Source organism: Populus alba, chromosome 5 (assembly GCF_005239225.2).
Source record: "Populus alba chromosome 5, ASM523922v2, whole genome shotgun sequence".
NCBI lineage: Eukaryota > Viridiplantae > Streptophyta > Magnoliopsida > Malpighiales > Salicaceae > Populus > Populus alba.
The window spans coordinates 18001406-18066657 of NC_133288.1; the positions used below are offsets into that span (position 1 = coordinate 18001406).

The 65252-nt window shown below is 32.8% G+C and overlaps 6 protein-coding genes across 6 annotated transcripts; 2 read left to right on the plus strand and 4 right to left on the minus strand.

The window, feature by feature from the left end:
* The first annotated feature begins 15963 nt into the window (after positions 1-15963).
* On the plus strand, positions 15964-21582 carry LOC118029215 (auxin efflux carrier component 6). The gene is made up of 7 exons (XM_035033040.2): positions 15964-16432; positions 17059-17699; positions 20018-20219; positions 20326-20411; positions 20487-20644; positions 20757-20833; positions 20983-21582. Exons 1-7 carry the CDS (start codon positions 16005-16007, stop codon positions 21047-21049), a joined length of 1659 nt encoding a protein of 552 aa, XP_034888931.1. The 5' UTR covers positions 15964-16004; the 3' UTR covers positions 21050-21582.
* Positions 21583-24430: 2848 nt separating this feature from the next.
* On the minus strand, positions 24431-26181 carry LOC118029217 (stearoyl-[acyl-carrier-protein] 9-desaturase 6, chloroplastic). Its single transcript, XM_035033042.2, has 2 exons — positions 25485-26181; positions 24431-25144 (listed from the first exon to the last, which is right to left on the minus strand). Exons 1-2 carry the CDS (start codon positions 26109-26111, stop codon positions 24578-24580), a joined length of 1194 nt encoding a protein of 397 aa, XP_034888933.1. The 5' UTR covers positions 26112-26181; the 3' UTR covers positions 24431-24577.
* A 3218-nt stretch (positions 26182-29399) lies between these two features.
* On the minus strand, positions 29400-33652 carry LOC118029218 (pentatricopeptide repeat-containing protein At3g09040, mitochondrial). The gene is made up of 2 exons (XM_035033043.2): positions 29833-33652; positions 29400-29734 (listed from the first exon to the last, which is right to left on the minus strand). Exon 1 carries the CDS (start codon positions 33376-33378, stop codon positions 30298-30300), a length of 3081 nt encoding a protein of 1026 aa, XP_034888934.1. The 5' UTR covers positions 33379-33652; the 3' UTR covers positions 29400-29734; positions 29833-30297.
* Positions 33653-33798: 146 nt separating this feature from the next.
* Positions 33799-37659, minus strand: LOC118029219 (putative UDP-glucuronate:xylan alpha-glucuronosyltransferase 3). The gene is made up of 4 exons (XM_035033044.2): positions 37250-37659; positions 36375-36584; positions 35395-36032; positions 33799-34937 (listed from the first exon to the last, which is right to left on the minus strand). The coding sequence occupies exons 1-4, from the start codon at positions 37318-37320 to the stop codon at positions 33907-33909; spliced, it is 1950 nt and encodes a 649-aa protein (XP_034888935.1). The 5' UTR covers positions 37321-37659; the 3' UTR covers positions 33799-33906.
* Positions 37660-43374: 5715 nt separating this feature from the next.
* Positions 43375-49696, plus strand: LOC118029220 (vacuolar protein sorting-associated protein 45 homolog). Its single transcript, XM_035033046.2, is given in 14 exon segments — positions 43375-43616; positions 43840-44041; positions 44130-44209; positions 45208-45354; positions 45356-45436; positions 45741-45866; positions 45984-46064; positions 46151-46292; positions 46401-46579; positions 47391-47546; positions 47997-48104; positions 48216-48337; positions 48573-48704; positions 49151-49696. Coding segments are annotated over 14 exon segments (1707 nt in total). The 5' UTR covers positions 43375-43526; the 3' UTR covers positions 49212-49696.
* A 6827-nt stretch (positions 49697-56523) lies between these two features.
* LOC140955569 (uncharacterized) lies at positions 56524-58318 on the minus strand. Its single transcript, XM_073409065.1, has 3 exons — positions 57833-58318; positions 57526-57703; positions 56524-57425 (listed from the first exon to the last, which is right to left on the minus strand). The coding sequence occupies exons 1-3, from the start codon at positions 57959-57961 to the stop codon at positions 57022-57024; spliced, it is 711 nt and encodes a 236-aa protein (XP_073265166.1). The 5' UTR covers positions 57962-58318; the 3' UTR covers positions 56524-57021.
* Between the last annotated feature and the right edge of the window lie 6934 nt (positions 58319-65252).

Here is a 65252-nt window from a genome sequence, read left to right on the forward strand (position 1 = left end):
TATCAAGCTTTCGCATACTAATTAACGCGGGTGTTTGACCCATTAAGAGTTTTTTAAAAATTAAAAAAAATATAATTTTATTTTTATTTTTAAATAATTGATAAACTGAAATAAAAATATATTATTTTAATATATTTTTCAATAATTTTTTTTTTTAAAATAATTGTTATTACCCTCTCAAACACTCTAAAAACTTTTTTTTTTAACAACTATTTTTTGTCAATATAATTAGTCATTAAACCAAAAACTTATAACAAACCATTAATGTTTTTTAAGGTTAATTATCATTTATCACCCAAAAAAAATCAGTTAGAGAAAGAAAAACAGAAAACACAAATAGTTATCCTGGATGGTTGAAACAAGCACAAAAAACATGGTTATGAAATCCTATATGGTTATGAAATCCAAATTGGATTATAGGTTCAAGATTTACATGAATTGATTTAGTTAATTTAATTTTAATTTTTAAAAAAAAAATCTCCAATACAATGTTTGATAAAAAAAAAAGTTTTTCTATTAAAAAAAATATTAAAAGAGATCTAATTTTTATTATGGCTCTAGACATAAAACACTGTGAATTGAAATACTATGAATTAAAATAGTGTAAACATATTTTTTTTTCCCAAATGATGTCTTCATTGCACAAAATTGATTGTGAACAAAATAATCCAGACATGTTTCTTTATTATATTGTAATGACTATTTTACCATAAAAAGCAAAAAAAACCCCTTTGGATGAGTGGCTGTTTTGTCTTTTTAAAAAAGAAGTAAACAATTAGGAGTGAAAAAAAAAATTAGCATAAACAAAGGAGCTTCTCCATCTTTTTCAATTTTTAAATAGTAAAATGGTAAAATTACCTTTTGTTGTAATTCTTAAGTAGGGTCAAGACTAATTAAGTATTTTAATATACATAAATTGTTATTTAAATTCAGAACTGCTAGCATGCCAGTACGTGGGTATCACCTATGCTTTTTAGATGGTGCATGTGGGGCCTAAATTGCACTAAACACAGTTTTCTGGACGATGTTTGATGCGTCTCACCACCCCTATCAGTGGCGAAGGCTTGTGTTTGCAACCATCACGTGGAACTGGTGGAAGAGCTACGACCGCGAGTTTTTCTCTCCTCCTCCTTTCCTTTTCTAGAAAATCATGTTGGCCATTGAGAAAAAAAAACAAAAAAGTCTGACTATTTGGTTATTAAGTTAAATTAAGTTATTTTTTTTATTGTAATATATTTGGTTTTGAATCATTTATTGAGTTAATTTGTTTTTTTCAATTTCATCCCTTGACATTTGATTTTTATATCAAATTGCTTATCATTCTCTTAATTACAATGTATTTAGTTTTGAATCTTTATTAAGTTATTTTTTTATTATTAATTTCATCCCTTCATACTTGATTTTTATATTAGATTCAGTCCTCATTCTTTTAATTATGATATATTTGGTCTTGGATCCTTTATGGAATTAATTTATTTTTGAGTTTTATTCCTTGACATTTTATTTTTATATCAAATATGATCATCATTCTTTTTATTGTTATTTTTAGTTGTTTTTATCATTTTCTTAATTGAAATTGTTTTTCAATTTCATCCTTTATGATTCGGTTTTTTGTGTCAAATTTGGTTCTCTTCTTTTAAAATCTTCTTTTTTAAAACCAATTTTTTTAAAAAAATTTTTCAAGTTTATCCCTAATTATTTTGGTTGGCTGGGAATTTCACATTGCTATTTTTTCATGTTTGCCTTTTATGTTGTGATTCAGCCTTATGATCCGTGTTACAAGTTTTGAAAGTTTGACCGGGTTGGCTTCAATCATTTTTAATTTTTTTTTTAAATCATTAATCATTATTAAGTTCGTTGAAAATTGGTATTCTTTGTTTTTTTATTTTTTTATGAATTTGACTTTTCTTTTCAATTTTTCCCTTTAATTCAATATTTGATGATACTTAAGTTTTGATCCTAATTTTTTTTTTTCTAATTTCAATTCTTAGCTTTTTTTTTTTTATCAAACTGTGACAGAGAGGCTTTCGTTTTTGAATTCTTTATTAAATCATGTTTCCAATTGTTCAAATGGGTTTTCGATGTTACAAAGTAAAAGGTCTCTTTTCCAATTTGTTTGATATTATATATCCTCAAACTCAACTTGTTTTTCCTATGTTGAAAACTAGCGGATTCATTTACCTAAACAATGAGCATGATATCTTGAATTATTTAGTTTTTTTATGTGAAACCAAGCAGTAGAGATCACATAATTCCTATTCTTACAATTTTAGATCTCATGGTTATGTTTATTTTGGTTTTGAACACTCTAAAAGTGTGTTTGGTATTGTGGTAGCTGTTATGGTTGTGGTTTGAAAAAAGTTGTTTTATAAAAAATACTTTTAGTTAAGGTTGGTTTAAAAAAATAGATGTTTGGTTAAAACTGTGGTTGAAATTGAGGTTGAATAAAAAGTAGTTTAATGTGTTTGTTAAAAATGCTTTTGAAATTGAGGTTATAAAATAATTTTAAAAAATGTATATTAATATTTATGGTTTTTAATTTAAATATTGTAGATTTAACTATTGCTATTACATCGTGAAATAAATCATACTTTATATATATAAAAAATGATTATTCCATTAAACTATCTACATTTCTATTACATACAAAATTCATCCGACAAGAACTACAGTTTCCATGATTTTTTGAGCATGCAATAAAATTAGGTAAAATATCATCATGAATAAAATTGAGATTACAGTATAAATAAATTTAATTCACCTTAAACTAATTTTTTCTAGAAATAAAAATTATGATTTTTCAAAAAAAAAAAATGTTAACTGATTTTTAAAAAAAAAAGATAAAAAAAAAAAAAACACCGTTCACTTTAGTGAACAGTGCGACTATGGAGGGATGCTGAACAGTGCATCCGCAAGAACCAAGTAGGACCTACTTTCGTTTTCCATGCTTTTCGAAACTCGTAATTTGGTGGGACTCATGAATAGTAATTTATGTTTTTTTTGTTACCAAACGTTGTTGTGTCTGCGTTTTAAGCAAAACGTAGACGCAACAATGTCGACAAACACTCTCTTAGAGAGTGCTTTAAAGAATTTAGTATTTTCAATTCTCATAGAAGTGGCCTTGTTTCACACTCACATAGGTGATTTTTATTAAGAGTTTCATGCAATACCCCACTTGAATTTCTCAGGTTATAAAAGTTATTAAAAGCTGAGCTTATTATATTTTTATTGCAAGCAACACTTTGCATAGAAATGGGCAAGAGTGCTACAACTAAATTAACAAATGATTCGGTTGTGCATTCAAACCTAAATCTTGGGATCTCCAATCAACTAGGTTGAGTTGTCATTATGGTAACTCTTTGAATACAAGGTATAATCTCATTTTACTCGATGATTTATCAACTTACTCTCTTATTGAGCATTTTATAAGTGAATCCGCAATATCATCCTTTGACTTTACATGGTTAATAGAGATAATCTTATTTGAGAGCAACTATTTTACGATATTATGTCTTCTATAAATGTGTCAAGACTTACCATTATATATGCACTATTTTATGCGCTATCAATTTCAAATTAGCTATCGCAATGTATACAAATTGCTAGTATATATTTTAGCCAACTTGGAATATCATTAAAAAAAAAATAAAGACTAGAAACCATTCTTTTCCAGCCTTTTCTTTTAAGCTATAAACTCAAACTCTTTCAGGGGCCTAGAAAATGCATGTTTATTTAGTCCCAAGAGACTACAACTCCTCCAACAGTAAAGTTAAACTCCCTTCTGAATTTTGAAACTTTAATATTGAATATTTAATTAGCATCGTATATTTTTCAAGTAGAGCCGGATATCTCATATAATGGAATCCATATTTTTTACTATTTTTCATGAATGAACTATAATCATAACTTGGGTTAGACACCCTTACACTTTTATTTATTTATAAGGAGGTATTTAACCATTTCATAACTCATATGGTGTCTTGTCTAATATCTTAAGATGTAGTTTATTTATAATATAATTTGTTGATAAAATATCCCCCCGCAAGTTTCATGATAATCTTAAACTTATAAATACAGCAGCATCATTTCTTTCAATATTGAGCTCTTGTATTTAGCAATATCATTCTCAATTGCTTCTTATCACTTTGAAAGCTAAGTTGATTTGCAACCTTGCTCTTAAAATGTTTGAACACTTTTAAAGTCATGTATTCATTTATTAGCATACAGACATAAAAATGATTTGTGCAATCATTGATAGAGGTAGTAAAATACATTTTACCATCTCTAGCTTGCACAAAATCTTACTCACAAAATATTAGTGTAAATTAAATCTAGAGGCTCATTAATTCTGTATAGAATAGATCAGAAGACTTAACCTGATAAATAAAGGAAGAAGCTTTATTAATTTTAATATTTTTGATACAATAGTCATAGTCACGTCGAGCTTAAAGAGTAAGTATATGATTAATGAACTCTTCTTTGCGTAGACCGATTCATGCAGCTGGTTTTAATGGTATGATCCTTCGAATCTTCGTGGCCATTTCCATTATTTCTTCTCATGCCCGGTTTAAATTCTTTGACTGATCTTACGAGGATGATCCATCTGATGAGAATCCGAAAGAATTAATCTGTTTTTTTTTTTTTTTTTTACCTTTAGAAAGGGATTTTATCAACCACGCATGCCGGGATTCCTCCAATCTTGGAATCAAAAGCTGAATCATGATAACCTGCCGTGTTGTAGAAGAAAAACTCCATTCACAGCACAGCTCTAATGGGAATGTACGAGAGGGGGAGGGAAGCAATGATCCTGTCCATGTTCATGTTTCCAAAGTGAAGGTTTCTTTGAAATCGGCACAAATGACTTTGAAGCTTGTTTATCAGAAGAGAATCCATCTGTTAACAGATCATATATAGTTGTGTGCTTTAGCTTTTGTTTAGACTATATTTTATTTTGAGTCTCATTTACATGGATGCATGAAAAACAATCCATTTACCCCCTCGATTGTTTTGCTTTGGAGCTATGATTTATAATCTCATAAGGATCAACTCCTTTCTAAAGTTTAAGCTGATGATGTGGCAGGGATCAAGATGAACCTTGAAGGATTTGCTTCTTTCCTCATGTTTCTACTTTTAACTAATACTAGTACATTCATCCGCGCTCTCCGCGGTAAAAAAGATCGCATATAGAGATTTTTTGATGGTATTATTAAATCTAATTAAGCAATTTGATTTTAAAATTTATCAACCCGACTCATTGTCTATCTCTAGTTTCGAATTAAATCGCATGAGAGTTCATCCAAAGTGAATCATTCAATGTAATGGGTCTAAAAACAAGTTGGATGACCGGTAAAAATATGATATAGCTTTTTTAAAAAAAATTAGTCAATATTTTTTTTATTATTAAGATGATACCAAATTAGATTGACCCCGATCATCTTGCGACCTGGGTCATATACTTCAATAAGTTTAATAACTTTGTTTTTTTTTTTATTTTTTTATTTATTTTTATGATAATATTAGATGCTTGCAGAATCGAGTATCAACGCTAAACAAATATTTATTTAAGATCGTGAATAACCCTATAGAAAGTAGAAAAAAATAAACCACGAATTCCGTTTTTCAACCAACCCACTATTGCAAAAGAGTTAAATAAAAAAAAATAGAAAAATTAAAGGATCAAAACCTAAAAAAAAAAAACATATAAGGTTTGATGGGCAAACCTGCTAAACCCGTGAATTGGATAACTCGGGTCAACATGTCAAACTTGCAACCTGGGTAATGGAACTCATTGCAATTAATAATTTATTTTTTTTTCTTAAACTATTGTTTATTTAATTATATTATAACAAAAATAAACAATTACAAAATCAAGCGTGAAACCAATACTAACACTTTTTTTTAAGATTATGACAACCTTATAAAAAGAAAAACGAAACAAATTATAAAATTCAATTCTTAATCAATTCGATATTGAAAGATAAAATCGCCAGCCCATGATTTTCTAAAATTTAATAACATGTTTTTTTTTTCTTTTCAAAACTAGTTTTTTGAACTATATGATAAAAAGAAAAAACAAATGATCACATAATCGAGTTCAATTATTAAAAAAAAAATATATATCTTACTAAAATCATGAACCGGGACAACCAAGGTTACTTTGTCAAACTCGCAAATCTGATCATTGAATCCACAAAGTTTAATAACTTAGTTTTTTTTGAATTCATTTTTTATTTAACTTAATTTTTTTTAAATAGATTATATCGCAATGCTTAAAATATTTTTTTGATACCAACCTAATACTAGGATTTGTTTTTGATATTACAATAACCATATAAAAAAAATTAAAATAAATTATCAACCCTAAATCCTCGTAAATACAACCTAGAACTTAATAAAAAAAAAAATCAATCAACAACAGTGGTAATCAACGGTCTAATGGGTGTGGGGGAACAGTGTTTCCACCCCTTCTAGCTTTATATACTTATTAATATTTAATACTTAATAATAATTAATAATACTTAATACTTAATACTTAATACTTAATTAATATCATGCAGTTTTTTAAGTAGCTTTTAACGACTCTATAATGTTGTCTATCCAGTTGCCCTTGAGTATGCTAATGATGCCTAGGTCAGTGATCGCGCCTGAGGCTGCACGGTAAACTAATGATGTGAGTATATTTGTTCTGAGGAGTTATCCTGTTTGTTCTAATAGATGCCTCCAACACAACTAGAACTTGATCTTGCAGGTTTCTTGTTTGTCCTGAATTTTAAGAGAGGGCCACTAACCCTGCCAGGCCTTGATTATCCTCGGGCTTTAATTGGAGTTACTATCTGATATGCGAACTGAAGATCTTTCGGCCATTTGGATCAATCTGGGAGGAGTAAATGATTCCTGTTGATTACTCAGCACAATCAGCTTCTTATCACCACATGGACTTGATTTAAACGGATCTGAGTGGAAGAATTCACAGGTGAAGTTTGGTCGATTGGACTTGATTTACATGAACAGCGTGGGGGTGGTCACAGCTTTTGTCAGATGCTTAAAAACTGATTAGTCGATCCCTCGACTCAACAGTGCATTGAAGATCAAAGAGAGCAGAAAACCTGTAGTTTAGAGAGTTCGGGAGAGAATCAAACACCAGTTTTAGTGTCTTCATGACCGGTGTTCAACCGAAACATGCAATGACAGGAACTGGCAGTAAACTTTGCTATATATTTTCGACAGAGCCTAGATTGACCAACCATATAATGTTTTGTCGGTCATTTCTTTCAATCCAGAGAGGAATCTTGCTTTGAGGATCTTAGGTTCAAGTTGATCTAAGAAATAATCTACTGGCTAGTTTACTTTAGCTGAACGCAGACGATTGGATCTCTTCGCTACGATGAGTCCATGAGATGCAATCCTCGCCAAGTAACTATGAGCCAAAATCCCCATGAGCTTGCTTTCTGTTTCTTTTGCGGTACATCAGGTTTTTTCACCTTTCTTTATTTCTGGTCTTATTTTTACGGGTTCAAGCTCTGCTGCATCACTGTAACAGATGCCTTTGTACACTGGACTACAAAGCCTAGGACGCTACTTGTAAAAGAATTGTCAGCTGGTTGAATGAAATAATGGTGTTTAGTCCAGTGATCCAAAAAAAACATATAAAATAAGCATTTTGTTCCGTCTGTTAAAATATATCACAATTTGAAGGGTTTTTGTTTCGAGTTTCCACCCCAGAGCATGTCCTTATTGGGTCCGGTAACTTGTTCTGAGAAGGGCCTTGTATTTTCCTTTGCTCTGAGAACAATTTCAGAGCCGGTAAGGAAAAAAAACAAGAAGCAAGGCAGAAAAGTGTACGTCCGTACACTATAAAGACGAAGCTCACTTCTCTTTATGGAGCCAATTATCAGATACTGAGATTTGATTGATTGGACGGTACAGACTTAGGGGCATGCGTTGTTACCCTATCAGGTAGAGTGTGGGGCCCACATCACGCCACATGTCGTTTCACTATCAGGTCTGAAACCATACAAGCTGGACAGGCAAGCCTTTAATCCGCCAGAGGTAGCAGAGGGAGGTCATCTTTTCCCTGTTTCCCTGTTTCCCGTGTCCTTCTGTCCGATCAGATTCAACGCTCCAGCCCATGCGAATCCCTAATATTTAGCACTTAGCACAGATTGTTTGGTCCTATAAAACAATATTTCCCATTACTGATACGATCAAGGACTGTGTTAGTTGACACTTGAGGGTCTAGCTCATTGGTCAACAGCAAAGCTTGTCTTTTCGAAGGTCCTGGGTTCGATCCTCAAGAGTACCAGCCTGTCACCCAGTCTACTGGGCTTGCAGGATGTTCAGTGGGCCCGGGGAATAGTCGTGGTGCGCGTAAGCTGGCCCGGACACCCCGGGTTACCAAAAAAAAAAAAAAAAAAAAAGATTGTGTTAGTTGACGATTAGGGATTAAATTAAGTTGGGAATTGTAGATGTTTTTGATAAACGGAGAAAGTTTTGGTGCGTAAATCTTTGTTCTCTCGTGAACAATCATGAATGCTGCTCAAAATTAAAATCATGATTCCGTGAACAGTGGACCTAGGCGCTCAAAATGTCTGCAAAATCTTTTTGCAGAAAGCTTGGCGTGCACGAGTTTTGGGGGCAAGTTAATTAACAATGGTAGTATCACTTTATTATATTTAATTTCGTGCACCAAAGGCCTGGATAATCTTTCTTTGAGAAATGCTTGATAATTCTATAAAATTCATTTATTAAAAATATCAATTTACAAAGACATACAAATTGCAGACATAATTCGACTTTCCATGATATAATTAGACTTGAGAGATTTACATGGCGACTTGGGTGACGTGACATGACCAATGGTTGGTGGACTATGCGACTTGGCCAGGAGTGACTGGAGTGGGACCCCTGCTTCAACGGTTTGATGAGATGAAATCAAGTCCTTTATTGGAACATTGGATGCTCCTGTACTTGAGTTAATAAAAGTAGAACGAGAGGTTTCTACAGAGTAGCGTGAGGAAGGTTTTTTTTTTTTTTTTTTTTACCTAGCACATTATTATTTTTAAAATAAAATAGTACAGCTCAAAAAAAATCTAGAGAAATGTAGTAAATTTGATTGAATCGTAAATATTATTTATGACTCTCATGTCATATTTAATATCTAAGACATATAAGTTACGAATAATACCTATGACTCAATCAAGAAATATTTACACCTCTCACTAAAAAAATAAAACACAATTCACATAACTAGTTTTTCAAATCTTAAAACACAATCACATAACTAGCATATAACTTTAATTACAATTTAGTCTTAATTAACATAATTATATAGATGATTAACATAACATAAGATTTATTAAAATTAAACTAATTACATGTAATCATCTATTGATAATTCTCATAACATATAATATAATTACATCTAATAATTACCCCAACTCATGAAAAGGCCTGGAGACTACCAGAACTCGTCAAACTTGAGGTTGGATTTGTAGCAACCGTGTAGGTGAGAGGACCAATATCACCCTAGCTTATGAATAGGCTTAGGATGCTTGTAAATGGACCTACGATGCTTGTGCGCAAACCTACACAACCACCCCAACTCGTCGAACTCAAGAACAGGTCTGCAATATCCATGTAAGGGTCAGCACCAATATTACTCTAACTTGTAGATGAGTCTGGGATGCTCGTGGATGTACCAACATCCCCAGCACTCACATGATAAGTAATCTTATCTTTTATTAATACCACTTCAAGACACTTATCCTCTCTAACCTTTTAAAGTCCACCATCACACATATTGAGAATAGTGTTGGCCAAGATATGTCTCATCTCATTGATACCTTCACGGATAGTTAATTCTGCTTTCCAAGCCTCCTATATTAAGTAGTGAATCTATATACATACAATGAAAAGTAATTAGTACTCATAATCTATAATAATAATAAAATTTTTATCTAAAAGAATATTGCATACCAGTCAATTATGTCTCAGATATCAGGACATGTAATGCATCAAACTATATGAGTGCCTTAGAAATTAATGTGACCAAGTAGGTGTAATAAAATGACATGAAATGGTCAAATACCATCTCATATAGATATATCTACATCAATATTTGAATGTCATTCCTTAAATATATGATCCCTCCTAGCATCCCAAAGATTTATGTAAGATGTATGAATCATCAACCAATTCTCCTCGCACTTACCTTGATGAATGATACTATACAGCTCGTCATCGATATCAATATAATTTTGTAAGTGTTGAGATAGATTAGATCGTCGCATCATATAATCTAGGCAATGCATCTCTATAATATCAAAACAGTGTAAAGAGATTTGTACTAATATCTCCTGATATATAGGTAAAGCTGAAAGTGACAAATCCTATATATATATATATATATGACATTCATATATAAAAAAAATGCAATAAATTTATAACTCATACCTGACATGGTTGTTACATATTCAACTTATCCCGATAGAACTTGTAAACATGAGTGGGATTTACTGTGAAATGTTTAACCATACACCTAAGCCACAAAGTTCAAACATTTTTTGCATTCAATTTATATAAATAAAATGTCTTTTTTATATATTTTATTTATTATTATCTAGAACCAATTGATAATGGTTTTTGAGTGTCAATGTCCAACATATTCTTACCCCAAATCTTTGGACGTTTAATAAAAGTAAGCTCCGACGACTAGAGTTGTATTAATAACATTGACAATTCTAAGTCAGCATTTAAAAATTAATTAATTCTAACAATAAAAGTATTCACTATATAATAATGTTTAAAATACTTATATAGAGAAAATAGTAGATGCTTTAATTACATAGTTGTTAGTAGAGATATGCAAGCATGACCCTTCAACTATAATTAGAAATGGCCCTGAAGTCCTCAAGTAATGTAAGAAAGAACAATCATACTACATTGGTTATAGTCCTCATGAAAATAAAACCTCCAAACATATACAATATATATGCCTGAGCATATATAACAAACTGATCCTCTATTACATATGTTGGGGGGTTTTTAAATTTATGTCCAACCATGTCAATTTAATTCAGTTGCCCTTGTAAGCATTAGCTTGAGGCATCCATCCTAATAGACAATCATGTAAAGCATCTTTGTCAACTTACCTTCTACATCCCGTCACTAGGGCTCCATCTATCAATAGGTCAGTCAACATGGTGACATTTTTCAATGTGGGTGTCATCTCACCAATATATGAAAGAAAGGTGTGTGTCTCACACCTCTATTGCTCCACCAAAAATGTAATCAATGTTATATATATATATATATATATATATATATAAAACTGACTGATCTCATAAAAACCTGCCTCAATAATAAATAGGTGGACATGCCATGCAACTCCTCCATCAATATATGATGTCAAGGTATTACGGGATCACCACCCTGAAAATCAAGCAATTTAGTTATTCAAATAGTTAAAATTTAGTTAATTAAATTTAAAAATGCCATTAGTCTAGAGAAGTGAACTCTTTGCTCCAAATATCATCGAATGATGTTGATCCTGGATATAGAATCAGCCTATCATTTGGACCTACCTCAATAATCAAGTGGTCCTATTTATCAATACTTCTTATATCCTCCTTGAGGTTTTGTATCAAGAAATTGTTAGCATTACAACACAATTGAAACATTAGTTGAATTAAAAACACGAGTTATAAATGTCACTTGCGAAATGCAAGTAGCAAATGCCATTTGCGAAATGCTCGTTATTTGCAAAGTGTGTTATATCCCTAAACATTTTTTTTCACTGTGGTTTTTTATTAAGTTTTTTTACTCTTTTGTAAACAAAAAAAAAAAAACTCGTAATGTATGAGTTTAGAAAAAAAAAACATGTGTAGAGATGAGCAATACTGATAAAGAGTATTGATTTTTTGGCCAGTGTGGTCCCCTTTTTAATAGAGTTTTGTATTGAATAATGTAGTGAAAATTAAATGTTCAATCTTCAAAATGTTTACTTAGCGACCCAAGTATTTATTACCTTAATCATATTAGCTTATCTCGTGAATAGTGATGTAATAATAGAGAATACTTGAAAATTTAAGTTGTTGGTTATTGTGTTTATCGTACCATTAGCAGAGAGATTGATAATCATGAATGATTAGAGAGAGAAATAGGTATTCGAGTAGGAGGTAGCCATTGGAAAAAAAGAAGGGTATGCACTAATAATTTGTGAGCCAATCATGAAGAGTGCAACACATACCAAATTTATTGGAGTTCACAATTCTTCTTTGAGTTGCGATCTTGGAATTTTCGTGGTACTAGATCGAGCTAAAAATTATGGTAAACAATGTGCTTGGGCATGGATCGAACGACTTAGTTAGTGAGGTTGTTTCATCCTGGTGATCAGGTAAGATAGTTGAGCCTAATTTTTTTTAAAAAATATATTTAATGTATAATCATCAACCATTGTTTTTGAATTATCTCACTATTATATAAGACTAGCACTAATCTTTTTTTCTAGGAAGATAATTTTATCACCATGCATGTGCCTTGATTAATTAGTGATGGTGAGTTATTGAGAAAATTTATGATATTTATAGAGTAATTATTAATACTTACTCATAGATATAAAAAGAGAAGTAAAAGACGCGAAAGTTATGTATATAAATAACTTTCTCATCTTTTTAACTTTTCAGATGTTTAGAATTTCTCGTGAATCACAAGTCATATTGTTTATTGATATGCGAAATTAATGGAAGTAAGCTTGCTAGTTAAGCGCAAGGGTATCCATTATTTAGTATCCGCCATGACAAGATCTCTTGGTGGGGAATTCTCACATCAGTGGTTGCTGTGATTGCTGCTGCTGCTGCTTCTTTACTGAAAAAGCAGCTAGTAATTAAACAGCACATACCATTAATTGATTAATAATTCAAAAAGAAAGGGAGCTTTATGAGGCAACATCCATCTTTACGAGAGTGAAAAGACGACCTAAGAAGCTTTTCACCACCGCCATATTCATGGTGAAAGGAGAAAGCACCTGTTCAACTTTTCTCAAGCTTTATAGTATAGAAAAAAACCCATTGCTGGATACCGCAGGGTGATCATTGGCATTAGATTTTTAGGGTTTATTTCTAGATTCTGGTTGAGCTGATTCACTACAAAAATGAGGACATTTACAAGTTTCATCTGCCAGCACTGCAAGAAAAGATTGTTCTTAACTGATAGGAGGCTCGAGGAAATCAAGGGCACTCTCTTTTAGAATCATTTTGATGCTTCTTCACGAGGATAGTTTTTCCTGGAGGCGAGAGCTGTGCGAAAGGGCCAGCTATCCAGTTCTTGAATGGTTTTGCATGGCTTCAGTTTATATAATCTTCAAATTAAGGAACATGGTTTCTTCTTCTTCTTCTTCTTTTCACTCTTGTGGACTCGGAACTACATAAAGGTGCGGAAATTATCATGAATAATCTCTTACTTTTTTGTAAAATTTGTAAAATAGATCTAATGTTTCTCCTGTGCAAGGAACTGCGGTGCATGGCATTTGTCTATTACAATTTCATTCTAGGTTATATAAAATTGTGGGCTATTAACACACAAAAAAATTCTAGAATTTTGGCATGCGAAACACAATTATAAAAAGTTTTAGTGAAATAATATAGCTTATATTTTCAAAATACAACATATAAAAAAGTTACAATTGAAAAATATGATATTAAAAAAAAAAAGGGATTTAATTTTACGATATGTTGTGATTTGGAATGGCAACAAGATAATTTATTGCAATTGGAATCGTGATAGGTTGAAATTGTATTATTTCATAAATTATTTTTCTAATTGTTCTATTCCATTAGATTTTTTAATTGATTGTGTTCATTTTAAAAAAAATCAAAATTATACACATACTAAACGAATTTGTATAATTGTAAATTTTGCACTTGGTTTATTGTAGTGGTGACAAAATTGTAATTTTTATTTTCTAGAAAACAAGTTTTTTTTTTAATATTTTTCTTTTTTATACTTTGTATTTTTATCATTTTAGACTTCGCCTATTTTTCACCATTTCTTTTCTTATCTTATTTTTTGTAATATTTTTTTATTTTTTCTTTTTTTTTCTTTATTTTTGTTTGAAAAAAAATATTATTTTTTATTAATGCATATAATCTTTACTATATTTTATTATATTTAAGTATCGATTTTTTGATTCATAGTTATATTTTTTATTTGATGTCAAAAAACACATTAAGCATCTAGTGTTAGAAAAAAATTATTTAACATTAGCGAGGCGAGTTAAATAGACAAGTTAATATTTCGCTTTTTTATTTATTAGCACAAGTTATTCTCAATATATTTAATTAAATACATGTATATAGAAATTTTTAATTTATAATTAGAATTAAAAAAAATATTAAATTTTTTTTCTTAATATATATATATTATTAAAAAAAATTATTTTATCCTTGGCAAATCGAGAATGAAGGCAGTGTTTGACACTGTGCAGTACTTTTGAAAAAAATTGAATTTTTTTATTTTATTATAAATTAATATATATTTTTTATATTTTTATATCATTGATATCAAACATAATTTTTTTAAAAATAAAAAAAATATTATTTTAATATATTTTAAAATAAATAAAATAATTTAAAAAACAACTATTTTCACAGTATCAAAAGTCTCTGGACTCGAAATAAGTATCTACTCTACAAGAAAAATTTCTTAGTGACAGAATGATCACCTCTCAACAAGGCTGTTTCTCTGCTATCATGCATGCGTGATGATTCATCATGACACAAACCGCCCAATCGTGTGATCCAGATTCATGCATCAGCTTATTCACTGCCTTGTTGGGTGATGATTTCTGACAACACATTACAATAAAGAGCACTGCAAATCAGAGCTCTCTGATTTTTTTTAACCCTGTTTGACTTCGAAATATTAAAATATTGCATTCCTGATGGTCCAAATACACATGTCGCAATATTCCACTGAGATATCAATTTTAATTATCACGCAAGAGACAACCATGTTTTTTAAAATTCTTGAATATTTTTTTTAAAAAATTTAAATTAATAATTTTAATATATTAAAATTAGAATAACACTTTAAAAATTGAATTCTACGTACCCTCCGACATGATATTAATATTTGCAAATAAATCGCATCTCTATTCTTGATAGATGGTTCTGGTGTCTTTGATAATGGATTATGAGATCTCTTGATAAATACTTGAGTTGCTCGAGTTAAGTTATTAGCTTACTTGACTTGAGTTGCTCGAGTTAAGCTATTAATTAATTTATTTTTTAAAAAAATTTAAATAGTTTTTTTTTAAAAATAATTTAAATTAATAATTTTTTAATATTTTTAATATTTTAATGTGTCAATATAAAAAAAATAATTTAAAAATAATTTTTACCATAATATAATATATGATATTAATATTTACAAATAAATCAAGCATACAGATTATTGTGGTATTTTGATAGTTGAGTTTTGAGATATTTTTACGAATGCTTTTTAAAATATTTTGAATTAAAAAAAGTGATATTTTTAGATGATTTTAAATTTAAAAATATTAACTAATTTTTAAGAAAATAATAGAAGAAAAACATCACTAAAATGTGCTTTTGACAAATATAAATAAGGGCATCATAAAACACATCCTTCATGATGTAATATATACTCTGATTTAAATTAATAAAGAAAATAGAAACAACTACAATCATTTTCTATAACGAATTAGCATCGAAGTAGCAAAAACAGACCTGGAAACAGCAATTCAGCTATTTCCCTCAAAATGGTATTCCCATTTGCTATGTGGAAAGACAGAGACACCACGTGACAAAGTTAATCATTAAGCTTGCCAACCGTAATTGTCGCTAATTACAGTACCTACCAAGTTAATTAGCAACTCTTTGATGGGCAATTTCGTCTATAAATGCTCTATAAAATCACTCGAGACTGCTCACGCAAGCAGACCCTCACAAACTGAGCTTGAGAGAGTGCTGAGGGTTAAGCAAAAGATGATCACTGCAGATGATTTCTACAAGGTCATGTGTGCAATGGTGCCTCTGTATTTTGCAATGCTGGTTGCGTATGGATCGGTGAAATGGTACAAGATATTCACACCGGAGCAGTGCTCAGGGATCAACAGATTTGTTGCTGTTTTTGCAGTCCCCGTGCTGTCTTTCCACTTCATCGCTCAAAACAATCCATACCAGATGGACACCAAGTTCATCCTGGCTGATACTCTTTCGAAAGTCTTAGCCCTTGTTCTGCTCTCAGTGTGGGCTGTTTTCTTTAATGGAGAATTTGATTGGCTTATCACTCTCTTCTCAGTCGCTACCTTGCCTAACACACTTGTCATGGGCATTCCTTTGCTCAAGGCCATGTATGGAGATTTCACACAGAGCCTCATGGTGCAAGTGGTTGTTCTTCAATGTATAATATGGTATTGTGAACATATCCTAATCCCAGTTTTCCTTTTCTTTCTGTTTCCTGAGAAAATCTTTTGAGCCTCCTTTTGATGTTTCGCTGTGTACGTAATCTTGCTGGGTTGGTCTATCGATTCCTTTTCCTTGCTGCTAACTCACCCCCCCTTCAAATCTTCATGCGGTGCCAACTCAGTGGCGCCATTTTAGGAGGAAAGATGCAGCTGAAAAGTTTGAAAAAACACAAAAACCAAGCATCGGTGCCTCCTTACAAAAAGTAGAATCTATTAGTTACCTCAAAAGCATTTAAGAATCAAACAACATTCGCATCTCTCGAAAATCTTGAAAAAGACAATTGAATATCATACCAGTTATAGTCCTACAGCATCATTTCTATATGAAAGCTTGTCACGGTCAAAGTGATCATCAACTTGAAAAAGCTCTGGCCACCCAAGAATCAATCCTTGAACTAGACGCAAAATTACATGTACACTGATGGAAAATACATGCACACATATGTAATCATAGTTATCGAGAAATTTACAACATAATATATGATTATATAGACACATACATACACATACGAGCATGTATATATTTCATGCAAAGAACAGTAACTAATCTTCAAGTAAATTTGGGTTTGCAGGTACACGCTTCTGCTCTTCCTCTTTGAATACAGAGCTGCAACCCTCCTAATCAAAGCCCAATTTCCCGGCCCCACAGCAGCCACCATTTCCAAAATCGAACTCGACGACGACGTCATCTCGCTCGACGGCAGGGATCCACTCCGCACAGAATCAGAAACAGACGGCAACGGACGCATACGAGTCCGCATCAGACGGTCCACATCTTCGGCTCCAGACTCCGCTTTATCGTCCACCATATGCCTCACTCCTAGACCATCAAACCTCTCCAACGCCGAAGTTTTCTCCGTTAATACCCCTGTACCACTGCACGAATACCATGGTTATAATGGTCATTTCAGTCATGGACCCAACAATGAGATTGTGCTATGTAATGGTGACTTGGGATTGGCATATCGGTCTGGAACGAGTCCGAGGTTGTCAGGATACGCGTCGTCTGATGCTTACTCACTTCAACCGACACCACGTGCGTCCAACTTCAACGAATTGGACCTAACTAATGCAACGAACACGCCCTTCTGGGTCCGATCTCCAGTCGCCGGTAAAATTTACCGGCAGCCATCTCCGGCGGTTCCTGAAGTCAAGCTAGTCTGGGGTGAGTCGCCAGTAATATGTCCAAATGGCGGCGGCAAAGATGTGGCAGGTTTGGCTAATGATCCACTCTCTATATTTTTCTGATCGAAGTCGTTTTTGTTGTTGAATTGGTAATATGGATCTTACAACTAACATAGAATATTGATCTGACAACAACAACAATAAAGATTTCGCAAACGACCACGTGATTAATTAAGGTAATGCTTGATCACGTGGATTAGTTTTTTAAAAATATTAATTTATACTTTTTATCTATACTATACAGTACAATTTAACTATTAAATCCGACTTTTTTTAAATAGATATTACTCGAATTTTTCACTTTTGGAAAATAAAAGCGGTGATTGCATTTAACATATCACTCAAATTCTTAAGAGAAATTATTAAATACTCCCTGAATTATACTCCTTCATTTAATAAATATCTATGGCATTTACTTTGAATTTTTTTAGTAAATCTCGTATTTATATGAAAAAGAAATATAATTCCAAATATATCAAATAATTTTTCAATTTTTAAATGCAATCATAAACGTGCACTCTATTTACTGATTTTTTTTAGGCTGCATTTGCATAGATGGTTTTAATAAAATTTATTTATTTTTGTTTAAATTTTTTAATATTTTTTTAGATAGTTTAATGTGTTAATTTAAAAATATATATTTTAATATATTAAAAAAATATATTTTAAAAAACAACTTCTAATATTAGTACAACAACCTTTAGATAAGGGGTCTCTGCCCTGCAAAAATTTTATTTTAATATATTGATTTTAAAAATAAAAAAAATTATTTAAAAAAAATACTTTATAAAAAGATCTCAACTATTATTCCAACCACCGCAGCTGAGAAGCGGGCGGTGGCCCCTACAAGGCTCCAACCTACCACCGGAAAAAGAAGAAAAGAAAGAAAAAGGTGCACAGTGGTCAATGAATTTCTAATGAATCAGCACCTCAATTGGTAGGCAGCATCATTAGGCCAAGGGCACGTGTGTGATGACAGAGGGGCTTTCGATTGCCTAACTACTACTTGTCTTTCATAGTAGAGAATCTAATTATTCTAACACCAAATCCCATTAATTAAACAATTAAATCAGTAATTATCACAGAATCTTCATCAGCCAAAACTTTCAAGGTGGTGATCATATCGTATACGTTCCATTGTCACAACACTACACTACTTTGGAGTGACATTATTATTATTATTTTTAATCACGGTATAACTGGATTAGTTTAATTATGAAATGATTGGATTAGTTTATGTTTATTTTAATTAATTTTTTAAGATTTTAAAATTATTGATTAGACAACATTCTGATGACCCTGAAATCTATGGCACTTAAAATAGTATTTTCAAAAAAATAAATTTAAAATTTGACTAATTGAACTATACCTTTTAGAATTAAATTTTAAGTTTTGTTTGCCTAAAAATATAGATTTGGTTTACTAATAAGCACTTGTTTAACATCCATCAAGATATATAGTCAATAATAATAGAGAAAAAGAAAACAGGGTGCTGCGACCTTAGTATAATTTGGCCTCATTATGATATAATTCTAATTTAAGATTTTGAGGGTGTTTGAGAATGTGATGGTAATTTTTTTTTAAGGTAATTTATACTCGGAATACATCATAAGAATATATATTTTTTTAGTTTTTAAAAATAATTTATGGTATCAGCACATTAAAATGATAAGAAAATACCAAAAAATATTAATTTAAAGTAAAAAAAATTTTAAAACGCTTTTAAAATACAAAAATAAATAGAATCTTCTAAATTTGAGTTCTTAAGTAAATTAAAACATATTCTCATATAAAAGTTTTGAAGTTCATTCCTTTCCATTTTTAAACTTAGCATTTAAGTGATTTTTATGACATTAAAGAGAGAGAAGTGTTTAGAACATTGATAAATTTTATTTTTTAATATATTTTTCACTTAAAAATATATCATAATAATATTATTTTTATTTTTTAAAATTATTCTTTTGATATTAATCCATCAAAAATTAAATTAAATTCTTTAAAAAATATTGTTCAATTACATCACCAAACACACACGCAAAAACATGAGCTATTTATCGATTTTGAAAAAACTACCATCAGTATAGAAATCTACAAGTGATAGAAAAATTACTCTAATTTATCGAGATGTGGTATACTAGAGGTGAATATTTGCGACAAGAAATGAAAAGGATCACAGGATATGATTGTATTTCTTATATATTATGCAAATGAGGTTAATAAGGCAATGTTGGAGTTCCAAATTTGACAGCACCTTGTTGTATCTTCTTGTTGAATCTTAATTTTGTGAATGTGCAATTGCACGGTAGTCTCTGAACCCATCTGATATATACATTAATGATATCGCAGGCAAGGAAATCAGCTTCAGAGACAGTTGTAAAATGCCAGCACCAGAGGAATCGAATTTGAAGGAATCAGTGAGCAACCAAGAAATGCCGCATGCCATTGTCATGATTAGACTTATACTTGTTGTGGTAGGGAGGAAGCTCTCTCGAAATCCAAATACATACTCGAGTGTCTTGGGGCTTCTCTGGTCTTTAGCCTCTTTCAAGTGAGTTTCTGATATCCTCTCTTTCCCGATTTTCTTCCTCCTCGATAAACTTTGATAAAAATGGTTATTTCTTGATAATTGATGAAGATTTCCGTGAAATGAGCAGATGGAATGTGGGAATGCCCAGCTTGGTGAAATATTCAATAAAAATAATTTCAGACGCAGGTCTTGGGATGGCCATGTTCAGTTTAGGTATATTGAACCCCTTTTAACCACCAGCACTGTTGATCCAGTAATTTGTATGAAAATATTCAATAAAAATCGCAGGGTTGTTCATGGCTCTTCAGCCTCGGATAATTGTATGCGGCAAGAAAAGGGCAACAATGGCAATGGCAATCCGATTCATTTGTGGACCAATCGTAATGTCGACAACTTCGGTCGCCGTTGGAATGAGAGGAGTGCGGCTCCGTGCGGCCATAGTGCAGGTACGACACGAACATTCGTGGCTACTTGAGAATATTAGTTGACAGAATGCATCTGTTTTTGTTGAGTATTCTCTTACACAGAGTTTGTAATACTGTTACCATACAATGCCAGGCAGCTCTTTCACAAGGGATTGTGCCCTTCGTCTTTGCAAGGGAGTATGGGTTGCATCCCGATATAATGAGTACAGGGTAAGTCAGGAAGCTAGACCTTCACCTTGAGAATTGAGTTTTCTGTATGACCCAGATCCATGAATTAGAGGGGGAATTTAGATTTATTGTTTCTGATCACTGCTCAATTTTACCACGGCGGTGTATTAACTGTGCTTCCACTTCTGCAGGGTAATCTTCGGCATGTTGGTTTCCTTGCCGGTAACCCTCATCTACTATATATTTCTAGGCCTGTGAGAATAACGAAAGGTTAGGTAATCACCGATGTTGAAGAACATATGTATGGAAGAAGGAAGTTTTCCACCTTCATATCGATCATATATAGGACAAAGTGATGTCATCACAGCATGCTAACCCGTAATGATGTTGGATCTGGTCATTATATAGCCTGCAATCGGCAAGATCAGTGGTGCCTCTGAGAGCTGTAAACGTTCCCGGGGACAGAGACGCAGAGGGTGGATATTCAGTAGCCAAAAAGACAACGGTTATATTAGATTGTCGTAAGAAAATATGTTAGGACATGAACATGGAGTATCTTAGTACATGGACTTAGTGGTAGCCGAAAGGAAAAAAAATGGATTATCATTGCTTATCATGAAGGCAGGAGACTCGGATTTTCATGTTTAGAGTGGGTAAAGTTAATGGATCCCAGTATGTTTGACTCGATGAAAGATGAAAAGAGCCGAAGTTGTATCATTTCTGCTTTCTGTTATAGTGTCTCTCTGTTTTTTTTTAACGTTTGCAGCAATCATAGCGAAACAGTTCTTGATTGTGACTTTTGCAGGGGAGAATTTATATTTGAAACGAAGACCAGATTACCTTAAAATTGAAGTTTTCTAGACAGGAAAACGACTTATTTCCTTTCCTGTTGGCAACGTTGTAAAAGCAGAGAAACATTTTAGATTTTATCAGCAAGTGTCGGATGACCCAATCATGTTTCAGTTTTACCCTTACCCATTTATGATCCATTTATTTTTTAAATAGATATATATAATCATGAGGGGTTAACTTAACTAATCAGGTTCTGGATTTGCTATTTAAAGATTTTCGAATCCTACAAATCTCCAAGTCACTAAAGGTTTACATAGTCCTTAACTTCAGGACCCGTAGGATTAATTAAGATACATGCAAATTAGCTCGGACACTCACATTAATAAAAAAAAAAAAAAGCTAAAACATGTAGGGTTTTCACTGTAATTCTACACACAGAATATTATGGATTGCTACAATGAAATTACTATTTTACCTTGAGTGGAGAAAATTTAAGCTTTCAAGCTGGGGTTTTTTAATCTTTTTCTCTAACTCATTGATCATTAAAAAATTGTTTAGGAGTATAAATGTCTTTATAATTTTTATAACACGGTAAAAATATTATTTTACCCCTAGAGTCAGCAAAATTTAAAATTGTTGACCAAGAACTTTCTTATCATTTCACAAGCTTAGTAACAATAAAACTACGTTTTTAAAAGTGTTGAGTTTTAAAAGAGATAAAAAAAAATATTGAGTTGCTAAATAAAAGTGTTTTAGGTTTTTTTCACATTTTATGTCCAGTAAAAGAATGTTTTTAACCTTAAAAAAAAAAAAAAAAAGCATTGCCTTTGGTGGTATTCTAATAAAGGGTCGTGGGGAGCGTTTCGGTATTTTTCATGTTTTTTTTTTTAATTTTTTAAATCAAAAGGCTATTAGCACGTATTCCACAATAAGTGGGTGTGTTTTCCTCGTATTATGATCACACCTTACAATAGAAAAATATGCATTAATTATTAATTATTAACAAAAACTAAAAGAGATAGTGTTTTTGTACAATGACCACCTCACAAAGAACTATTTATTGGAGCAATGTTTTTTCCTTCTTAATCTATGTTTTTCTTCTTTTTTAATTTTATTAGTTAACATTTGATTTATTAAAGATGAAACTTTAAGATTTTTTTGTGATTTGCTTTCTCTATGGTTGTCTTAGTGTCATAACATAATTGACTCAGTTTTTTTTTTAATAAATATTTTTTTAATTTCATTTTTTTAATATCAGTTAATTAAGAATTAGACTTTCTGATTTGTTTTGGTTTGCTTTTTATGAGGTTATATTGATCTTATAACCCAGGTTACGGGTTTTGTAAGTTAACTCGGGTTGACCCAGATCATTTTAATATGTTTTTTTTTAGATTGATTTTTTTTTTCTAATTTCATCCTTCAACAATGTGTTAATTAAAAATGAGCTTCATAATTTTTTTGATTTTTTTTTTTATGAGGGTTATCACAATTTAATGATTCAGGTTATGTGTTTGACATATTAACTCCGATTGACTCAGATTATTTTTTCAGTTTATTTTTTATGAGGTTATCTTGATTTCATGACTCAAGTTATGATTTTGGTGAGTCAACCCGAGTTGAATATGGGTCGTTTTTTTGTGTTTTTTTTAATTGATTTTTTTTTTCAATCTCATCATTCAACATTGAATTAATTGAAAATTAGACTTCATAATTTGTTTCAATTTACTTTTTATGTGGTTATCCTAGTCTTATAACCTGGTTTTTAATTTGACGAGTTAACTTGAGTTGAACTTGAATTGTTTTTTTTAGATCAATTTTTAATTATTTTTTTTTTTTCAATTCCATCCTTCATTATTAAGTTGTTAGATAATTGAATTTCATATCTTATTTTAATTGTTTTATATAGGTTATCATAATCTCATAATCCAAGTCATAAATTTAACAAGTAATCTAAGTCGATCTAATATGTTGCCATTTAGTCAACCCCTCCATGATTTACATATTTTTACTAAAAAAATGTTTTTTTTATTATTATTATTTTCAAAATAAATTTAATCTTACTAACAGTATGGTGTAGTACGAACCACGGACAATTTAGTTTGTATTATTTTGACAGATCAAGTGAACTTATCCCTAGGTTTTAGACATCCTCTGTGTCCAACTTTGACACTAGTACAACGACATGATTCTCCCAAATCAAACATGGCATATTATCAAACACTAGTAATATATTATTTTAATCGTTTAATGACATATTTATTCTATAACTGAATTGATTAATGCATGGCGATACTTAGGTGAAAATCGCGGGTTTGAACACTAGGGAGTGTCGATTTTTCTGTTATTTGACAAATAATCTGTTGTCTGTGTTTTCTTGTTTTTTAAAAAAGTCTTTTGCCCCCTACAAGAAGAAAAGAAACTAGCATAGCAAGTGTACCTGACCTGTGGACTTGTCTCAGGTCCCTACTTTATACCTTTTTTTTTATAATTAGAGCCGCTTTTTATTTTTAATTCCATTATTATAAATTAATTTTTATATTTTTATTATATAATAAAATTAAAAAAATTAATTTAACTTATTGATAGTAACCAAGTAAAAAATTGAATCACGAGTCTATTATCATGTAAAATCTTAAACCATATAAGTTGTCTAATGGAAAAAGCTTGGAATAAAAATATTATTTTTTTATAGTTTTAAATTCAAATCCTGTAATTATTAATATAATAATAATTAAAAATTTATATAATTATTAATTTTAGAAATTATGAAATACCCTTAAAAAATTAACTTCGAATATTCATATTAATAAAAAAAAAAATGCAAAATCTTAACGTTCAGCACTAGCATTTTTCAAGTAAATTCAAACTTCATTGCATTCTATATTTTATGGATAAAAAGCCCAACTTATTACACTCCTAAAATGTTACAAGGCCCATAAAAAGGAAACAAAAAACGAGAAACGACATTTCTTTTCCAAAGACTGAAATGAAATCTTACAAGGCGACCTCCTTATTGAAAATCCAGCTAAACCTCGCGCTAAGTGGCTTCATCTTTTTAGCTTTCTCATCAGCTCGCTCCTGCAGCCTTCTAATCCTGGGGGCTAACCCGCACACAAAATCCTGTGCACGTCTTCCCTCACCCGTCAACCCCTCTAGCTTCTCCAATCTCCACCGTCCAATCAAGAACTCCAAAATATCCGCATAATCGTCAGCCGTATAAACCCCAAGCCGCTGGGCCACGGATGAGAAGTGCTCAAAGAGATGTGGGTCCTGCCCATCGTGCATCAAGTGGGCTGGCATCGTGATTTTCTTTCGCATCATGTCTCCTATAGCCACCATTGCACCCGTGGGGTCCACCTCAAGGAGCTTTTCAACGATCTTAGAGTAAGCATTCTCGTGGCGTCTCTCGTCTGCCGCAATGGTACCACAGATGCGCGCCAGCACCGGATCACCTCCCTCTTTAGCCAAGCGAGCCGTGTTGCCATGTGAGACAAAGGTGGCTCGCTCTTGAAATGACGTGTACACAAACCCCAAATACGGGTTGTTTTCTGTCCCAGGATCCTACATGTTAAAAAGAGGCATCGTTTTAATCAAAAAAAAAAAAAAAAGGCATCGTTAACTCATTATCCTCCTAAATAAAAAAAATATATTTATTAATGTAAATTCCAAACACACCCTTAAATTGTTTTATTTTCAAACACACCCTTGGATTGTTTTATATGACCGTTTGGGAGGGGGCACGAGTACTAATCAAGGTACATTAGTGTGCAAAAAGAATTTAAAAAGTATAAATTAGGATTCCTCGTAGAAAGTGGATATAGAAAATTCACTTGCTAATAAATTCTTATAATTGCATTCTAAAAAGAAAAATCTTATATATGGAATTTGTATGGTATCTTACCATGCCAGATCCGATCAGATACTGAACAGTCTTCTCAATCATTAGCATGTCAACCCGACCCGACAAATACAAATAAGATCTAAGCAAATCTCCATGCCGATTCTCCTCGGCAGTCCAGGCCCGAGTCCAAGTGGCCCATGGGCTCAGGCTGGCCCCGGTCTCATCTCTAACACCATCGAGCGTGTTGATCATGGTTTGATACGTAGGCAAAGCATCCTCGGTGATCATGTCGCCCACCAACACCACAAAATACTCATCTGGAAGCCCATCCGTCCGATCACGTAGGGCCCTCACCTGATCAGTGAAATCAGAAAATGTCAACGAAGGGTCAGGCAAGAAGTTCTGGGGCTGCCAGCATTGGTCTACAGGTTTTAGAAGTGGTAAGACATTTTGCGTAGCCCAATTATCTAATGACTTGAATATTTCTATCTTCTCTGACGGCATTGAGTGTGTCTTTTGGTGCTTTAGCAGCTGTGGTGGAGCAGCCACGGCAACAGTGATAGACCGATCTGATGGTGGACGGAATCTGACGGTGGAAGATGGTGGTGAGAAGCGGTGGTGGATCATTTTCTGGCCACGTGTAGTGCATGAGAGTTGGTGGCTACTGAGGAAGTGTGAGACTTGCATGGTGACAGCTACTAGCTGGCCTTGCGGCGTTGATATTAGCGAGGAAGTGGAACACCGTCATTCATAAACTGTGGCAACATATATATATTTAAGCTTTCTTGAGATGAAATCATGGTAATACCCTTGAGAAAGATCCGAAGCGCCACTGGAAAAGAGGGATTTGGAAGGGAGAGGCAGTGGGGGTAGAAAAGTCTTTTAGGAATGGCTGTCTACAAAACAAGGGGTGCAGTGGTTTTCATGAGGTCAGGAGATTGTAAAGCTGTGGGAGTGAATAAAGAAGACACGTTTCTATGGGAAAAAACAGAGATTCTGCTGTGAAATTTGGTTGTTAGTTTAACCAAACATAGCCAATGGTACTTTGATTTCGGATAATTTTGTCAGTTTTTAAGTGTTTATCGCATGCATTTCTACAAGCAGGTGGACGACCGTTTGGGTTTACACGTGGGGTTTTTAGGTAAAAGATTGAAATTGTTTTTTAAAATATTTTTTATTTAAAAATATATTAAAATAATATTTTTTAATTTTTTAAAAATTTATTTTTAATATTAAAATAATTCAAAAATATAACAAAATTAATTTTTAAAAAATTAAAATTTTTAAATCAGTTCATCTTTATTTTGTTGTTGTTTTTTTTTTTTTTTTGTTTTCAATATCATTTAAATTTTTTATTTATTTTTTTTTTTTTTGCAATTCAATGATTAAACTTTATTTTTATTTTATTTTAGTCTGGTATATTTATTATTGATGTATTATTCACCCTTAATTCACATATTCCTATTAATGACATTATTGATTTTTTTCTATCTCTCTTTTCAATCATTGTTTTTATATAATTTGATCATTAAACTTTATGTTTTTATTTTCTGGTCCTTATATATGTTATGGTGGAACGTTTTATATATCGGATTTGTTTCGCTTTGTGTGCTCTCTTGTGTATGCTATGACAAAGATTATGTCTATGTCCCAAAAAGATTTCCATCGTGGAATATAATTATATATATCTAAAAAAAACAAGCGAATTTGGTTAGAGAAGTTATTGTATATCAACTATGGAATGATTATAATAATGATTATGAACTTTATTGTATTTTAATTAATATTGTTCATGAAAGTCAAACTTTATTATCTACAACACTCTTTTTTCTTCACAAGTGTACTCTCTTTTCTTGTCCAAATCACTATTTTCACTCAGCTCTCCAACAACTTTCGTTTTATTCCATTGGATTAATTTAAAGATCTATTCCACTATGATTATTAATTAGTACATCTTGTATGCTTCAAAACTATCGAGTTCCTATTACTAAAAAAAAAAAGTATTAATTATTATCAATTTACTTGAAACCCAGCAAACCACCAATTTTTTCATGGAGTCGTTTATGTATTCTTCAACCTATTCAACTTTGACAGCATTGTTAATTACCTTTTATTCAATGTTATTTTTCCAAAGATATGAATCTAGGGAACTTTCACTCCTTGAAACATTCAACTCAAACGAATGAACTTCAGAGTTCTTTAAAGATTTAATACCATTTCAATGTCTTGCTTCTTTTTAGCGTTGGACTGAAGCTTTCTATTTATCAAATAGTTTATTTGTTTTACAATAAGAATTATAAGTTGTTCGTTCTTTTTTTATTAATTAATGAATCCCATATAAGTTTTTTTATTGTCAGCTTTCATGAATGAGAGCTTTAATTTCTATTGCCTCCTTGTATTATGCCTTGTTTGTTTCAAGGAAACTGAATTCCAGGAATTCAGTTTCCTCATTTTCTAACGTTTGGCAAATCCGGAAAGTTAGTCAAAGGAAAGTTAATTCCTTAACTTTCCGGTCAACAAGGAAATTAGTTTCACCCGCAGGAAAGTGTTTTCCTTGCTTATTTCCGCTTATCCTTTTCGAGGGAATAGCATCAAAGTAAAGGCAAATCAGTCGCCTCGTCCTCAACGCACCAGTGATCAATCAATGCAATAAAATCACATAAACAACTGATCTTTGAGAAATCAAGATTTCCCACCTGCAAATTTTGACAAGAAATTACTTCCTTTGTAAGGATTCAGAAAGGAACCTTTCCAACTTTTCAACTTAATTGTCGAAGATACGGCCATAGGTTTCCAGATACGATGCTGAAAAAGAACAAAAGGGGGGGGGTGCGGTTGAAGAGCAGCTGGCGTTCGTTAGCTCAACAATTGGATGGGTATGTGTCGTCGACAGGATGAAGATTTGTAACCAAAACTTAGCTGCAGCTGAAGTGATGCTATGACACCGTAGCTTGTTTTTATCTTCTCAACTTGTAGTCAATAAAGAGACAAAGACTAATGTTTAGGAAAATGTTTTCCAGTTTATTTTCCATAACACTACCAAACATCGGAAAATACTTTTCCGGAATTCACTTTCCAGAAATTCACTTTCCCCGGAATTCACTTTCCTACAAACAAACGGAGCCTTAGAAACCCTTTGGGATCGTGTCAAATTAGTAAGTATAGATCCAATCCTGTCTATTTGATTCTAAATTTTATCAAATTACATAATCATGCTCTTAAATCCTTGTTGCATAGCCTATAAAAAAAAGGAAGGTGTTGTTTTTCTTAGAGAATGACCCGTGTTTGGAAGAAATTGTCAAATCCAAAATTTTATGTCAGTAATAAAAAAAAAATCGTCACATGCTCTCTTACATATACTCAATATGATTTCACTCTACTTGTGTTTTATTCAGTTCTAGCTTTTTACGATAATATATTCACTTTTTTTGTGTTTTATCTTTGGAGCTCTCCTTATCATTTATTTATGCAGCTGATCTCAAAAAAAAAAAAAAAAAATTATAACATCAACCTCAGAATTTTGGTCTCAAAAAATCAAGAAAAAAAACTAAAAACAATAACAAAAATGAGTTATGAAAATGATAACAGATCAAAAAAACAAAAAAAAAATGATATGAACATAAAAATCTAAGCAAAAACACAACAAATATAGTAAAGACTCTAAGAAACCCCAACATTGATAATTATAATACCAATAGACCTAAAACTAACAGTAGTAATAAAAAAAAAATTGACGAAGCAAGCTGACGCTACAAGACAAGAATTGCACTAATCAGAATCACCCAATCCCATGATATTACTTGAAAATGATTGAATTCCATGGGGAAATCAAATTCATTTTGGGTTAGTGTGGAAATGGAAAGTGAAAATGATTGAATTCTCGCCTCGGGCTCAAGTTTGGGAAACTGGTAGGGGGTTTGAAGGGGACAATGGAGGCAGGGACAAGCATCATTGCTAGTGCTATGGAAAAAAGGATTGCAAATAAATAAGAACAATGTCGTTAAAATGTATTTTCCTCAACAGAGGAATTTTGATGAATTTATGTTAAAAACTTGATTGATGATATTACTTGGGAGTTTGTCCTGAGACAAAACAACGTGAAAAGCTTGTAAAAGTTACAGAAACTAATGACTTTCAAAGATACTGCCTGATACTCTCTACCGTCATCTAGTAGTTTGTAATAACGTCTGAAATCTGTCCCATGCTGTGGCTGAAGTTGAGCTGTAATTAACGTGGATCCACTGCAGCTTCCTTGTGGTCTTCTTTATCCATGAGTAATAAAACTTGGCCTGCAGGCACTAAACTTCTCCCTGTGGGTATTGAACCGAGAAAAAATCAATGCTTGAAAAGAGAACCAACAGATGATATGTGATTAGTGAAAGAAAGATGAGTGAACCACAGAGCTTACCCAGATCTAAAAGTGAGCAGATCAAACCACTGGAGTCTCCGAAGCAATGGTTATCAGCACAAGTTTCGGGGTTGGGATCCTGAAGGGCATTTCAAAGTTCAAACATCCCTCTCTGAGGAAACTCCTTCCGTTTGCTTCTCGCTATGATGTTGTAACCAGAACGAAATCACAATGTTGGCCGAAGTGCATTAAGAAGTCAAATCAATCTGAAGGAGCCAAAAGCTAAGCGAATGATAGCAACTGAATTCTGGAATTGATAAGAAAGTTGAATGATTTTCAGGACCATAACCAACAAATATGTTTATGGTCAGTTATATTGTGTTTTACACCTGGTTGTTTATGATGTCAATCAATTGCTTCAGGTAGTCCCTTTCTACAAGTCATAGTACCATCTTCAAGTCATTGAGAAGCTGCTCTTCTTCTTTGTAAGCAGGTGGACAGGTAGTGAAAAAGGACTGACCTTTCTCATTCTTCATCATCACAAAAAAAATCAAGCTGAACAACATAATCATTTTCTCTCATCAGGGGTGTCAAATCTTTCAAAACTGCATCGATTTCTGATGCACTATGATGAGATTTGTCTCCTGACACAAACATGTTCATCTCCTGTCCAACTACAATCCAGCTACACCCAGGCAACTTCTTCACTCCTTTTTCTCTCATTTCCCGCCTCAAAGTATTGACCTCATCCCAGTTTCCTGATGCGGCATAAATGTTAGAAAGCAGTACATAGGGTGAAGAGTTTTGTGGTTCAAGCTCAATGAGTTTTTCAGCAGCTTGTTGGCCCCTGATGTCATCTCCATGTATTCTGCAGGCCCCAAGCATTGTAGCCCAAACCTTAGAATCAGGTTCAAAATTAAGTTTGTTAATGAACTCTTCTGCTTCTTTTAGAGAACCCCATCTGCCTAGAAGATCAACCATGCAGGCACAATGATCTGCTCTAGGCTGCATCCCATATAAGTTCACCATCATGTCAAAAATCAGACGCCCTTCGGATACCCTCCCTGAATGACTACACGCAGTGAGGACACCAAGAAAAGTGACATCATCTGGTGTAACATGTGATTGTTTCATCTCATCGAAGACTCTAAGTGCATCTTCTGCATACCCATTTTTAGCAAATCCAACTATCATTGAGTTCCAAGAAATAACGTCTTTTTTTCTGCTCATTTCCTTAAAAACTTGCATGGAGCTCTTCACATCCCCACATTTGGCATACATATCTACAAGGGCACTACTTGTCAACTCGTCTGAGTCAAATCCGGTATGGAAAATCAGAGAATGAGTCTCTCTACCATCTTTTATAGAAGATACAACAGCACATGCTCTGAGGGCACTAACAAATGTAGCTTGGTCAGGTAACACATTGCAGCTGCGCATTTCTTTATAGAGTTGTAAAGCCCCCACACTGCAATCATTTTGACCAAGTCCTGAAATCATAGCAGTCCACACTACAGCACTCTTTGGATTTGAAAACTCTGAGAAGAGAACACTTGCATCTGTTGTTCTCAGGGAGTTCATGTACATGCCTAAGAGAGAGACACCCAAGAATTCATCATCAAGCTGAAGGCCCATCTTTAAAATAAGACAGTGGATTTGCCTTCCTAGATTCAACTTCTGTTGCTCATGACATGCATCTAAAAGGCTTGCAAATGTTATTTCAGTGGAGTTTATTCCTTCAACTAGCATATCTCGAAACAGATTTACTGCCTCTTCCAAATTAATTTGAGCATATCCTGCAATCAGTGCATTCATGGAGACCACACTTCGCTCAGGCATGCAAGCAAGAATTTTGTGTGCAGAATCAATAGCCCCACACTTGGCATACATATCGATGAGGGAACTTCCACTGTAAAGCTTTGTTTCTTGACCAGTTTTGACTGAAAGACAATGCACCTGTTTCCCTTGCTCAAGACCTCTAATGCTTGCACAGGCACTCAATATACTGGCCAGAGACACTTCATCAGGTAGAATCCCAAGCAAATTCATTCTTCGAAACAAATGGAATGCCTCAACTTCATCTTCTTCTTGCACATATCCAACAATAATTACATTCCAAGAAACATTGTCTCTATTTCTTATCAGCTCAAATTGTTGCCTTGCATCCTCAAGAGCACCAGATTTAGCATACATATCTACCAAAGCATTTCCAACAAACAAGTTGGACGCAAATTTGTTCTTGATAATAACTGAATGCAATTGACGGCCCAAATCTAAATATTTTAAGCAAGCACAGGCACTCAGAATGCTGCTATAGGTAAAATCATCCGGGTAAAAACCACAGCTCTTCATATTAAAAAACAATTCCATGACTTCATTGGCATACCCATTCTGCACATATCCTCCAAGCATTGCATTCCACAACACTACGTTTTGCTCATTTAAAGTATCAAAAACTTTCTTTGCTACTTCCATCTTCCCACACTTAGCATACATACTAACCAGTGAACTTCCAACATAAACATTTGAGTGTAACCCCTGTTTAAGTGCCTCAGCATGAACTAGCAAGCCAAAGTCAAGAGCCGCTAAACTTGCAATAGCACTTAATACACTTCCCAACGTGGATCTCGTGGATTTAATACCAGCTTTCCTCATATTTTGGAAAAACTCAATCGCTTCCACCCCATAACCTCCTTTGGCATGACCTGAAATCATCAAATTCCAAGCCACGACATTCCGGTTAGGCATCCTGGAAAACAAATCAGATGCATTGTCTAGCCTTCCTAAATCAACATATGCATTTATGACAGTCACAAATGCTACCTGGTCTGGTTCCTGTCCAACTTTCTCCATCTCCTGGAACACTTTCACTGCCTCCTCAGGCAGACCAACTTTAATATACCCACCAATCATCGAAGTCCAAGAAACTTTATCCAATTCTACTGCTCCATCAAATATGCTTCGAGCATCAGTTAAAAAATTACATTTGGCATACATACCAATTAAAGCACCCTCACAATAAGAAATTGACTCAAACCCCATCTTAACAACATTACAATGAACTTGCCTACCACACTTTACCATCTCCAATCTTGCACAAGATGATAAAACAATAGCAAATGTGAACTCATTTGGCCACACACCAGAATTCCACAACAACCCAAAATACTTAACAACCAAGTGTGGAAATCCCTGTTTTGAATGCATGGATAGAATTGAGTTCCAGGCCAATATATCTTTATCTTCAAGCTGTTTGAATGCCCTCTCCGCGTAGTCCACATCAGCACACTTGGCATAAAGGTCAACGATTACATTGCCTAGAACCCCTTCTGACCAGAAACCAAGTTTGAGGCACTGGGCATGGATAATTTTATTGGTGGTTGAAAATTGAGATAATCTTTGAGGTATTTCATCAAACAGGCTGTGGGTTTTGACTTGCTTGCTTTTTTGCAGACAGTTCTGCAAGATATGTGTGTATATCCGAGGTTTATGGGTATGAGAGGGGTGATTTGACCCGTTTGGAATCGCTGAGAATGTGAGTTGGTGATGGAAGGAGTGTAGGTTTGAGGAGGGTGAGGTTTTCAAGAAGAAGAATTTGCGAAGCATTGAATGAGGAGGGATGAGTCCAACATGACTCTGCAAAACAGAACCACTTGAAGCGAAAGGAGAGAATAAAGATATGATAATTGTTTACTGAAAGAATTCCCTCCCTGGACCTCTGGAAGAATTATTCATGTTTGGTACAGATTTTGATGCTGTCCGGCGGCAAAACTTCTGCTTGTTGCTTTTTAAAGAGTGAAGAAATGTCGTCTTTTGCAAACGACGTCGTTACATATGCTTAGCTCATTGTTTTTGCAGCTGGAAAATATTTTTATAAAAGTTTTATTTATGCATTAACACAGAAGCAGAAATTAAAGAGCTGGGAGGATTGCCTCAGAGAGCAACAATAGTCCCTGCATTATGCACAATTAATTAACCTCATTGCGAGACGCTCGAGCAGATAAAGATGCCTAATAGAAACACCACTTGACTCTCAATTTGTCACTACAATTTCTCATAAAATCACTTTATGTCAATACATTGAACTTTGTATCATCTACATAAATTGTAAGTATGAGATAGTGGATTGACCAATCACAAAGAGGAGAGAGATGTAGTTGTAACAGCTGGCGGTGATGGAGTAACAGTTGCATTATCTGTCCAATTCTTTTCACCCCAATGCCATAGCATGCTCTCCCAGAAGCAGAAATTCTCATAGCAGGTTTCCAAGCGTTTGTCTTTTATCTTAATCTTCCAATGACCATCAGTGTAATTGGCTTTCTCAGCTTGCCTCCTATCCCACTCTAATGCTGCCTTTTGCTTGGACCTAAGCAAGCAGTACTTGTGCAAGTTCTCTGGCATGGCATCATGCACCTTCCACCATGTTTTGTGAGCAATATCACTAGCAAACTCCTGCAAAATGTCCACATTCCAGTTGCAATCATAATCTCGGAAACATATCCATGGTTTATTGCCCAGATAGTGGAGAACGTAAAGGATTGGCGGATCAGCTCCAAAGAGTCGAGTTTTCATCTGTTTCTTCTCCTCCTCGTCACCTTCCCAAAAGTGTTTCAAGAAGTTCATGTGTTTAGGAATCCGGTGCCACCACGTGAAGATTTCATTTAGATATCCCTGGTCCCCGCCATTGTAGGACTCAATCTCATTGATATGATCCATTAACAGCTGGAATGTACAATTTGATGGTTCAACCACCATCACACCGGAGTTGAACAGGGTAGCATTGTTTCCTGTAGCAGATATTTCTGGCATCTCAAACAAGAAATCAATATTTCTAAGTATGAGCATGTCAGCATCAATGAAGATGATCTTGTCATAATCTGTCAATTGCCAAAGACGAAATTTACTGTAGTTCCATTCATTGTAAGCATCTCGTTCAGCTTTTGGGTTCCTGATTCTTTGGATTGTATGGATTTTCCAACCTGCAGCTGCTAAGCCTTCCCTATGATAGTCAGTAATTGTTTCATCAACAAGTATCACAAGATCCCGTGTTGAACCTGCCATGCGGATACTCTGAGCTGCAGCAATGGCCCCACAAACATAAAAGTGTGCAGAATGCAGAATCGTTGCATACGCTTCCCGGTGTGCTCTTTCTGAGTAAAAATGTTCTGTTGAAAAACATTCAGTGAATTTCGATTTAAGACTTTGCATTAGCTTTGCAGTGAGAAAGCCAATGCAATCTTTTTCATAAATTACACAGATAGTTAGGGTAACAAATTAGAAAAAGTCAATTCCTTGCCTTGATCCCTTGGCAGGTAAAACTTACAGATCCAAACCCTAAAGACATTATGCTAAGTCGTATTTTTTCATTTATTTTTAAGTTTCGATGCACCGGTTTCCCAGTACTTGAATATAAACAGACAGATATGAATGGGTATAGCAGTTGACCAAAAATTTAACTAACTCAACCAGGGCTAGTTTTCACCATAACTTAAAAGATTTTTGTGGGCTACAGAAATAAAAGAAGAGAAATTAGACAAGCTGCTTTCCAAAGCCCCACTTGCTAACATGAAATAAAAGAAATAGACAGTATTGATTTTTTTAATGCAGATCTTAAAGACTGACCTTTAGCCTTGAGAGGAACTGAAAGTTCACATGACCCTACTGGGAGTTGTATCTTTTCTCTCAACACATTGAGGTTGGGTTGATACATCCATAAATTCCCTTCATGCCAAATAAGCTCCTTGCAAGTGAACAGATTTGGGGTAGGGAAGCAGTCAGTCACCAAAAGCACACGCACAGGATGATAACTTTTAGCAGAAGCAGCAAGATTTGCAGCCGCAAGCTGCAAGTGCAAACGAGCCACATCTCTTGACCATTTCCCTGACTTGTTGCATGGAAGCTTCACTGCAATTATATCAATGCGTGGCTTGCCAGGAACTTTAAGTTTGGGCAGAACAGGACAAGTGGGAACCTCAAAGTCTTCTTCTTCATCTATCCATTCAGGGTAAAGGGATTCCCAAGTTACATCTTCCGCTACATGCTCTAGATGCAGAACAACGTGCTCAACATCCAGTAACATCAGCTTCCAATTATTAATCTCACTTTCATTGAAGTTTAACAAGCCAATTCCCTGATACTCATTGCTGTCATCTAGTTTGACAATATTATCGGAAATCTGGTCCCAGTTAATGTCTAAATTAGAGATATAGCGTGGATCAACGGCAGCACCATCTCTTGTCCATCGATCAACAAAACTTGGCCTGCATACATTAAAACTCTCCTTCAGTATATTGCAAAGAAAAACAATCATGGGTCTGTGCCTTTTAGCAAAGTTTAAAGAGGCTTTCAAACTTTTTAAAAAGGATAGCCGAGTGTGTCTGTGCATTTTTTAACTCTGAGAACATCTCTAACCTGCCATGCTACTTATCCACTTGAAACAAGGACAAGTTCAGGATGAGAAACTAACATAATACCAAACAGAAAAAAGAGGAAGGTTTGATTTGGAAGTTCTATGCTGGGAACTAAACTAAAAACTAGAAATGAAACAATCTTAAGAGAAAAATAAGACCTGATAGATAATTAAAAGTAGACTATAAACATACCGAGATCCAGAAGTGGATGGCTGGTCTGCAATATAAACTACTGGAGAATGATAGAATGTCACCAAGGTTCCAAAAGCAATTATTAAGAGCACGACTTTCAGTGTGGATATTTTGCAGTTCAAATTCTTATATTGGATGGGAACCTGGAAGGCCTTCTCAACATCTCTAAGATCCCTACCTCTTAAGAACCTCCTTCTGCTTGCATCTTCACTGTACCAAGAAAGCATTCACAAGAACATAGGTCCAAGTACATAATTATATAATAAATCCAGACACATACACAGAAAAAAAAAAAAGGTTCACAACATTGCAGACAAATCGGAAAAGGATAAAGATGATCCTAGCAGGACAAACAAATAAAAAGAAGAAAAACACATTCGGTAGTTAGCAAACCAATGGAAGGAACTATCAACTAATAGGATCTTAAACACTTTTCGATGTTATTTTCGAACATTGGCATTTCAGATAATAAAAAGGTGAGACCACCATCAAAAAAATGATAATAGAATGGTGTCAAAGACGCAAGCAAGTAGAACATTACCAGCCCAAATCCTCTCCTCTGCTTCCACTATATGGGTCACAATCAATACCAAGCCAATATTGAAAACCCAATTCGACAAAGCATGCAAAGACCAGGAATAAATCACCAAAGAAAAAGGAAAAAACAAAAACAAAAGCATAACATACCATAAACAAGTAGATCTCAGCGGTAGTTGATAGTGAAACAAATGGAATGCTAACTAATGTAAAACATGCTTAATCAGTAATCAATAAACTGATTTATTATTAAGTGAAACCACCGATCAATCAGATTAATAGAGACAGCGAGTGATTAAAAAAGAGAAGTAGTACGAGAGAGAGAGAGAGAGACTGACTTAAAAGCAGAGGATCGGTGTCTGGGCTCTGCAGAACTAGAACTAGGGGAGGTCACTCCGACTCCTCTCATCTTATCTTCTTCCGCTTCCGTTACAGGGAGGCAGTCACAATCTATCTCACTAAAAAGACATTAACAAGGAAAAATAAAAGACTCTCTATTAGGAAAACACGGATTCGTTTCAGGAAACAGCTGTCAGTGTGGGTATTGACTGTAATTGGAGATTGTATTAGTTATGTTCAATGGTTAGTTTAAGTGGCTACACCACACAGCGACTATTGATCCATGCTGGTGCTTAGTGTATTATTGCGAGGGAGATGGTCTCTCCCAGTCTTGTGAAGAGAGTGAGACAGGACGAGTCAAAGTCAATGTAAGAATCCCTTTCTCGATGGAAATGGGGCGAGGTTTTTTCTTTCGTTTCCTAGTTTACCTCTCTTTCTCACTCCTATTTTACTAGGTTTTTTTTTTTTTTTTTCTATCCTCGATGATGTCCAAAGAGCTATTATCAAAACTAATTTTTATTTAATTTTTAAATATTTTAAAAAATATTTTAAAGAATTCAATGATTTAAATTTTAAATTAAAAAAAATCAATCAAAATTTTCTCTATTTATGTATAAATTTTTAATTTTATTTTTATTTCACAAAGCCATAGATTTTTTTTTGTCAATATCATGATTTTTATAATAAAAATTTACAATAATTAAAATAAGAATTCATAATAATTCAAATGATTTAAATTGAGAAAGAAAGATTTTATCTTTTTAGCCAAAACTTTCTTTTTGTTGTTGAGGTAGGCGGGTTATAATAGTTTGATAATTCTAAAAAGTCAGTTATGAATTTGTTTTTATTGGATCATGCAAAAATCCTAGCAGACTCATTTATCGACCATTAACACTTAGTTAAGATTAAAAAGAGGCATGTTCATGCTAGATCAATAATTTGACATAAAAATCCATAATTTTATATACAATCGTTAGATCATGCTTAAATTTTATTAAAATGTTGTAACGACCATAGTTGAAAGAAGTCGTGGAATAGTACATGTATAAGCATGATTGGATAAAGAGGTTTCCTCTTGAGAAATAGACGTCCATGTGCTAGTGATAAAGAACATACGAAGCAGATTACAACAGTTGGTAGAGGCAAGAACCCAAAGGAAATGTGAGTAGGGTGACCATGAATCCATGGCCAGCATTAAGAACACTTTCTAAAGATGAGAGCAGGAGAGACAACCTCTTGATTGGGAAGAGTATTGTGGAGATATAAGGTTTTGGTTAAAGCTCCTTAACTTTACAAAAACCTTGCAGGCAAAAGAGTTTATTGATTGGTTAAATGAAGTAGAAAGGGTTTTTTAGTACAGTTAAGTCCTATAGCAAATAAGAGTTAATCTAATCATCATCAAATTAAAAAGTAAAGCTTTACCTGGTAAGAGCAATTAAAGAGGTCACATGAAAAGCATGATAAACCAAGGATCAATGATTTAAAGAAAATGAAAAGGATAATGAAGGAACACTTCTTTCATTTTGGATATGACCAAAATTTATACCAGCGACTCCACATACTAAGACAGGGAAAGTTTTGTTGATGATTACATTAATAAATTGTATCATCTAATGGAAAAGAATGACCTATTTGAAATGAAAGGAGCAGCTGGTAGCTAGATACCCGAGTGGTTTATGACAATTCATTCAAGACATGTTGTATTTGCAATCTTTATGAGTAGTGTTAGAAGCCTATTAAAGCACTATAATGGTAAAGAAACAGTAAGTTGCTAAGGTAGCTTGCTGAAGTATTTGGGCTGACCAAAATACCATAGAAAGACTAGTAATTATCAGTGAAGGATCATTTTTTTAGCCCAAACTGACCCCTCAAAAAACTCTACAAATGATAGGTTAATGTTCTTATTTTGGATATATTTTTAGAACTTGTTATAAATATAGTGAGAGGGGCATCGAGCTAATAAATGTTATAAGCATAAGGTTATTTAAAAAAGAATTTATTGATAGAAGAGCATGATGAGGCAGTTGATCCTATCTATAATGATTCTAATAAGTATAGGGAGATTTTGCATGAATATGGTGGTGATACTTTGGTCATCCAAAAGAATCTATTAACTTTCAAGGGTGATTTAAGGTGAAGATTGGTAACGCATCAACATTTTTTATTTAGTCTGTACCATTAAAAACAAGATATGTAACCTAATGACTGACAATGAAAGCTTTGAAAATATAGTGTTCATGAAGGTAGTGAAGAAACTCTAGCTCAAGATAAAAACCAAAAAAAAAAAACATTTTAAACCTTACAAGTTGACTTGGATGAACAAAGATATTATGGTAATCATGGATAAATGATGTGTTGCATCATTTTTCATGAGAAGAAAAAAAGATTGGTGTGACATGATGTTAATGGATACATGTTACATATTGTTAGGCAGACTTTAAAAGTATGGTAGATGTGTTGTGAATAATAAATGGTATAACATGTATACCCTCAACATAAAAGGAAATTGCGTATTGTTAACACCCATGAGGAAAGGGTTAATCACTGAAATTGATTCAAATAAGCGTATAATATTATCTTTGTTACATTTCATAAAAATACTAAGAATCAAAAGGTGGTATATATTTTAATCCCTGATATAAAATTTTAGGGAGTTCTAATATAACTTACAAAATGATGTTAAAAGAATTGCTTTAAGGATTACCATATAAGAGTACCAAATCAACTTGATCATTGGTTCTAGCTTATTGAATTAGAAACATTGTGATTAGTAGTGAAAATAATTGATGTAAAACCTTGAATGAATTAAAATATAAATTTATGCGTGAAAATATCGGGGTAAACTTGTACTTAATAGTGGAATATTTTTTTTTAGTTTATTTATAATTGTAATCGTAATATTTTTGCAATTTTGCATTAATTCTTAAAGTTATTACCCCACACAGATACTACATGTATTTTGTGAGTGCATTGTGTACCTAAGTTTTTTTTTTTTTAAAAAAATAAACCAATGAACGGTGCTATTCTTTTTCTTTTTTTTAATGAGAAATTCTCACTTACCAACTTTTTAGTTGGTGAACCATTGTTTTTAGAATTAAAAAATAATGATACTTTCCAACTACTTTTCGTGTTTTGATTGAACTGATGAATTTTACAAAAAAACTTTCTTTTTTATTGACGTCGCTAAAGATTAGAAACTAATGAATAATATAAGGATTGTACATATTTACCAATCAGATTAAATAATTTAAAACTTAATTGTTGAAGAATAATGAGCGAGAAAAAAAAAACAAAACTAATGGAGTGAAAAGGAAAAAAAAAACATGATGAGGAGGATAATTATCTAACAAAACAAGATTAAAAGGAATGATGAAATGAGCATAAAATCCCAAAATTACTAAAACTAAAATAACGATATCTATTGAATACAAACTCAACCCTTCAAGTCAACATTTTATCAATATAAATATCAAAATAATACTTTTAGATGGTGTTTCAAATGGAGATATAGTGAGAAATGATCAGAGTTTTTAGATGTGGTATGGTGGCTAGCCCAATCCAACACTCGGGTTCTGAGTTTTGACCAAGTCACCTGGTTTTATCAATATAAATATCACAATAATACTTTTAGACGATGTTTACAATAGAGATATGGTGAAAAATAATCAGAGTTTTTAGACCTGGTCTGGTGTTTGGCCCGGTCCAAGACCCGGGTTTCGGGTTTTGACTGGGCCACCTAGTCATCCAAGTTATTTTTTTAAAATCAAAACGATGTCGTTTTTTTTTTAAAAAAAAACAAAAGTTAACATTGCAATCAGGTTTTTTACCAAATCTTGCAAGTCGCTAGGTCATATCGGGTTTTTTCTTTCCATGTTTTTTCTTCAATCCAGCCCAGTTCTAGCCTCGGGTTGGCCGGGTCCTGGGTCAACCTGTCAGGCCGGATTTTAAAACTATGAAAATAATTATTTTTTTTTAATTATAAAATGCACAAAGAATTACTACCAAAAAGCTTTCTTGCTTTTGGTGTAAAAAAAAGTCACACCTCAATCACACTTTTATCCCAAATATATAATTAATTTGATACAAATTGTTAATCTATTATGAAAGCTTATTAAGCTCATTAATCGATCAATCATCAAAATTGATTATTGATGGTTTGGAGTCCCCTCCCAGCCACGATGGCATGGAGCATCGATAAAGTGTATAGTTGTTTTTTCATGAATTTTCCGGTAAAAAAATGATGTGTGATTTGATATTCACCAACACAATATTTTTTGGAATTTTTTGAAGTAGAAAAAAAATCATACAATCATTATATCATACAAGAAAAAAAATCCAAAACACCTTTCAAATGAACCTGGAAGAACCCGTGATACATTTTTCAAATGGCCTATTTCAAAGGTCTGTTGGCTATTGTCATTGTTTTTGTGGTTATTGTTTTAAAAAAAATAGTTTAATAAAAAAGTATTTTTTATGATATTTGTTTTAAATTTTGATGTGTTTAGTTAAAACTGTAGTTAACGTTATGATTGAAAAAAATGATTTCTTGTTTTTGGTTAATATGCTTTTTGTATAAGGTTTAATTGTAAAATTACCTAAAAGAATATATATATATATATATATATATATATATATATATATATATATATATGATAAACTATTTGCAATTCCATCGCATATAAAATCCATACATAAAGGCCTCTGTGATAAAAAGGATCCAATGGAATCAAAGGACCATTGCGCTGGATGATAAAATCCATACAACCCGTGAAATTAAAAGCCCGGGTTTAATTAAGAATTTCAATTGTCAACTAATTGAATGCTAGATGATGAAATGAAAAAAAATCTCAAATAAAAAAATTAACCAAAGCCAAAAAAGAAAAAAGAAAAATGAGCATCAAATATGAAAGGAGAAAAAAAATGAAGGGGTGAAGTTGAAAAATAAAATAAAATAAAAAAATATCTTAAATAGAAAAAGAAATTAAAGAAATTGCACCAAGTCTGATAGATAAAAAATATTAACAAAGAATGCAATTGAAAAAAAAAAAGAGAAATGAATAAAAATAAAACAAAATAGAAAAAAAAAAATGAGGGACAAATCAAAAGAAAAATAACTTGAAGGGCTTATCAAAATTGTGGAGGGCTAGGCATGAATTTCTAGGTGGGAAGAGAAAAGAAAAGAAAATGATGTCCACGATGTATCGGAGATCCGATAATTACACGTGTTATATAGAGAGGAATATGAGATCGAGACCAATCAAATGACGCAACAAAATCAAGTCTTTTACCACTGGAGTTAGTTACACACGCTATTTAAAAACAGCAGAGCGGCTGATATACTAACGTGTTCAATACACACATCATTAACTTTTTGCATTTTTATCTTGAAATACAACTAGACACTTAAGGACCCAAATATTATTACAAAAAATCCATCATGCAATTATCAATTAGCCCCTCAGCTTTTGAGAATTTGAATCCAAGGGTAATTATATTGTAGCCAAAAGCCCAAAAGAGTGAAGTGCTTTAAAAGATCATTGTCCATAGTTAAATGATTTTTTGTTTTAAAGGATAGCAAAGTTATTTTAGTATGCAAAAACATAATAATAATAAAAAAAAGACACCCGTGGATAATTTTCAAATAACAAATGAACCAATAGAAAAAAACAATTTTCCCCTAAAAAAAGTAGCATTTCATAGCTTTTTAAGGAAAAAAATTGTTATTTTACTATTACAATCCATAATAAACAAAGAAATATAATGATTTTCCATATGTTTTAACCTTTTAAAAATAATATTTTTTTAATTAAAAATATATTAAAATAATATTTTTTATTTTTTATTTTTTAAAAATATATTAAAATTATTTAAAAACATCTAAAATGTAATCAAACTATATATATTTTTTTTAAGAAAAACTAAACACTTATGACAAAGAAGAAAATGTTTAAAAGTAAATAACAATTGTTTTTAAAATATTTTTTATTAAAAAATATATTAAAATAATATATTTTTTATTTTTTAAAAACAATTCTTAAAATCAGACAAATCAAAATATTTTTTTAAGCCATGTATCCAAAATTCAAGAGAATCATAGATCGCAGCAGCTACGTGAAATGAAAGGCCGCGATATTGTCATATATAATACGAAAAAAACAGTGCGTTTTACAATTCTACGCGGATCTGAGTAAAATCACACCAAATTCTCTCGTCAATTTCCACCATCTCCATCACTAGTAGATCTCGACGGTCAATCTTCGCCGTTCACAAAAAAAAATGGTGCTAGTATCCGCTGCACGTGATTACGTAAACCGGATGTTGCAGGACATCTCCGGTATGAAGGTTCTCATTCTCGATTCCCAAACGGTAATTTCTTTTTCTCACTTAATCACTGAATTATATCTTTATTTTCCCCATCATTTCGTTTAATCCACTCAAAATCTGTATAATTACTGCTGATTTCTTGTTAATCAAAGCAATTGCTAGGCACAAAAAAAAAAACAGAACAATTTTTTTAGGATCGAAAACCCTAGCTCGTATTAAGCTAAAGAAGATGAGAAATGTGAGTTATGTTAATAATGTGTTTCAGGTTAGTATTGTAAGTGTTGTGTATTCACAATCAGAATTACTACAAAAGGAGGTATTTTTGGTAGAATTGGTAGATTCTATATCGAAGTCGAAAGAATCAATGTCGCATCTTAAAGCAGTATACTTCCTTCGCCCAACATTGGAGAATATTCAGCATTTGCGGCGTCAGCTGGCTAATCCTAGATTCGGAGAGAGTCATTTATGTAAGTTCTTATCAAAGGGTTTTGGAGGTTCAGTAATAATTTTTTTTTTTTCATTTAAGTTTTTTATTTGATCGTGATGTATTTGCAGTTTTCTCCAACATGTTGAAGGATACTCAGATTCATATATTAGCTGATTCGGACGAACAGGAAGTTGTGCAGCAAGTTCAGGTACATCATTTTTCTTGATCTTTTATCTATGAACTCATTTATAACATATCATGTTTTCTTGTAGTAAATGTAAAGTATAATGCACATGTGAATTGAATGTCTGACGGGACTGGATCAACTGTCTTGCAAGAAAATCATATTAAGTATCACCTGGTGGAATTGTATAACTGATGAAATTCTCAAGTTGCCTAGCACAACTGCCCGGATTTCGGTCATTTCATTCTAAAATGCTGAGAAGAAGGGTCTTGAGTAGGTCATGTTTCTTAGGGTTTTGCTTTCATCGCTGTAGAATTGGTTAACGTCCTTCTGTTTTAGAACCTGTCCAGAGCAATGTAGAAACAATTAGGTCATTGTACTAATGGTCTGATGTTGGTGTATAGTTGCATATATCTTGTCTATAGGAGATAAGATGCTCTTTACTTATCTGATTAAAATGGCCGTCTTCTACTTGGTGAATGAGAAGAGAAGTAATGTGAGTGCTCGTGGTGTGGCATTGTGGGTGTTGTCAAACATTATTACTGTAATTCATTAGATTTAGAGAATTTTGAGCCTCTAACAGAGGAAATAGAAAAAAAGACGTCGTGGTCTATTTGCAATGATTGGGAAACTTCCTCCAACAGGAAGTTGTGGTTACTTGATGTGATTTAAGACCAAATGAGAATTGCCTTTGAGCTTTAATGTGTTAATTGATGTTAAGGACCTGATGTGAGACTGCCAAGGAAAAGATGTTGGAATGTTGCATTGACACTAAAGGATAAACAAAATTATGCCAAACTCAATGTCTTGGATCAAATATTGTTTCTTGTGGTAGGTTGAATGACAGATATGTTTATTGTACTACTCTTTTGACATGTGAACTAGCTGGCTTTACTTGATATATGTTTTGTGAATTGTCAATATGTGATTTTATTTGCCAGCAATCTGTTCCATATCCACCTTCTTGCTCAGTATTTAATTTCAGATGCTTTAGATACATTTTCCTTCTATTGATTATGCAGGAGTATTATGCAGACTTTGTTGCAATTGATCCTTATCATTTCACTTTGAACATCCCTTCAAATCACATGTATATGCTTCCAGCGGTTGTAGATCCTCCTGGTTTGCAACAGTTCTGTGATAGAATTGTTGATGGCATATCAACGGTCTTTTTTGGCATTGAAAAGAAGACCTGTTATTCGATATCAAAGGACCTCTGATATTGCAAAAAGGATAGCGCAGGAAACATCAGTGAGTGATACTTTGAACTGATGAAACTAGAGTAACATACCTTGCAACTAAACATTTCTCTGGAAACAACTCTCCTATGTTGAGTCACAGTTTAACCTTTTTATTTTCCACTTTCATATCTTACATTCAGGTTAAGATATGTGCACTACATGTGCATAGGTTACTCCATGTGTTGCAATACCTATATGTATTAAAGAAGTGTCTGATTTTACTATACATTGTTGACAGCCCCTTTATTTGTTCTTTGAAGATCAGTGTCATAGAAAAAATGATTTTTTTGGTTAATAACTTTTGGGGAATGCAGAAGCTGATGTACCAGCAGGAAAGTGGCCTTTTTGATTTCAGACGTACAGAGATTTCTCCTTTGTTGCTTATAGTTGATCGAAGGGATGACCCTGTTACCCCATTATTAAACCAATGGACATATCAGGTTCAAGTTGTGACTATGATATGTGATTTCTGTGCTTTTCAAATGTCAAGCATGCCTTGTGAATTATTTCCGAGTAACAGTTGGGCAGCTTTTTGATTATGTTCATTTATTTTGTAGGCTATGGTTCATGAATTGATAGGTATTCATGATAACAAAGTGGATTTGAGTAGTACTGGAAAATTACCCAAAGACCAGCAGGTTGAGTTGCTTTTTTTCCCTTGCTGTAAATTTATAAAATTTCAAAAAGTTGCATAAGTCTTAAATTTGTGCCCCGTTGCTTTTAGGAGGTTGTATTGTCATCAGAGCAAGATGCCTTCTTCAAAGCTAATATGTATGAGAACTTTGGAGATATTGGAATGAGCATCAAGAGGATGGTGGATGATTTTCAGCAAGTTGCAAAAAGTAACCAAAATATCCAAACAATAGGTTTGTATTTGGCAAGATTGAACATCCATATGTTTGATAATTTAATTAATCTCTATGGCCGCATCTAGGATTTTCAATTTAAACAGAAAATATTTTGAATTACTGCAGAAGACATGGCCAAGTTTGTTGACAGTTACCCTGAGTACAGAAAAATGCACGGCAATGTTTCAAAGCATGTGACATTGGTCACAGAAATGAGCAAGATAGTTGGAGAGCGAAGGCTGATGTTAATTTCAGAAAGGGAACAGGATTTGGCTTGCAATGGTGGGCAAGTGGCTGCATTTGAGGTATTGCTTGTATTCTGACATATTCCAGGTTTTCCTTATTTTCTTGCTCGATCTGAGCATGAATTTTAAGCTAAAATCAACAATATATGATAGTCCTGATGCATTTAAACAAACTGACCAAACTGCATGAAAAAAACAATTAGGGAATTACTGTGCTGGTACCTTAAGATTTTGTTATAGATTGATACTTTTGTTGGAAATAGTAGTAACATGTGTTCAAAATGAATATGGAGCGGAAGAAAAAAGAAAAATTAGCCAAGCCCAGATGTTGCAGTGAGAATTGGAAGACAGGTAGAAATATTGGGGTCTGTGTAGCAATCAGAACCCAGAAATGTTCGTGGCTTTGCTTTTTAATGCAAGAGATGGGGATCAGGTTCCTAATGGAGTACATCATTACATTTTTTTTACACCAATTAGGTGATTGAAGGGTTGTTGCATTATTATTATGAAATTAATGCTATTGAAATTATTGTTAATAATAAGTTATATGGTAAATTAGAAATAGGAATATGAATTTTCAAGCTTGATTGATTCTTCACATGTCAAAAGAGATACGTGATTCTGTTAAACTAGCATTCCATGTTACTTCTTAAAGTACATTTTAGTCTCTAGGACTTTTTTATCAGTTGATATTGTTTGCCACCTGCCTTGTAATTTTTAAAAAGCCTTATATTTATCCCCATTGTAATTAGTGATATCTGATTTCACAAAAATATTAGCTGATAAGATCTAATGGCAATCTGATGCTACATTCAGAAATATGTGGTGCAATTGTCAAAGCTTGACCTCCCTTCTTCATATATTTTTGCAGGCAGTGACAAATCTTCTAAACAATGAAAGTGTTTCTGATATTGACCGACTACACTTGGTAATGTTATATGCATTGCGCTATGAGAAGGAGAGCCCTGTTCAATTAATGCAGCTTTTTAACAAACTGGCTTCTCAATCTCCCAAGTACAAGCCTGGGGTAATTTATCTAACCAGAATATTGCTAAATAGCTGTACTAGTCTCAAGCCTTGCTGTATAAACCTGGGGTAAATCAGTAACATGTTTAGTGATGCATAAAATAATTGTAAAAAAAAAGTAAAGAAAAATCATGTTAAAGGGGCCATCATTTATGTTCAGAACCGGTGCTTAATACCGGTGGAAAGATATATATTAGATCATTGATCGTGCTGTCCTTTTCAGACTCTTGCATGCTATTACATAACTGACAATGAGAAGAACTACCGGCCAAAATGTTTAATCTCATTTCTCATTTAAAATTGAGACTATTTTAACTTACTCATGATTATTTTTTGACATTAAATTTCTTTGTGAAGCCCTGTCTGACTGTACTTAGATATCTTCTGTCCTTTGCTGTGGCTAGATAAGAAAGCTAAATGGTTAGATATATTGATTATCATGAAATGGCAGCTAGTCCAATTCCTCCTGAAGCAAGCAGGTGTGGATAAGCGAACTGGGGATCTTTATGGGAACCGAGATCTACTGAACATTGCTCGTAACATGGCTCGTGGTCTCAAGGTTTGAGGAAAAATGTTCTTTTTTTCTTTTCCTTTATGTTTCCTTTTTTCTTTTCCTTAGATATCTGTAAGTAGATGCTTATAGTCTTTTATCTTTGCATTTTTGTGATAGGGGGTTGAAAATGTATACACCCAGCACCAGCCTCTTCTGTTCCAAACTATGGAAAGCATAATCAAGGGGCGGTTGAGAGATGTGGACTACCCATTTGTTGGAAATCACTTTCAACAGGGAAGGTTAGTATTGTAAACATGGAGAAATCATGGTTATTTTTCAATTGTATTTGCAGAATTGTTCCAAGGGCATGGCAGACAGCTCAAGTTCATGTGATGCTGTGGTTATACCCCAGTATATAAAGCCAAAATGATCATGATGATTTGCTGTAGTACCAAACCCGCCTACATATTAGAAAATGGAAAACCACAATGATTTGCGTTCTATGTGAATGATTTATATTTATTCTTAGTGCAGGCCACAAGATGTGGTTATTTTCATTGTTGGTGGAACAACATATGAGGAGTCACGCTCTGTTGCTCTCCAAAATGCCAGCAATTCTGGAACTCGTTTCATCCTTGGTGGTTCTGTGGTTCTCAATTCTAAGAGGTAAATCTGTCGTCATTCCGTTGTTCTCATGGGTACTCAGAACAGGACACCACGTCCTTGAGTTATAGCAACCTTTTGGCTAATGTAGCCTCCTCCTATGCTTCCCGCATGGTTACAGGAGTTCTAGCATTATATGTTTGCTTGATTTTCATACACATTTGTCCATGCATCTGAAGGATTGAGAAATTATTTGAGGTCTATTTACTAAAAGTAATATTTAGGTCAGGCTCATATCAAGTTGGCTTGAAAACCTCTCTGAGCTGGGATTGTTCACTCAGCTTCTACTTGCCTGTTGGTGGGAGCTAAGAATATTGTTGCGTGCAAAAGAAATTTTGGTCCAATCAATTACTAATTTAGGAGGTGCTTGTTAATTGTTTAGGATAGATATAGGGAGTAAAGCTGATGGGAACTACCATACCCACGCTTGATGAGATGTTCTTGTGCAGGTTCCTGAAGGACCTGGAAGAAGCTCAGAGAATAGCTAAATCCAGCACCAATGTCGTTTGAAGTGCATTTCCCATATTTGAGATCCATGTAAATACTTGTTTGCGGCTTTAGAAGGTCATTGTGTTTTGATGACTGGAAGTGGAAAAGTTGTCCAGCAGATTGCAGCAGCAGCTTCATGACAGGTATCGGAGTTGGATTGATGTATTTCACTCTCTTGCATGGCAGTCGGAATGTGAAGAGTTTCAAAAGCCTGCGACACTGTTAAATTAATGTTCATGCATGTATTATCTCACCTAACCTTTAACGAACTCTAACGGACAGCTTCGTCACAATTTTCAGCTAACCAAGCCACAGTCAGATCTCTCGGTGCTTGGATTTTTAGTTTCATACAAGAAAAGAGGAACCCGTGTTTTTCCATTATAGAGTTTCTTGCATTGGTGTCTGCTTTGATGAAACTTCGGCTTTATTTTTAAACTAGTTATATTGTCCGCATGCACACGATATGTTAATTGATGTTGTTCTAAGACGAAGTCGGCATTCTATGAGTGGAAGTATGCATAAAAAGGAAATAGTTATTTTAATGAGCTACTTACGTGGAGGTAACGAAACTATATCTGTCAATTTGAAACGATTAAGCATATAGTAAATAATTATTAATTGTCAATTTGAAACGATTAAGCATGATTATTAATGAAACCCTGAACAAGAATAAAAGTAAATCAGAATAGATGCTATTTTTTTTCACTTAAGATTTTGTTAGTGAGCATGAGTTACAGTAAATAGTTGCAGAATTTTAAGTTAAACTTTGCAATGCTAATTAATACCAATCGTTCTTCGCAAAATCCAGCAGCGGTCCAACAAAACATCACAAAAGAAAGGCTAGGAACCAAAGTGATTGTAAGGCAATGACTGATACATATAGAGCTAATGAACACCAACAAAAAAAGTTGGTAAGAACCAAGCTAGATGTGAGTCCGAAAGTGAGGGTCAATCCATTCCAAGCTAGATGGGAAAGGGGCTGACGCAACTCTAAGGTAGAAAGAAGAATATGTCGATGAATAAATAAAGCAAAGCTTGATGGGACAGTGGCGTGATGAAAGAAGGTCATAACGAATGTAGCAAAGGCATCGACCTGTGAATGGAGAATTTTGATTCATACCTTTGCAGTAGAATAAGCAATGAGAATTAACAAATCAACATCGTAGTTGCAGCAAGCAAGGACTGAAAATACAGATGATTTTGGGGAAAAAAAAAATCAATATCCAACAACATCACAAACGAGTACCACCAGTACCATTTATTTTCTATTCCTCCAGCACTGCTGACCTTTGCACATCATAGAACAGAAAAAATAAAAAATAAAACCTCTCATTCTCAACCTCCCAAGGACAGCACAACCTCTCCCTGCAAAAAACAAAAGTTATTGACCGTGGTTCCCCCAAGCCGAAAGAAGCATCTTCAATGATTGAATGAGCTGAATTATCAATTGAAAACAAAATGAGAGAAAGCAACTAATCAAAGATTCAACTGAGGTTCTATTCCGAGGAAATTCCAAGCTAATGTAAATTGCATGTCTTCAAGCAAAATATCCCACAATAGCAAGCTCGTTTGCCGAGATCCTCGTTACCAACAAAGTGCAAAGAACATCACAGCAACCAATCAAAAGCTTTTATTGAACAAAGCATAGTAAAAAAAGAAGATGGCAATCAAAGACAACGAAATAGAGGATTCTGGCAACCAAAAAAATAAGTATATATATATAAAAATAAAAAAAACAGCAATAACATTGCAGAATCAATGGGAAAGAGAGAAAAGCACCAAAAAGATAGATGAATGGAAAGGTAAATTAAAAAACTCAAACATCCTCCAAGCTCAACATTCATAGCAGAATAAGAAAACGAGTAGGACCTTAAAGGATGAAAGAAGGCCAGGGCAATGTTTATGAAGATACAGAATGCAGAGTAGCCTGAAGCTTAAAAGATGTCTGAGCAAAGGCGATCATGGCCCCCTGTGGAACACATGAACACATAAATTCAGCATCAAAAGACAAAGGCAAAACCAATTAAAGAGTTATCCATGATTGAAATAAAACCTAAGACTTTAACTTACACATCACAACAATATAAATCCTTGATAGAGGTTTAGTTCAGAGCACCCCATCCAAATGACAGTGTGGCCTAAAAAGACCAAAGCTTGATATAGAAGAGAACACGAATTCAAAAAAAAGTGTTTTCTAAACTTACCAAGCACCCAAAGACAATGAAAGCAACAAAAAATCCATAATAAAAGCATCCATTAATGCTCCAGGAAGATACTGTCATGCATGCTTCCCACCCTCCATAGACGTGAAATCCCAAGATCATGGTTGTCATCAACTGGTGGCCAATTAATCATATTCCATGGCATATTTGGACCCTCAGATAATAGCATGCTTTTAGTCAAAACCACACACCATATAGGCAGTAGCAGAATCTACTCAGAAGCAAAAGGAGAAATAAAAACAAAAAAACCATCGATAAACACCTTTAAAGCAAAAGGTCACAGACACAGACAAAATAGAAACCAACAACATGAATATAAAAACCAATCCTTGGTGCAACAACATAGAAATGTAAACTCAAAATACCAGCCACCATGGAATGCCGTCTAAGACAAATAACACAAACCGATAAGAAACTTGAAAAAACTGGCATAGCAGTGCATTAATAGAAATACCAGCAAGGAAACCAATAAAACAAGAATCTTGTCAGCTCAAGCATAATGAGCAGATCCCAAACCTGTGAAGCCATCAAGAGGAAATGAAAGGAAAAAAAAAAAAAAAAATCAGTTAACATGATGGTCGAAAATAAGAAAACTGAAACCAACCAAAAAGAAAAAAAAAAGAACAGAAGGCTGGAAGAAACTACTAGTAGACAAAAAATGTCACAGCACCAAATTAACCAGAAGAAGAAGAAGACTTGAAAGAGGAGCTGCAATCTATGAAGGCTGTTAAACCTAAACCACCCCACCTGCTCTTTATTAGAAAAGAAGACATCAAAACAGTAGCATGCTACTCTAACAAAAACCTAAAGATACAAGACATGAAGTGACGGAACATTAGCAAGACCAATTATCTTTTTTCATAAAGGAATCAAACCAGAACAATTGTTAATGAAACTCTTCACACATCTTAGCAGCATTGGAAGGAAAACCAGAGGCAAAGTAACTAAAATTAACAAACCAATCGCTAACACCCAATTCAACGTCCAATCTAGCACAGCAATCACCAGCCCCCTCAAAGTCACTGAAGGGCAAATGACAGACAATTGCGCCTTGCATAATGAATGATCATGAATGCATGCCATTCTTTGCTAGACCAACCTCACAACGCTCAACAGTGCACAAAGCCAGATGAAAACCAACGACTTCTTGCAACCCAACTCCAAGACCAGTGCACCCTCTGCAGGCGAACTTAAACCGAGAAGAGATGTGTGAGGCACCCCCAAAAGAGAAAACAGCCATGAGAAAAGCAAGGAATCCAAACATGAATGTTTAGCCACTCACAGTCGAGGAGGCGCGAACACCAACTTTGCTTGCCCATAGGAAGCCCTGATTAACAGCAGTGAAAATTGGTTGCACACGCTTCCCTAACCCATCATGCCTCCAAGGAAGAAAGCAAAAAATAAAAAAAGAGCAAAGAAAAAACCCAAACAGCCCATGCTCAATAACACCTAGCCACTGACCAACCATGCCACCAAGAAAGAAAACAACGAAAAACTCGGACAAACCCTGCTAAAACAACACCCAATTACTGAATTCATTAAGGGCAAAACCGGCAACACACTGCTGCAATCCATGGTCAAAATGTCTTTGTCCACGGTAAAGAGTTTCATGAAAACAACGACGTGTTTTATATATTTGTTAATGTGACATTTTGTTTCCCGGAAAGTCTCAGCGTCGCATGTAACCAAGGATTGACTTTCTTATCTCTAAAATGATTGGCAAGTCATCTCAACATACATATGTATGTTGCATGTAGGATCATGATCCATTGATGGATGTGTGTATTTTCATATGCATGAGTGTCAATGCAACTTTCGAATTCTTGAAATCAAATCCAGCTTTCGATTTGTGACACGACAGGGACTCTTGCTCGATTATCGGAAACGAAGAGATGCTTTCAGCCAATTTCGGTGTCTGTCGGTTATCATGAAACTGGCTGTATTTAGCTCCGCAGAATCCCCTAGGTGTAAGCTGTGCTTCTGCAAATTGAATCATGAAACCCTAGACAGTTGTCTGATAACAGGTAACAACTCCTCCAATGGGTGCCAAGGAATTGGCTCTCTCTACGTACCTACTCCTCACCGCCATAAATGGCAACTTTAAAGAACTCGTCCCTTCCAACGGGTTTATCTCGACATTTGCTCCTTCTTCCTGTCCTGGAGGATGGATTTTTACCCCCCCCCTGGTGATTGTGGCTGAATAATTGTTTGTAGGCTCCTGTAGCGCAACTTAAAGATTCTGTCTCAGTTGCAGTCTCTGTAAAGCAGTAATATCAGTATCCAGCGTATCTGTATAATAATCATTATTCCCGTCAAAATCTCCTTCGGTTTTTCCTAATAGTGAATTCGCTATTCAGTTCAAAAGCCAAGCGTGAGTTTCAAAAATGCTCTTACAACTACAAAGAGAAAATAATAATAAAAAAAGAAAATCAATTGCTGTACGATGATGAGAATCGTCTCTAGAAAATCCCAGGATTTTCGTTTATTAATTTAAAACCATTTAATTTATTCTTTTGGGTGCTTGTTTTTTTCTGATCGGCAGATATCTGGGTCCCCCTAGTCTAGTGGTTCCATTGATTAATGTGCAAATTCTTACATGGTTTGTCGAATCAAAACTTCAAAAAGTCTATGAGCTACTTTCCAATCGACAATTACTTGGATGTGATCGTCTTCCGAAAAACAAAATAATATTCTGCTCTTGCTATCTGAATCTGAATTGAATTGTTTGGAATAATATTTAAATTATTTTTTAAAGTATTTTTTATTATAAAATGTATTAAAATAATATTTTTTTTTATTTTTTAAAAATTATTTTTGATATTAATACATTAAAATAATTAAAAAATATTAATTTAAAAAAATTCAAATTTTTTTTAAAAATGTTTTTGAAATGAATATTTTTTTATTTTTTTAATTATTTTTTATATTAGTGTATTAAAAATAATTTAAAAACATCAAAAAATTATTAATTTGAAATAAAAAAATAAAAAAAATTTAAATTTAAAAAAAATATATTTTTAAAACACAAAATCATTAGATATAATCTAAACTAACAAAACAAAAATCAAAATTACAACACTGCAATTTAATTTTATCTCGATCAGTTATAAGCAGCTACATGTCTGGTTAATTTTTGAGCCATAGCTACCCCATTAAAAAAACCTAAAAGCACTCTGATTGCGCATGCAAATACAAAATACTGTGGAATGAATCAATAAAATGATTATGTTATTATTCTTAAATAAAATCATTAATTAATTATTGGGGATAAAATAATTTTTACAAATGAGTTGAGTACATATCAGTCCTTTTATATTATAAATACATAATAAAATAACTTATATATTTTTAAAAACAAAAATTAAATAAAATTATGATTCAAAGGCGGCTTTCCAGTCATTTAATGCTTTAGTTACACAATGAAATGACAATATTTAAAAAATATATATATATATATATATATTTAGGGATTTTTTTTGTATTTTTATCATGATTTTTTGGTTATAATCAATGTGAATAATGTGCAATGCAATCTTTTAGCAAATATAAAAATAATTAAAACAAATAATCATTAAAATAAGATCGGAATTTCTCTAACTAGCAGCACCCACATGTACACGCCGCCTTTTAATGGTCAAATGTCACCTTCCACAATAGTATTGGAAGCGTTGTGTCATTCTCTTTCTAATGGTTAGACCTGTGTTCATGTTAGAGTAATGATTAAGCTCTAGTGATTTTATTTTTTCTATCCCTTGCCTTGAATTTCGTATCAACCCTTCTAAAAATAAAGGTGTCCCTTTGGTTTGTAGTTTTATAAATTTTGTTTTTTATTAGGCTAGTGTGCACGTTGATTTTTTATATATATAATTTTGATCCTCAACATTTTATTTCATATAATTTTTGTTCAATTGGATCTTTATTTTTTTATTGTAATTTTTTTTATCAATTTATTTATTTATTTTATTTTTCAATTTAGCACCTCATTATTTTCTTTTATTTTTTTATATAAAATTTGATTTTCATTGTTTTGATTACTATTTGTTTTGTTTTTTAATTTTGGATGATTAAAAAATTTACTTTGTGATTTTTTTTTTGTATTTGCTTTCTATGAGGTGATCATAGCCTCATGACTCAAATTACGAGTTTTGAATATTAGTTCGATTTAACTTTGTCTTTTAGGTCTTTTTTATTTATTTATTTATAATTTTATCATTCGATATTGGATTATTAGGTCTTAAGTTTTGTGATTGTTTTTTTTTTTATTGTTATGTAAAGTTATTATCATGATCTTATATCCTTGATTTTTTTTTTTTTTTTATTTAGTTTCACTTTTATCATCTAGTTTTCTTGAAAGTTGATCCCATTGTTTTATTAAATTTCTTCTATGCAAAGTTATTCTAGTTCAATGTCCATGCTGTGAATTTAGCATGTTGATTCAAGTTATTTTTTTATGTTTTTTATTTTGTTTTTTAACCTTTGCTTTACCGATAATTGAGCTTTGAATTTTTTTCATTTTTTTTTAATGAGTATTTTCTTATCTCATTCAATTTTTTCTTTGTTATAAAAAAAATTAATGAAACCTTTAAAAAATATTTTTATAATATTTACAAACATTTATTTTTTTTATTAATTATTGACATTTTTTTACGGTTCTTTCATAATATTGGATTTTTTTGTAATCATTTGAACTAATAACCTGAATTCTATATTTTACTTTTTAAAAAAATATTACAATTGTCTATTTTTTTTTTTTTTTTTACATTGAAAAACCTACTCACAGTATAGGAAAAGCCTATCTAATCCCATTATTGGTTGGGGGTTTTTTTTTTTTCCCCCTGCTGGGTAGTCTTTACTCTTTACAATAAATAGTCATCAAACCCTACTAGTGCTAGTAGTGCACGAAAAGTAGGACTATGCTCACGCTCCAAATTTCATGTCTCAAAACTTTAGCATGGACCAAGTCTTGAGATGAGTCATCATTACATTCCAATTACGTGTCATTTTTCGTTGGTTTGGATTTCAGTTGATCTACAAGGCCGTCTCCTTACACAAGCACTGTTTCTAATAATAAAAATATAAACTAAAAAATGACCAAAACAGGTTCGGTAGGGTTCTCCATCAAGTGGCAGAAACACAGGACACAACATTAAACTGGTTTTTAATAAAGAAGACAGCTTGTGATGGATCGAGAGAGGAAGACAGCCTGTGATATTGCCATACAAGTAAGATCAAATGTTCCGGTCTGCATCACCAAAACTTACCCGATATACATTTTTTTGGCAAATGCAGATCACAAGGGTAACAAACTCTATATAGTAGCGTTAATATTTCCCCCGGTTCATGATCGCCATCTAACAAAATTGGCCAAGCTAGTACAGTTCGAATAATAATATGATTTGCAGAAACGTACGGACAAAATTCAAGGCTGAGGTCTGTCTCGAAAACAGTCCCGAATTTTACTTTTGAAAAATATTCGATCAAAAGAAAAAAGCTCCAAACTAACATGTAGTGACAAAATTGGCTTGGACCTGGCCAAACCCCACCATGATGCACCTGTGTTTCTTTCTTCTCTCGGCTTTTATTATTTGCTCCAAGTTAGTGCTCCTCTACTAAAAGATGGAGGAACAGCATGCGGTGCTGTTTCCCTCTTCTCTTGCATCCAAGTCTACCAGTTCAGGGTTGTGCATGTCTGAGACTTTTTTGCAGTTCTTGGAGAGCCATTTTGACCGCATGTACTTGGCTTTCCTCCATGGAGGAATATGGAGACCCTTTTCTTCAAATGATTCTTTAGCAGCTGAGCATAACAGCGAGATTATCTTGTCAAGTCTCTCTTCAGTGCCTATGAAGACTGAGGGAAGCGTATTAATAAGCTCTTTGTATGTCTGTGTAGGCCTTGCCAACTCAAACTGAGACCTGAAATCCATATCCAGTATCAGCCTTGTTGCTTTGTTGCTAATGTTGTTGTCCATGATCATCACATCTATGTACTCATAATCACCTGTAAAGTGGAAAACTGAAACCCCAAACAGATTTTGTAAGAAGATAATAAAAAAAACATATTATTCACTGATCATGCCAGTCTTAAAAATTGATTAAAGCGAAGAGAGATGCACCTCTGTGGCCAAAAGTGGAAGCCCAAGAGGTTTTACATAGAGAAGCTTCATAACCATCCATTTGCAATCTCATGACCACCCATTTCTTGAGACTACTGGGTTCTCCCATACCTCTAACATACATCAAGACTTTGTCAAGAACCCGAGTCTCAATATCTTTCGCCTCCAAAATAATATCCTAACAAATACCAATCACGTCCCGAGTAACTAAAATCAGACATCGAGGATCTTAAAACCACCAACAAAACAGAAATGTAATGATTTTGCAAATAAAAGAAAATGAAGTTATGGGAAAGAAAAAACAAACCTGCAAACTGGATTGAGATTTTCTGGGGAGAGGCTTTGAAGTTCCTAGTGAAACGGGAGTGGTTGACTGATCTGATTCCATGTAGTCTCTGACCATTTCGACAAGCTCTTCCTCTCCAAGGCTACCCATCGTGATCTGTAACAATATTTCTGTTTCTTCTCAGGAGGCTTTACATGAGCTTTCTGTTTATCAAGGACCCGAAGAAGTCAACTATTGTTTAAAGTTTGTGTTACAAGCTTCTATGGATATTGTAGATTCCTAACTTGTGTTCTTATTTCATTTAAGTAATTCTAGTAATGGTGACGTCACTGTGAAGAGAAAGTCTCCAGTTGTCTCTTTTTGTCATCCAACATCAAACATGCATGCGTGAGGTGGTAGTGTGTGTGTGTGGATTGCCGAGGCCTCGAATAGATTTTGGTGTTCTGCTATTCGGTTCGTTCTCGAATGGATTGTGCACCTCCATGAACTTGCTGGAGCTGAAAAGAAAGTTTTTCCGTGGGAAGTAGAGATGGGGACGGCTGGTGTCATGATGGATAATTAATGAAGAGTAAAATATTATTCAGGAGAGGGAAAAAAAAAGTGTATATTTTATTTAAGATCAGCAGTATTTTATTTTTAAAAAAGAAGTATAGATTTTTCATTACCACTCTCTTTCATGTTATCTGAAGTTTTCTTTCACCTTTTTTTTTTTTTGAAGTTGCAGACTTGATTTTGTTTGATATGGTAGTAAAATGTTTTTTTTTTAATTGAAAATATATTTAAATAATATTTTTTATTTTTTATATTAGCATATTAAAATTATTAAAAAATAATTAATTTTTTAAAAAAATAAAAGCTATCATAATACCAAACAATATTTTTTTTTTAATAAGATGTTATGATTATGACCAAACCATTTTGATACATGAATTTATTTAGAAAAATAAATATTTTTCTATTCTTTATTATGATGCCTTTTTAGTTTTTTATTTTATTTGAAGAGAATATTTTTTATTTTAGCTTATTTTTTTATTTTAGTATTATTAGGGTTTTTAAAAATATATATAAAAGGTTGTAATAATTTTTTGGTAAATGGAGACATGAATGAATAAAATTAAATATGACGTTTTTGGTATTTGAGAGTTTTGACATATAACAAACTCTTTTATCATTGACTTTTATCTGCATCAATTGATATCGGATATTGACGATGCTTGGTGATTATTTTCTTTTGTTGTATGTTGCAGAACAACCATGAATGGAAAATGTTGCAGAATAGAATGTGTTTGTGTAAAAAAGGATGAGGAGGTCGCCCATCGATAAAAAAAAAAATCTAGAAATTAGAGTGTTATTTTCGTTTATGCTAGTTGTTGTCATTTTAAATTCTAGTAGTGGGATTCATGATGAGGTGGTCTATATAAAAATGTTGCGTTAAGGATTCATGATAGGGCAACATATAAAAGTGTTGTGTTAGAGACCTGTGATGAGACGACTCTTATAAAAATGTTAAGGATACACGATGTGACCTAAGCATAAAAGAGATTTTCTTGATGGAGGGTAATTATTTAACTAAAGATTGAACTCGAGGACAAGTTCTTTCCAACTCGAGGAGACTGATGCAAGAGCTTGTTCAAGAAAATAAATGTTTTCCTTTTTTTTTTCTATTCTTATTATGATGCTTTTCTAGTGTTTTTTTTTAAGGGAATATTTTTCATAGTTTAGTTTTTCCTATTAAGTATTATTAGAGTTTTCTATTTTTTTTTTCTATATAAGGAGTTGTGATAGTTTTTTGGCAGGTGAAAACATAAATGGATAAAATTAAATATTTTGAGAGTTTTTTTTTATGCTTATGGTGTTTTTAGTCTTTGAGAGTTTTAACATGTAAAAAACCCCTTTATATATTTGTTCTGCTTACGTTGCATTTTAGCTACCCTTCTTTCATTTTATGTTTGATATATGATATATAAACCTTTTTGGCAAGCGTAATCAGTTTTGATCTTATTCATTCTCATGTATTGGATATACACCCTAACATATGTTACATATCTACACTATATCCACATCCACATCCACAACCATTTCATGTTTTTGTTATTGTAGAGATACTTATTGTTCCCTTATGTATAATATGACTAGTCTCATCATTGTTTTTTAAGAACATATCTTTCAATTTATCAGGGATCCTATGGTTACTTAACTCAAAATTCATTTGCTTTGGCCATTATGCTATGACATTTTATATATAATTTAGAGGATATTAGTTTATTAGTCCGCGTTAAGCTGTGAGTTGAATTAAAAAAAAAATAAACATGAAAAAATGTTTAGGCCTCAAGAAACTATTTGACATTGTTATTAAACTTGACTCAATAGGTTAATTTCAAAACCTCCCATTTTCATTCCATATCTAGATCGAGTTTAAAATTAACCTGTGTGGAAGTTGATTCATTGTGACCCATTCAACTTGAAAAGTTTTAAAAAAACTTGGACGACAGGTAAAAAGTGTGATTTGGATTTTAAAAAAATTTCAAGATGACATTTGTTTATTATTATTATTATTATTATTATTATTTAGACAACAACATATTGGATTAACATGAGTTAATTTTGATCCTTGTTCTTTCATTTTTTTTTTAACAATTAACTAATAATCTATTTTTAGAAATTGATCTCTCATTTAACATCAAATATTCTTTGACATCTCGCACAAACAAGATAATGCAAATTTCAACAAATCTCAAAACATAAAACCAGACAATATAATTTGTAAGGGCTAAATGAAAAAAAAATTAAAGTTTAATGTCTAAAGCGGAAATAACTAAGAACTTAAGGGATCAAGAAGAAAACTTAGCCTTATAAACATTGCTATGAATATTGAAGTAAGAGTGGATGAACAATAGTTTCAAAATGAAACCTGAATAAATAATGTTATGAATAATAAAATAAAAGTGGATGAATTATAGCTGCATAGTGAAATCTTGATATATTTTAGTTTATTTGTTAATAATAATAATAATAATAATATATAATGTTTCTTGTTTGGAATGGACATTTAGGCCTCATTTCCAAACTCGGTAAAACCACCTAGTTTTGTCATCGCTAATAAATCTCAACAACAAAAACCTACCAATCCATTAGCTGACGAGGACATTCAATTTCCAACTATATTTATTACATGGAAAAACAAAAACATTCTCATATTTAAGACTCTGTTTGGTAAAGTTGTTTAATTTGTTTTTTAAAATGATTTTCGCCAAAAAAAACATCAAATTAATATATTTTTAAGTATTTTTCAATGGTTTTGATGTGTTGATGTCAAAAATAAAAAATAAATCTAAACAATATCATTTTGATAACACACACTAAAACCAAAATCCATTACAAACAAACTTCATCACACTTGTACATCATCACTGTATCAACAAAAACCTAAAAAGGTGTGGGAAAACATTGGTCTTACGTACATTAAACATTATGGATTAGAGTGTTGTTTTCCTCTCTTTTTTTAATGTTGGTCATTTCTTTTTCTGTTATCAATTTCTTTTTCCCAATATAATCCTTTCATTTTTTATTTTTTTTAGGATTGGGATTGATGATTTGTTTTTATTGACTTCAAAATGATTTCTCGCAATGTTGAAAAAAAGTTATGGAATTAAGTTCATGCTTGATTTGGTTAAATCATATTCAATTTTTTTGATTAAACATAATTAAAACTCAAAGGACCAGAATTAATGCTGAAACAAATTCCCAGACTCTTTTGTTTTTTAATATTGTAGCAGAGGCATGTTTTTAGATTTTCTAGTCCCTAAATCTATTTTTTTAATCCCGAGCTTAATAAGATTTTATTATTATTATTATTTTGGTACATGATTTCATTTTCTTTGCATTTTAGTTGCTGGGTTAGAGAAAAGAGAGGGGTCATCAAAAAAACAGGAGATGAGAGAGAAAGTGTTAATTAGCCCAACTCCGACCATCATTTTTTTTTTTTTTTTTTCTTTTAATTAAATTTCATTTAAATAAATAATTATATGGAGTTATTCTAATTTTATAACCTTAGTCACATGTTTGTTAGGTAAACCTGAATTGTATTTTTTAACTTTTTTTATTTACTTTTATTTTTCAAATTCATCTTTCAATATTAGGTTGACTTGAGGTTAACTTGAGATTCATAATTTATTTTAGTTTTTTTTTTCTGTGAGATTATCCTTGATATAATGACTTAGTCTTAGATTTGATGAGTTAACTTGGGTTGATTCATGTCATTTTTTAATTGAATTGTTTTTTCAATTTCACTCTTCAACATTGGGTTGACTGAGAATTGAGTTTCAATGTTTATTTTAATTTTTTTTATAGTGTTATCTCAATCTCAAGATCTAGATCATGAGTTTGATAGATTAACTTTGGCTGTAGTTTTTTTTGTTTTTTTTTTTTTTAATTCTATCCTTAAACATTGTGTTGATTTTGAATTAAACTTATAATTTGTTTTTTATGAGGTTATTAAGGTCTCTTGACTCGGGTTATGAATTTGAACAAGTTAACTTGGAATTGACCTGAGTCAATCCAATATGTTGTCATCTCAATATTAAAAAAATATATATCATCTTGAAATTTTTTTTTCAATCAAACTATATTTTTATTGGTAGTCTGGATTGCTTTTAAACCCACTAAGTCAATCGAGTCAATCCACACAAGGTTTAAATTTGTTTATAATAAAAAGCATGTTTATAGTGTCTGAACATCTTTTTTTAATCAAAAAAATTAATTTGACTTGTAGTGTGATGTTGCCAATGATCCAGTGTTATTTAAGGCCTTGTTTGTTTGTTGAAATTTTTTTTTTCATGAAAAGTATTTTCTTAGCTTTCTTATGTTTAGTTGCATTATAGAAAACTAGTTAAAAAAACAATTCACTTTTCAATCAAAGAAAACACATAAGCATTAAGGAGAAAAATGTTTTTTAGTTTAAAATATTGGAAAACACTTTTCATGAAGGATCTATAAACTAAATAGTACAATACTTCATTATTCTTATATATATAATCAATAATAAATTATTAATATATTTATATAGGAAATAATATATTATAATATGTTAATATACAATATAAAAATGTATTAATTTAATATTTTAATGTATATAATATTTAAATTTAGATAATATTGTTATAAAATACATTCGAATATAAAACATGTTATATTATATGATAATTATACATTTTATATTACATAAATTATATTATAAAATTAGAATACCTTAAAACAAATTATTTTAAGTATTCTCTAAACTCTAAAAACAAAGCCTCCCCCATTGCCTACTCCAATCAATGTTCTCTTCAAGACAAATAACGCCCATCTCCTAACGACTCTAAAATAGTACAATACTTTATTATTCTTATATATATAAAATCAATAATATATTAATCAATATTTAAAAATATAATATTATTAGAAAATAATAAATTATTAATATATTAATATAGGAAATAATATATTAGAATATGTTAATATACAATATAAAAATGTATTAATTTAATATTTTAATGTATATAATACTAAAATTTAGATAATATTGCTATAAAATACATTCGAATATAAAAGCATGTTATATTATACAATAATTATACATTTTAAATCATATATATATATATATATATTATAAAATTAGGATAAAAAATGTGTACAGTACTTTTGTGTTTACAAGCCAACATTTTAACACAAGAAATTCGAAGTAGGTCCATTTACAGGTCAGGGTCATAAGGGCCTATATAAGATCCTAACAACGTCATGACATGCTCAATTATCTCCTAACCTAGCTATGTTAGGCTTTTTAACCATTGTTGTAGCTCGCCATATGTATGCCATGCCCCCTTATCCATATCTAGCTACAAACTATGGTACACAATTGTCATTATTCACACATCATGTGTGGATTGATGGATTTCTCATAGTTGGTGCTGCTGCGCATGCAACTATTTTTATGGTAAGAGACTACGATCCGACTATTCGATACAACGATTTATTAGATCGTGTCCTTAGGCATTGCGATGCAATCATATCACATCTTAACTGGGTATGTATATTTTTAGGCTTTCACAGTTTTGGTTTGTATATTCATAATGATACCATGAACGCTTTAGGGCGCCCTCAAGATATGTTTTCAGATACTGCTATACAATTACAACTCGTCTTTGCTCAATGGATACAAAACACGCATGCTTTAGCACCTGGTGCAACGACTCTTAGTGCAATAGCAAGCACCAGTTTGACTTGGGGGGGCGATGACTTAGTGGCAGTGGGGGGCAAGGTTGCTTTGCTACCTATTCCATTAGGAATCGCGGTCAAATGCCTAGCGACAAACTCCTATGTTCCTTTCATTACAGTATTTTTGAACAAGTTCCTAGATAACAAGCCTAAGGGTTTTCTTATTGATGATAGGGACAATATTGATGATAGTGACGATATTGATGTGAGTGACGATATCGACCGTGACCTTGATACGAAGCTGGAGCTTCTAACTAGGATGAATGTACTAACTATGGATATGATGCCAGAAATAAACCGATTTTATATCACCCTTCAATTCGAATTAGCAAAAGCAATGTCTCCTTGCATAATATGGATTCCAAACATTCACGATCTGGATGTGAATGAGTCGAATTACTTATCCCTCGGTCTATTAGTGAACTATCTTTCTAGGGATTGTGAAAGATGTTCCACTAGAAATATTCTTGTTATTGCTTCGACTTATATTCCTTAAAAAGTGGACCTGATTTTAACAGTCGGCACAGTAACCATGAAAATGGCTCCTTCTTTAGTGAGATTATATGAACAAATGCCTGAAAAAAAATATGTTATTGCTATGGGAGCATGTACAATTACAGGGGGAATGTTCAGTACGGATTCTTATAGTACTGTTCGGGGAGTCGATAAGCTAATTCCTATAGATGTCTATTTCCGGGCTGCCCTCCTAAACCGGAGGCGATTATAGATGCTATAACAAAACTTCGTAAAAAAATATCTCGAGAGATTTATGAAGATCGAATTAGGTCTCAACAGGGGAATCGGTGTTTTACTACCAGTCACGAGTTTCATATTGGACGTACTACTAATACTAGAAATTATGATCAACGATTACTCTATCAACCGCTATCTACTTCAAAAATAGCTCCTGAAGCCTTTTTCAAATACAAAAAGTCAATATCGTCCTCTGAATTAGTAAATTAGAGGAAGGACTCCTTTGTACAGAATAACAAAAGGCAAGTCAATCAATTAACAAACAAATTATTTTCAGTACTCTGTAAATACTAAAAATGAACCCTCCCCACTGCCTTCTCCAATCAATGCTTCTTTCCAAGACAAAAAACGCCCATCTCCTAACAATTATAGCTCTAGACGAATCAACTAAGACAACGTCTTTTTAATTTTTGGCTGAAGTCAACCCTTCCTA

Excerpts from the sequence above, each read along its gene's own strand:
- LOC118029215 (XM_035033040.2), top strand. The coding sequence starts at position 16,005 with ATGATCACTGCAGATGATTTCTACAAGGTCATGTGTGCAATGGTGCCT. Across the intron at positions 20,645-20,756 it reads TCCGTGCGGCCATAGTGCAG|GCAGCTCTTTCACAAGGGAT; the intron begins GTACGACACGAA and ends ATACAATGCCAG. Across the intron at positions 20,834-20,982 it reads CCCGATATAATGAGTACAGG|GGTAATCTTCGGCATGTTGG; the intron begins GTAAGTCAGGAA and ends CCACTTCTGCAG.
- LOC118029217 (XM_035033042.2), bottom strand. The coding sequence starts at position 26,111 with ATGCAAGTCTCACACTTCCTCAGTAGCCACCAACTCTCATGCACTACA. Across the intron at positions 25,145-25,484 it reads ATCTGATCGGATCTGGCATG|GATCCTGGGACAGAAAACAA; the intron begins GTAAGATACCAT and ends TTTAACATGTAG.
- LOC118029218 (XM_035033043.2), bottom strand. The coding sequence starts at position 33,378 with ATGCTTCGCAAATTCTTCTTCTTGAAAACCTCACCCTCCTCAAACCTA.
- LOC118029219 (XM_035033044.2), bottom strand. The coding sequence starts at position 37,320 with ATGAGAGGAGTCGGAGTGACCTCCCCTAGTTCTAGTTCTGCAGAGCCC. Across the intron at positions 36,585-37,249 it reads CACCGATCCTCTGCTTTTAA|TGAAGATGCAAGCAGAAGGA; the intron begins GTCAGTCTCTCT and ends TTCTTGGTACAG. Across the intron at positions 36,033-36,374 it reads CCATCCACTTCTGGATCTCG|GCCAAGTTTTGTTGATCGAT; the intron begins GTATGTTTATAG and ends TAATGTATGCAG.
- LOC140955569 (XM_073409065.1), bottom strand. The coding sequence starts at position 57,961 with ATGGGTAGCCTTGGAGAGGAAGAGCTTGTCGAAATGGTCAGAGACTAC. Across the intron at positions 57,704-57,832 it reads AATCTCAATCCAGTTTGCAG|GATATTATTTTGGAGGCGAA; the intron begins GTTTGTTTTTTC and ends GGTATTTGTTAG. Across the intron at positions 57,426-57,525 it reads TTCCACTTTTGGCCACAGAG|TTTTCCACTTTACAGGTGAT; the intron begins GTGCATCTCTCT and ends TTGGGGTTTCAG.